Raw genomic sequence first — 72,089 nt, 5'->3', positions numbered from 1 at the left:
GGCCCCGTTATCTCGAGCTATGCAACATCTTAGACATGCCAAAGGTGGATGACCCAGGGAAATACTTAGGAATTCCAACAATCTGGGGGAGATCAAAACGTGATACTCTTGCGTATATGAAGGATCGGGTGATGGCAAAGGTTACAGGGTGGAAAAGGCGATTCCTATCTCAGGCAGGGAAGGAAGTTTTCATCAAAGCAGTGGCCCAGGCAATTCTTATGTATCCCATGTGTGTCTTTCGTTTGCCGGATAAATTATGTAACGAAATTAATGCAATGGTGGCTCAATTCTGGTGGGTTAGGGCGGACAAAGACAGAGGGATTAATTGGATTAGTTGGGTGGATATGGGTAGGCCCAAGCGAGATTGTGGAATAGGGTTTCGTAATCCAAAGGATTTTAACGTAGCTCTACTTGCAAAGCAACGTTGGCGACTGATTCACAATCCAGACTCCTTGTGGGCTCGAGTTCTTAAAGAGAGGTATTTCCCTAATGTCTCTTTCCTGGATGCTAGGAAAAGAGGGATAGCTTCTTGGGCGTGGAATAGTCTTCTTGAGGGTAGGGACCTCATTCTTAAGGGGGTAAGATGGCAAATTTTGGGTGGACACGTGTCAGATTTTGAGTTGATAAGTGGATCCTGGATATCCCTGCGGGGCACCCCACCCTTCCCCTTAATTCGGATGTTAACACGGAGATGAGGGCTGCTGAGCTCATTAACCTAGTTTCACAAGGCTGAAATCTTACCCCAATTTCAGAGGTTGGTCTGGTGGATGAGTGCAATGCCCTTTATAACATTCATGATGGGCCACTTCTGTGTCCAGACAAGCTTATTTGGCCCTTCGAGAAGAATGGTAGATATATGGTTAAGTTTGGTTACCGCTAGCATCATAACATCTACCCCCATGTTAGACACGACCGGCCATCCTCGTCTCGCAATACTGATCCTCGGGTGTGGGGGTGGGTTTGGAGGTGCAGCCCTCCTCCCTCGAAGATGAGATGTTTTTTATGGCGGAGTATTGGCGATGCTTGCGCAACCGCTTCATCCCCTTATGCCGCATATACGCTGATAAAGATGAAACCATTAAGCATATCCTCCTTCTTTGCCCATGGGCTTCCAAGTGTGGCATGGGGGTCCGATGCATCTCCAAATTAATCGAGACACCATTACTACTCTATCTAAGTCGATTTGCTCGGTCTTAAGCTTAACTCAGGGGAACAAGGAGGAATTGGACCGTATTTTGGTGCAGCTGGCTTTTTCATGTTGGTTTATTTGGAGGGCTAGGTGCGATGTACTCTTTAATTCAGTTTACCCTTCTCCTTTCCAGACTTTGAGGGCCATTGTTATTGCTATGGGCGCATTTGAGTCAGCCTCTACCCCAATCAGGCTACCTAGGCTTGGCAGGTCCTGTCCCATTGCAGGTTTGTCTCGGTCTACTCCGTGGTCACCTCCCCCCTGTCAATTGGGTGAAGATTAGTGTTAACGGCTGCTGGAAGGGGGACACCCAGTATTGCTCCGTCGGGGTTGTTATCCGAGACAGTACCTCAGGTTATTTGGCGGTTCAGAGTGTGATAGTGCCAACTTCCAATGCGGCTATGGTGAAGGCTTTGGCCATTTTGGAGGGCTACTTGCTTGCAAAAAAAAAAATCATTTTCATGAGGTGGTGATTAAGTCGGATGCACAAGATATCATTCATTCCCTCAATTCACCATCTCTGGACTGTGCTTGGGACCTTCTCCCAATTCTTAGCCGTGTGTGGGAGATTAGGAAGATGTTCTAATCATGTTCCTGGTCTTGGGTCCCAAGATCAACAAATATGGCGACATATTTTGTTGCGAGGAACATATCATCGGAGATGTGCGGCTTCGGCTGGGTTGTGAGACCTCTATCTTTTCTTGTGGGTATCTTGAATAAGGATGGTCTCCCGTGTCATTCGATGTAATAGGATGGGTGGGGTTTTTGTTGGTAGTTGGGCAACGCTAGTCCTTGGTGAAGGCATCTCTTTGTGCCCTGTTTATCTCTGTTTTCCTGTTTCAGTGTTAGCCGTTTAGCTTTCTGTTCTTGTTTGGCCTTCTGCCCTGGATTTCTATGATTCCCAATTTGAACCAAAAAACAAAAAAAAAGAACTATCCACCCATAATTATTTTCAACAATTCATACTATGCTCCTTCAAAAACACCTTTGGTTTGTTACATCTTGTTTAGGATCTACAACTTGTTCTCTTTTTTGGTATAAGCAATAATGTGAAAATTGAACACAGAACATTAGAAATGATAGATACTCGTAATCATATGACCAAATCAACCTCACAATCAAAATTATAGCAATTCCATTTATTGTTCTAAAAATCCCCGCCTAGGCGCTAAGCGACTGGTCACCACCCCGATTAGTCCCTAGACATTTCAAAATTAAGAAAGTGCGCCTAGACTCACTAGCCTGCCAAAACCCACCTACATCGCGACTCTTACTTAAACAAAAAATCGATAATTTTCATTTTGTATTTTATTTTTCAAATAAAATGTAAGAGACTTGTTGAATACTTGGATGAGCACTAATTATATGCTTGTTGTCCATGTCTTCATTTATTTTTAATATTTTATAATATGTCATTTTATTTTGAAGTTTATGCATGCAATTATGTATTTTTTAAGTATAATTAGCCACTTATTTATACAATATGTAATAAATTTACTTAAATCCGCTTAGTTCGCCTAGACTCCCGCCTAGGCGCTAGGCTTTATCACGCCACTTGACTAGCGCCTAATGTCTTTTAGTAATTCCAATATGTAGCATACATAAGCTATTTTCATAAGCTAAAGAATCAGAAATGTTAGGAGCCTATAAAAACTACTACATGGAAGTTTGTTTTGGGCTTTTTTTATTAGCACCCCACAATGTGTTGAATACACCCCTCATTAAAATTTAATATTAAATGACTTACATACGTAATTTGTAATGACAATTTCAACCTTATAAGGTTAAAAAAAATCCAAATTACTTTTCACATCCCAAGTTTATTTATCTTCTTCAACTCTCGAAATCACTCTCATCCTCCATTGTAGAATTAATGAAACTACAAACACGTTAATTGAAAAAATTATTCTTGACGAATGAAACATGAAATCAACGTTCGGAAACTTTACATGAGGTAAGACTTTGTATTTTCATTGTTTTAGTGATTTCAATTTCAACGACATCGACATGCATATAGCTGTGTTATGAATGATATCCATTAAAAATAAATATGATTGATGATGAGAATCACACACCTAATAAACCGTAGCCACATTAGATCACAAAGATCCCTTAATTTTAAAAGCAGCGTAACAATCTAATATGTTCCTCTAATTCAATGATTTAGTAACTAAATTCATTCCCATGATTCGATGAAAGGAAAAGAAGAGGAATCATCATCATCAACCCTAATATTTATTTAACCCCCATTACCCAGTGCCACTGCTCGTACTCTGTATAAAGCTTTACACTTCTATAGCTGCCATATTTTTTTTGGAATTTTTTCTTCCTCATCCACTATTGCAAAAATCATCTTCCTCATCTACTAGTACAGAATACCCATAGCCTTCCACCTCTTGCTATGGAAGGGATAGAGAAAGATGAAGGGATAAACATATGCAAATAATCAAACAATTGTTGGCACCACTCCAATAGAAAAATTAAAAAAAATTCAAAATCACACCAGCTTCAGCTTTACATCGAAGGTACTTTTGGATGACCTTATGTATTTGCACCTAAGATTTGAAGAGTGTGGGGTATACGTAGAAAAATATAAGGTATATGGTGAGAGTGTGGGGTGTGAATATTATAGGAAAGTAAATGGGGCGTATTAAGATAAGTTTTAATTAAAAAAACAAATGTAGGGTGTATTAAGTATGTGTGGTGTATTCAACAATATGTGGGGTTTCAATATAAAAAGCCTTATGTCAGATAAGACAAATTGATATTTTTTCAACCGAATTGTCAAATGTTAATTTATTATTTAAATAAAGTTTTAAATGGATGTAATTATTAAAAAAATGTTGAAACAAAATTTTTATTAGTTGAAATGTCAGTGGAATAAGGGACCCACTAGTAAAATGAATTAAAAATAAATTTGACATTGATGTCAAATTTGACTCCAAATCACAAAGCTTTCAAATCTAGTCAGCAAATAATACTTCGGTTGGAAAGAGTTTTTATGTCAAATATGCACAATGGCATTCTACCTAAGATTTTGACATCTTCTTTGAAGATGCTCTAAGATAGTAAAAAAAAATCATATCTTACATGAACTTATAAAAAAAATTTACCTTATGCTGCCAATTAGTTTTAAAGTGAAACCTTAATTACCGAATGATGTTAATGGGTGAAGGAGAACTCACCAAATTTCATAAATGTATCAAACAAAAAGATTTGGCGTAAAGAAAATGATGGGAAAGAAATATAGCAACCAAAAGCTAGAGGCCCGGCATTATGAGCCTCATAAAGAAATTTGGACCCATCTGGCCCCATGGTTGAACAATGCCAAACTGCAAAATGGCCATTAGCTATCAGATCACAAGCAGAGTTGGTTCAACTGCAGAAAAATGGTACAAATAATACTGCAGAGTGCAGAAATTAGGGTTTATATCATTCATGTGGTCCTCCACTCCCTCATTGACCAGAGTTTAATGACCTCTCTTCATCTTCAGCCCTGCAAGATGCAGAAAGTGAAAATTCTAGAATGCATAAATAATTTGAGAGAATTTAGTAAGTGGATGTGATCTACTTAAAACATAATGTATAAGCCATTGGCCTATTAGTACTGTAGTTTAATATTTTTCTTCTTTACTTGTAAGTGGAAGATTTCACATTTGACTAAATAAGTTGATGTTCTACCATAAAATCAATTGACAATATGTGATATATCCCATCAATTTATAAGCACATGCAAAATCACTTTTTTCTTACATGTGGGATTCATACTAACGTGGGGACAACACAAAATTGGGTGACTCGAACAACTTGCTCTAATTTCATAAAGAAGTTGAGGTTTCATCATAAAATCAGTTATTAATATGAAGAGTAGCCCAACAACATATAAGCACATGCAAAGGCTACTTTTTCCCTATTATGGAATTTATACTCTCAAAATCATCTCCTATAAATAGGGAGTTTGATAATATATATTTTTTATTTAAAAAATGACCAATTGGTAGTCAACCCACGACATTCTACTTTTTTAAGGGCCGGGAAGACTTACAGAGGCATTTTAATCTCCTCCTAACTACTATTGTGTGATTCACTAGTGCCAGAAATTTAACCCAGAACAAACCGTATAGGGGAACCTGAAATTCATCTCAATCATTCAGTCATTCCGTAGTGATTGTGAGTTCGATATTAATTTATTATGTTGATGATAGTCCCCTATCTTCCTTGACCATATGAGGTATTTGTACAGCTCCCTTGCAGTTGACCTCTCGATGTTGATTTGGTTTGGCCAACCATTTTAAGGTAAAACGAATTATTTTTGAGGTCGCAGCTGCTTGTTACGAGGACCCAGCCATACCACCTTCATATATTGACGTGAAGAGTCAAAGGAATTGTATTTGTTTCCAATTAAGCCCCTATAATTGTATATAAAACAATAACCGATACATCATGCGAAGTGCAGCTTGTGGTTACCAGGACACAGCCATACCACCTTCCTTGACGTGAAAAGTCAAAGGAATGATACGACCCAGTTGTTTCTTATTTTGAATAAATAATATTATTTACATTAAAAGAGATGAAGTGTACTTAGTCTCACAATGGGCTAACAATAATTTGATTCAAATTCGTCTTTGGTAAGAATTGAACCTAAAACCTCTCATTTACTAGTGAAGATAAATATCATTAAACCGTAATATTAAGTGGCACGAGCTAGTTGTTTAATACCCAAATTTCTGCGACTTGTATAATTTAATTTTCTCCCCATCGGCAGTGCTAAAATACCAATAGATTCTTTTTCTTCGGTTTTCTTTATACATTTGGTCAACACAATGGGTTCAATAAAAGTTCAAATACCTCGCTCCTCCTCAAAATTACTGCAAAAAAAATCAGTAATTCTCTTGCCAAATAAGATCAAAATACAAAGAGTCTTATATTTTCCGACAAAGGTATTTTATGGACGAGATGGTCGGACGCCTCTATCCCAATTTTTCTTCACTTCCAAAACCCATCTAGGGCGTTTGTAATCCTATCAAATTCCTCTTTACGATCCATGTTCTCAAAAGGAAATTTATTCTAATTCTTAGTTTTTAAATTTACATTTTATTCTCTATACTTTATTTTGTAAAGCATAATAACAAACTAAGAGTGAATAATAGTTGCCGATATGGCATGCTTATTTGCATGGTAGGATTAGTGAGACGGTTCATGTTCAATTCAATCGCATTATATGCGTCATTTAGGGTTAAGCATTTTCATTTTTACGATCAAACTAGTCTATCAAATCCCGATATCCAAAGACGATTACATTCTGATTCCCTAGTTATCATTGTACCATAGTGACAAACCGAGAGTGAGAGCCATGCCAAGTTTGAACAGAGGATTAGCTATAAGGTTTAGGTAGAATCCAACCAATAAGAGCATCACAAATGTCAATTGCACATAAAAAGTTGGAGAGTAGGTTTTATCAAACAAAAACAAAAGTGAAAGGTTAAAAGTCGAAAACGCACAAAAATGATGTTAAAAAGAAAAAGAAAAGCAAGGAGTGTGTGTGTGTGTACGGGAGGTGGGTGGGTCATGAGTCATAAACCAATTGGTGCCAAATTCATCTGGAAGTGGTGGTGGTGGATCCTCAAATCATACAGAAAGGAACCTCTGCATTCCATTCCAATTGACAGCTGTTTTCCACCAGCCAAACGAAGACAATGTTGCTCTTTATCTCACTACAATATTAGTTGTGTGTCTGGACTTTTTTAACCCACCTCAAAGCAAGCATTCATGTTTGATAACTATGATTAATTAATTTAATGTATGTGATGGTAACAAAGTTTTTACGGAATGATCAAAACGGTTTATGATGGACAAACATAGGCATCACTTTTAATGATTATTATTGTCAGAGACCAAAATGATGAGTTATACTAATCTAAGAGGCCATATTGGCTAAAAGGAACAAAAAAATGGTTACGTGGTTGCTCATGTGACAATTTAATAATGATGCTAATAGATATTTTACGGAATGACCAAAATGATTTATGGTGAACAAACCTATGGACCGCTTCTATTGGTTTTCAATCTCAATAACCAAAGTGAGTTATGCCAATTTCAGGAACCATTCTGACTAAAAAGGCATATTTTATAAGAGTGGGAATTTGGATTGAACGCCGCAATGAACATGTCAATTGAGTCGAACTTACCAAATAAGTTGAACCTGCAACTTTCTACATACAAGTTGAGAAGAATACCACTAAAATTACGTAATGTTACTGGCATGAATTGCCAATTTAACAGCAAAGAACAGTTACTTGTTTTAAAGTAAGTTAAGAGGTTACACCATAAAACTAAATATCGGCAATATGAGAAATAAATCAACTACTTATAAACACATACAAAATTCATTCATTTGCCAATGTCGATATGAAATTCAATCTCATGGTTTTATAACGTTCTTGTTTATATCCTAATATGCACTTGAAATACTAGAAAAATTATGTGATGAGAAAGATACAATGGACGATGAAAAAGATAGAGAAATGAACTAACCTGTTTCATGTATGTTTTTTTTTTTCTTTTTTCCCACTTAACCAAGAGCTTGGATTACTTGTATTTGGATTTAGGACGTGTAAGTTGGAGTAATCCGTTGTCACGGAGAATAAACATAGTAGTCCAAACTATCATAGGTGGTCGTTTTCAGTTAATTCACGTTGCTTTCTTTGACATGTGGAAGCTCCTTTGGACTACTGTCTATCGTATGTGTCGCAGGTCTTTGGTTATCCACGAATTAATCACGTATAGCTCTCATCATTATATTGTTCCAATCTCCCTTCAATCTGGACCTGTCTTTTGTCGGTTTTTTTTTTTTTTAACAAACGATACTATCTATACTAAAGAGGAGATAAGCATAGCCTCACAATGGATTAACAATAATGTTGTTCAAATTCTCTTTTAACGAGAATCAAACATGAGACCTTTCACTTACAAGTGAAGAGAAATACAACTAGACCGTAATACTAAGTGGCATGACCCTGTCTTTTGTCTTAGATTAGCCAAACCATCATCCGAATTATTAAGTCCAACTATGTCCAAATTTGGATCCACATTAAACATGGTTGAAAATAACATGATAAAGCATACATATCAAAATTGTAATGAAGCTAAGTAGGAGTAGACACGATTCAGTTTGAAGGACCGGTTTCACTCAGGCAAGCACAATTATGTATGCGTATTTTGTGCTTTGTTCATAAGTGGAATTCAATATCATTATTTCATCTATATACATACGAGTACTACTTCGCTCCTTAAAAGCCAATCAAATTCAGACATACATGCAAAGCTAACCCATCATAATAACAAATGTAAAAGCTTACGCACACCCGTCAAACTATGATTTGTCTGTAAAAATATACCGCACAAGCCTAAAATAGGTTTTGCATCGTATACATAAATGGTTATCAAATCGAATTAATTAAATTTGGTTCTCAAGAAAAACGTAAGAGATTCTAATATTACAAAACACAAAAAGATCACAAATTTTATGTATATCCGAGCATTCAAAATCCAACCCCCTACCCCCCAACAAATGACTGATCTCTTCGTTTTCGTCCCCCTCTTCCCCCACCATCTTAATGCACAACAGGCTTAGTACATTCAAGCAATATATAAAATAAAGAACTAGAAAAATAGCATACAAAATTAACAAAGAGGAATCATTTTATAGGCAGCCAAATGAGGATCACAAAAATCAGTAAGGAGCGTAGTACCCAGCCGGTGGTGGCATCCCCATTCCGTTCACCGGAGGCATTCCATAGGGTTGCATTGCCATAGGAGCTGCTCCATAGTACCCGGCACTGCTCATTTTCTGCAAGCTACCTTGGCCTTGCATTCCTTCCTTGGCATACTGGTTCCACAGCTGCTGCTCCTGCGTAAGCAAGTGCTGCTTCTTCTCCAGATCCGCCATTTGCACATAGGAAGGTGGTGGAACGGTTAATGATGCGGCAAAGGGATCCTGATTCACTGCCTGGACTGTCCCGTCTGGAGCGGGAAGAGCTAACACCTGCGTTGAGCTCTTGCCCGGCCCGGGCAATGCTACACTACTTGCACTACCACCAGTCAATTGGGCAGTACTCACATGCTGCCTCACAATGCCCTGATCATACATGCCGTCCAACAACAATGGATCCATCCCACCACCAAGATTTTGCTTCTGCCTAGATAAATTACTCGCTGTCTCCACCAATGCCAGTTCCCAATCGGCCTTTCCCGGCTCTGCAGCTGGAGTCTGCCAAGCCGAGGTGACTTGGGGCTGCCCGTCTGATGGGAAAGCTTCCCATGATCCATTAGCACTTCCACCACCACCAGGACCGGCAAACAAAGCCAAAGCCAACTGATTCCCCTGTGCATCAGCTGAAACTCCATTATCCCTCAAATCCACCAAATCCCCTACCACTTCCTGCTTCACCTCAGCCTTCGCCACAACCTCAGGAGGCGGCGGGGGAGTGAAACTCTCCGGCGCAGGCAGCGCTTTAATCTCATTCATATCGGGTTGGGGCTCCTCCACTGGAGCCACAGGAGCAGCCTCCACCTTCCTCTCGGGACTCTTGGTTGCCTTGGACCTGTCCCTCACAAACTCCTCCAATGTTTCCAGCAACTTGCTCCCAATCCTCTGCACCTCCGGATACTCCGAGGACCGCGCCAAACCGGAATCCTTACACCACCCATAAAATCCAACCAGCTCATCAATCTGCTTCGCCGCACTCACATAAGCATCGAAAGCCTTAACGCAATCCGGATACTCCATATCGAAAAACTTATCAAGTAAAACCGCCAATACCTCACAAATATCAGCATACAGCTTAAAGCTCTCCCTCACCAGCGGGTACACAGCCACCAGAACCAACCGACTGTTCTTAGCCAATCCGGTGGGTCGGCTCGCCAAGAACCGATCCAACAGCCTCTGCAGATGACCCATTTTCGCGAAAATCCGCTCCGGCTTCATATCCCTCAATGGGGTCACACTCACAATTCTCTTCTCATCTTGCCCGTTTCGACTCACCGAGTCATTCATATCGCCGTACGACCTCGACCTCCTCATCCCTCCTCCATATTCATAATCTCGATCTCGCTCTCCTCCGTACTCATACTCGTAATTCCTCGGCGGCGGAGACCTGAAATTCGAAGACCCGCCGTTGAAGCCGCCAGAGCCCTGCCGATCTCCAGCACCAAGACCAGTTCCGCTGCTTCCTCCGCTGCTCTTTCTCTCAAACAGCATCAGCTCAAGCCTCTGATCCAAGTACAGAGCATAAGTCCTCACAAAGGCAGAGTGGTCCCATGAGCTCGCGTGCGCCTCGTCCCTGAAATCCGATAGATTCAGGAGGCGGGTACCCCTGCGGGTCGCGTACACGATCTCGTCCCCAAACACCGGGTCGCCGTCGTTCAGAAGACGGTGGACTAGCATCAACGCCTTGAGCGCCACGATCCAGTCGCGCGTCTTTCCCAGACGCTTCGACACCGCCGACACGCACGCGCTGACGTAGCCCCGGGACGATGACGTCAGCGTCAGAATCTCACGGACGTGCTTCTCGCTCGCCGGCTCATCCTCGTGCGACGTCGCTTTGACGATAGCGACCTCGAGGTCCGGGGCCAGATTGCTGGCGACCTTGGCGATGCCGATGCTTGTCTGGTCCTTGACCGCTCCGATTGCTTTCCGGATCGTGGTCGGCGCCATCCCGGCCGTCGATCTGCGTTGCTTCCGATTTAATATACCGCGCGAGCTGAGATACAAGGGAAATGACGAAACGGTTCACTTCGTTTAATTAATTTGGAGAAAGATTGAGTTTCTAAAGATAGAAAGGGGCGTACATTTTGGTAATTTACCGTCGATGTCGGAGTCTCTAGATCTGCGGCGTGGGCAGTCCGGCGGGTCGGATCTCGGAGCAACCGACGACCAATCGAATTTCTTGGGTTTTTTTCGCTCTCTCTGTGCGTGAAACTAGAGAGAGGAGGGGAAGAGGTTGAATTAAATAGTGGGTTGGAGTCCGGGATGACGTGGAGGGATGGGAACCGTGGATTAGATCTGAGATCTGGGATCTAGCTGGGTAGCTGGGAGAGACTGGCGGTAGTGTCGGGCGGCGTGTCGGAAAGAATTACGAAACGAGTGAGCGTGTTGGTGCGAAGGGGTTCGGATTGGGTGCAGCAGGGTGTATTTCAGTTAAAGGAGGCGCGAAACTGAGCGTACGCCGTACCGGTTACGGTGATCCTTACCCGATAGAGACATCCTAAAGTAAGACTAGTTTACCTAAAAAATTGTAGGATTTGGATCCTCTCCTGAGCTAATGGAGAGGATCCCTCCTCATCAATCATCTTGTATCGTTGGATTTTTATCCAAAAGTTACAATCATTACAATTTTAAAGAGATTTTACTGTTTGTAGCCGTTGGATAAAAATCCAACAGCACATGATGATTGATGAGGAAGATCCTCTCTATTAGCTTAGGAGAGGATCCAAGTCCAAAATTGTAAACGTGTGAAATTTACTCAAATAGATTTCTTTGTTTACCTCATAGCAAAACTTCTCTAAAATTATACAGTTGTTTCTAAACTAATTTTATAACTTTAGAAAGGCCAATATTATGGGTGGAGAAGTGAGTTAAGCGTCACAATGAGTTAGCAATAATTTAGTTCAAATTTATTTTGGGCGAGAATCAAATCTAAGACCTCTCAATTACAAGTGAATAAAAATATCACTAGACCGTAGTACTAAGTGATTGACAGAGCTATAGGTAAAAAAAATAGAAAGCTACTAGACCCACCCATTTGTTTTATTTTCCCACCCACTTTATATAACCACCTACCATAAAAAGTGCAAAAAAAATCTTATCCTCTCTTCCCACCTACTTGTGTTCCTAAACTATCCCTATTTTTTAAACATAGTAGCCTCTCCATCTCGGAAGAAGATTTTCTTCCCTTCTAATCTCTCCCCACTTCCCTCTCCTCATATTTGGACGATTACGATTAAGTCACGTCAACATCTTATATTAATTTTTTTATAGAAACAATAAGACAAAAGCAAAGTGAGAGGAGGGGAAGGGATGGGAACATGAGGGAAGAAAATCCTACTCCCTCCACCTCTCTACCCCTCCACCTCTGCGGCTCCACCCAGCAACCACAACCACTCAATCTTCTTCCCGATCCTCCCATTTCCCTTACAGAGACTTTGTAATCTTTATGAAGAAAAGTGAGTTAGCTTTTTTTTTTTTTTTGGTCAATAGAACTTTCATTACATGGAAAACTAGTACAAGGTCCAAAAGGAACCCCATAGCCAACGACAAATAAAATAAAAGACCCAAGCAAAATGAGAGCTACAACCTAAGATATACCGGAAGACTTTCACAAACTTAGGTCGGAAGGCTGCAACAACAAACAACAAAAAAACCCTAATCTCAAGCAACATAAAGACTGCTGCCACATCCTCAGAGGAAACCAAACTCTGAATCGAGAGAATAGACACTAGATCCAAGTCTCCTTCACGAACCCCTACAAATTTATACAAAGAAAGTATCGTATGGGTAGAGAGTGAGGCTAAGGGGATATGTAAAATACCCAACACTTAACCTTGATGTAGATCCGGCATGCCAGTGGGGGAGGGGAATTGAGGGAGGGTGGTGGATTTATCCAATTTCTCATTGGAGTGCGCCGATCCGAGTACATGATAGGATGGGGATGAAGTATCATAGTTGAGGAGGAGGGAGGAAGGAAAATTAAAAGACAGAGAGCAGTAAAAGTAGGTGAAAAGCGCCATATAAGGGTATAAAGCCCAAATTTGAGATAAGCTCAGGGAATAGTTGAGACTTGCCTCAGGAAAAACTGAGAAAAACTTAGGAGAGAACCGAGAATAAAAACATAGGAAGGAATCTGGAAAAAGGGAGGAAGAGGAGGTGGATGCAGGAGGGGGATGGGGCAGAAGATAAGAGAAGGGAGGAAAAAGATGGAAAAGGCAAAGGAGAAAGGAGGGAAGGAAGGAAGGAGGAGGGAAGAAGGAGTAGCAGGTTGCCGCCTACCCCAAGCAAGAGTAAGGGGCAGTAGCTAAACGCTCGAAATTGGGGATGGAGCGTCTAGACCTAGACTTCTAAAGAGAGAAACAAAAAGAGAGACAAAATGCGTTTTTAAGTTAGATAGCCATCTATCTCTATTTGTAATTTTGTCTTAAATCTAAATACACTTATTTAGTGCTCAATCACAATGATGCGGAAACACAATTTTTTATTTTTTATTTTTGGTCAATAGAACTTTTAATATATTAAATAACTAGTACAAGGTCAAAAAAGAACCCAATAAACAACAACAGATAAAGTAAATGGGTTTTCTAACTTTAATCCTTGAAGAAGATTGAAATTTAAAATAAACCTGATGTTAGATTACATATTGATTCTAGTACCTTGATGTGTCCTTAATTCAAAATAATTAATGTGTATTTTATTCACTGTCTCCCATTAAATATTTAAATTTATTAATATACACATTTTAATATATTTTTTAACCAAACAAAAGTTTTTTTTAATTTATTAATTTTATTTAACATTCTTCAAACTTAAAAAACTCAATTAATGTACCTAAATGTTAGTATCAAAATGTATGTACCGAAATGTTAGTACCGAAATGTATTATATTGAATTAATGTATTTAAATGTTAGTACCGAAATGTATGTGCTCAAATGTATGCATCAAAATGTATTATACTAAACTAATGTACCTAAATGTGTGTACTGAAATGTATGTACTGAAATGTATATACTGAAATGTATTATATTAAACTAATGTACCAAAATGTATGTACCGAAATATATTATATTGAATTAATGTACCTAAATGTTTGTATCGAAATATATGTACTGAAATGTGTGTACCTAAATGTATGCACCAAAATGTATTATAATGAATTTAATGTACCTAAATGAAGAAGACATAGTATATTGAAATATATTGTAAAATAAAAATTAATTCATCTAAATGTTTACAACAAAATATATTACGATGAATGAAATGAAAATTATAATTATAATGAAATAAAATTAATACATTAAAATTAGGAAGAAAAAGAGATATAATTAAAACATAAAAAATATAATTAATAAATGAGGTGATTAATGTATTAAGGGACTAAAATTAGATTTTGATCTTACTCATGGTTTTAGTCTAAAAGTCATCTTTGCCAATGATTAAAATCTTGAAGTTTCCTATAAAGTAAAAGGCCAAAGCAAAGTGAGAGCTGTAACCCAAGATACAACGGGAAGCCCTTACAAACTGAGGTCCATAGGCTGCAATAATAAACAAAAAAAAAAACCAAGCCACATACACCAGACATCTGCCACTGTCACATCCTCGGAGGAAGCCAAACTGCGAACCGAGAGAAAAGACATTAGATCCAAGTCCCCTTCACGAACCCCTGCAAATATATACAAACAAGGTATCATATGGATAGAGAGTGAGGCTAAGGGGGTATGTAAAATACCCAACACCTAGTTTCGATGGGGATCCGCATGCTAGTTGGGGGAGGGGAAGTGAGGGAGGGTAGTGAATGTAGTATCCAATTTCTCATCGGAGCCCTTTGATCGGAGTACATGGGGGATGGAGATGGAGTATCACAGCTAAGGAGAATGGATGAATGAAAATTAAAAGACACAAAACAGTAAAAGTAAGCGAAAAACACCAGATAAGAGGCATGAAGCTCAAATTCGAGACAAGCTCAGGGATAGTTGAGACCTGGCTCAAGGGAAACTAAGATAAACTCAGGGGAGAATCGGGAATAAGAACGTAAGAAGGAGACTGAGAAAGGTAGAGGAAAAGGAGATGGATGCAAAGAGGGGGATGAGGCAAATGAGATGAGAGGAGGAAAAATATGGAAAAGGCAAAGGAGAGAGGAAGGTAGGATGAGGGAAGAAAGAGTATCGGGCTGCCGCCTACCCTGAGCAAGAGCAAAGGGCAGCGGTTGAAGCTTGAAATTGGAGGTGGAGCTTGTGGATCTGGGTTTCTAGAGAGAGAAACAAAGGGAGAGAAAAAACAAAAAAAAACGGAAACACAATTCAAAAAGTACTTTTGGGCGACTTCAAAAGGAAGAATCAAGTCAAAAACCTTACATCATATGCTTTTTCAATTTTTTCCAAATTCAATTTTTTTAGGACAAAAAATCTCCAACCCCTATGATCATTTCTCCCTCTATGTTCTTTTATTTTATATTCCGTATGGTTTCCTCTTTTTTCTCCTCTCGAAGAGACAAAGTATTCGCCAGATACTGTTTGAGGTGTGCTACTTCTCCTCTTGGTGGGTGTTGCCTTCAACATTTGGGGATTCTTAATAAAAAAAAAATTTTATTCTTCTGTTCTTTATTGTGTAGGTCTTTACGTCATTTTACCAAGGATTAAACTTGCTATTCAAAATTTTGCTATTCAGTACTACGGTTTAATGTTATTTTTCTTTATTTGTAAGTAAGAGATCTTATGTTCAATTCTCGCCAAAGATAAATTTGAACTACATTATTGCTAGTCCATTGTGAGTCTTAACCACCCCTTCCTTTAATATAAATAATATCGTTTGTTAAAAAAATAAAAAAACTTGTTATTCAAAATTTTATTAAAAGGTGTCTGGAAAATATTAGCGGCCAAAATATATTATTGACTTATTGATTCTTTATAAATGTTGTATTTCCTAAATATTAGCTGCCAACTATTTTATTTTTGCATACTTTTGTATCCATTGACAATTATAATTATGTTAAGGATCTTTCCTTAGGATGGGACAAATAAAAGTAAAACTTATTATAATATTGAGCTTATTCCAATACATAACTAATTTTTCTTTTTAAACAAACGATATTATCCACACTAAGGGGAAGGGGGTGCGCTTAGCCTCACTGATAGGAGCATATTTATGTGACTTTGTTATCTTATTTTTTTGCATTTACTTAGTTAATTTCCATTTATTATAGTAATTTAAGCTATTTTCGTATTATTATAGATCCAGTTGGTAAAGATGACAATAAATGGTCAAATGGAGCATTTTGGAGCAGTTTTGGACTTGGATTGGATAGCATGCGTGGATAGTATGCGTGGATAGCATATGGGCTTGACGTTTTTGGTGTTTAAAAGGTGTTAAACATGTGTTAAAATCTGGAGAAATTAAGGTTGAGGCTTGGAAGGCAAGGAATTACACAAGAAAGAGGAATCCTAGTTGAAGAGAAACATTATCTTATCCTATCTTATCTTATCTTATCTCCAGCTGCAAGGAAGAATCCTAATCGCATTCTAACACTCTCCACCTGTTTCTTAGAGTCCTAAAATAATTCAAAACGCCTAATCCCTTTCCTCCTTGGATTCAGTCGTGCCCTATCTTCGTTTTAAGTTTCAATGTTTATTTTAGATTTCTTTTCAGTTATGATGAACATGTGTAAATAAGTTTCATTTTTTCTAGAGGTGAATTCGAAGCCATGATCATATGTTTTATATAAATTGATTACATCCAATTATTGTTTGATAAAACTTGAATGCGATTTTCTTATTTGGTTTATAGATAACTTATTCTTGTATGTTTATTAAGGGTGCACACCTAGTTTGCATGTAGGAATTTGATGCTACAATATAAGGGAATTTCACCTAATCGTTATGAACTTATATTTGCAAGTAGTAAAAGTCAGTAGTCATGATTGAGTTAATTAAATCCTTGGCAAGAGTATCATGCTTTCCATAGTTACGAATGCTTTGTCAATACTTATGATTTTCACAAAATTTAATGATCTTCGAGAAGTATCTTTATCATGCTTTCCATAATTAGGGAACTTGAGAGGAATAATTTGGTTGCGTTGTTGAGTCAAATTCAATGAACTTATGAAAATATGAGACTTAATTAGTGTTGTTCATAATTAATTTGGAGCATTGCCATTCATGGTTTATAGGAAGAATAACTTGAAATCAATTTGTATGCATATGATTCATGTGTGGAGAAGAATCCTTTACCTATTCTTTCACCCATATTTCATTCACAACTTGATTTACTTGTTGCCATTTACTTTTGTTTTAATTAAATTCGTCCAAAATCCCCCAAGCCATTGTTTTGTTGTTAGTTTAACTTAGTTTTCAGTTTTATATGTTTAATTTGTATTGATTAGGATTCCTTCTAATCGCTAGAATAGAACGATCCCTACTTACTTGTACTACGATTGCATAATTTATGGGTTTAATTTGTGTGTTAGTTTCTACCACATCAAATTTTGGCGCCGTTGCCAAGGATTAGTAAAATTGCTAATCACTCTGTTTTTTGTTTATTTTTCTTTTGATATTTAATTTAGTTTTATTTCTTTGATTTTAGGTACCAGAGAAGTAAGACATAGCAATTGCTAATCTTCAAGCTCAAATGGCGAATCTTACTTTTCTTACGTCGCAATATATCAAAAGGTCCACAATACAAAGTGTGGCTAAATTGGGGGGGCGTTTGTTGCACCGGGCTGTCTCAGACTAGATTAGCTTCAGGGACTAAGCTAGACTGGCTTAGACTAGACTAAGTTGGACTAACTTAGTGAAGCGTTTGGTGCAGTGTCGGATTAACAAGTAGGATAATGAAAATAATACTGTAGTTTATTGTCGAAATTAATTTATTATTAATTTCTTCACATAATCTCTCTCTCAGCTTCCCTTCTCGATCTCGAGTCCACCAACAAGCTGCTCCATTTCCCTCATTAACTTCATAATTTCACCATCTCTCTACTCATCGCCCTCTCAATCTCAAACTTTATCTCACATCATTTGCTCCATCTGGGTCAGAACAAAAACACCACAAACACTCTTCTCCAACTTTAACTCAACATTTTCCTTACTCTACTCACTCAACTCGCTCACAAGTGGCTTAATCTCCACGACGGAACTGACTCAGCTCGGACTCCAAATCTGCCTTGCCTTACACCAGCGACTCCACCTGCTGCTAGCGGTCCTTGGTTTCCTTGAGTAGCAAAGAATTCAGAAACTTGAGGTTCTTGAGCTTCTCGGATGGCTCGTTCATGGCGGTGGTGGCGGCAGGAAATATGAGATTGGGGATTTTTTGCGGGTGATGGTTGGTGGTGGGAAATATGAGATGGTGGATTTTTTGTTGTTGATGTTGGTGGTGGGAAATATGAGATTCGAGATTTTAGAGGATGATGACCATGGCGAAGCGAAGCAAGTTGTTAGGGATAATTTGCAGATCTTAATTAAATCCCATCGAAATCCAAAATTAAGAAGCCCGGAACTCATAGAGGGCCTCGCAGGGAGGAGGAAGAAGCTGGTCTTAGCAAGTACCATGGTTTGCGGAGAGCCTTGCTAAGAACCTTTAAGGAGGCCTCTAGGCCACACGAGTCTCCTTTAGTCTCACTTAACTTAGTCCCAGCACCTATCAAACATGGAACTGTAGTCCAGTTCAGTCCAGTCCCATTTAATGAGGCCAAACAAATGCACCCTTGGTGTATGCTATAGGCAAGGATATCATACTGATCAATGTCCTCAATTAATAGAGAATGAGGGATGGGAAAAAGCCAATGTTGGTTACCAAAGCCAAAATCAACCAAAGAGTGACCTGTTTTCCAACACCTATAATCCGGGATGGGGAGATCATCCAAATATGAAGTGAAGGGAACCTCAACAAACTCAATAATAAGGCGGATATAGACAGCCACCTCTAGGGCTCTATCAAAGATCATTTGCACCACGACAATCTCCCCCACAATAATTCCAACCCAATTCAAGTATGTCCATAGATCATGTTAAAATTCTACAAATACTAAATACTTCTTGTGCTTCGTTGACTCAGGATCTAGAAAACCAAGCTACAGAGATGGTCGAATTGAAACATAAATTTGGACAGATTGCAGAATTCATGGGACAAATTCGAGAACAAAATGAACTCTCTAGCCCAACTATTGTCAATTCGATGAAAGATTTTGAAATCACTAAAGCTATCACTTTGGAAAGTGGTATGGAGGTTGGAGTTGAACCAAAGATGTCCAAACATAGCCTAGAAGTGGACAAAGAGTTGATGTCCGAAGAGGAGGAAGAAGACTCAGCCACGACAAGCTTAGAAGAAGCCTTGCCATAGCACCCAATCATATCTAATCCTTTTGTTGCAACAACCCTAGCTCCACCGCCATCCAATTCTAGTAACGTTGTTCCGAATTCAATTATTTCTAACCTTATTCCACCAAATGTACCTTGTCCTTGCAAGTCTATGCAATCCAAGAAAGAAGAGAGTGAAAAAGACATCTTGGAAGCCTTCCGAAAGTTGCAAGTTAATATCCCGATTCTTGGTACAATAAAGCAAGTTCCAGAATGTGTTGAATTTTTTTAAAGAGCTTTGAACAACAAGAAGAATGATTCAAAAGAAAGAAGTGGCTAGGGAATATCTAGAATTCATCAAAGATGATGTACTTGAGACAACCATCCCCAAAGAAGTTGGATTTTATAACACAGGACAAGTCACTGCCCTTACACCAAATCTGGCCGAGAGTAACATTTATGAAACTTTCGAAGTAGTGTTTGTCCTTGAGTTCTTGTTGCAGCACACAAGTAAGCCATCTCCTCAAATTTCAATTTCGCTTTCTTCTAACATGTTGTTGATTCCAATGATTCAGGCACCCACTCTAGAATTTAAACCATTACCAAATCATTTCAAGTATCACCTTTCATTCAAAGATCAACTCCATGTCGTTGGTCATAGTGAGGATTAAATGGAGGTGTTGTCCAGCTGGAAGACGTTAAAGCAAGTGCTTCTAGAGGCAACCCATGTGTTTAAATAAAGAGACAATGGAATTTTCGACTCCTACAACCAAATTTGCTCTCTTTTACCTTTCCTTTTATTGTTTTTACTTTGCCATAATAGTCTTGTTTGCTAGTCATCTTTCATTGCTTTCTTGTTTAAGTTTATTTTTGAAACATTGAGGACAATGTTTGGTTTAAGTGTAAGGGGAAAACAGATTGTTTTTCATAATTTCTCTTCGAATTTCACCACCTATGACTACTAATGTTGTTATTAACTGTTTTAAAGTGATTTATTGTGTGTCACAAAAACAAAATTTGAAAAAAAAAATCGAAAAAGTTCGAGAAAAAGCCAAAAAGATTCATTTTTGTTGCTTTTTTGTGTCTTAGGATACCTTCCAACACAATGATGAGAATATTATTTTTAATTGCATAACTGTTAAAGAAAGTTACAAACATAGGTGGAAGTTTGATATGCTCTTTGGTTAATACTTAGTTGTAGTTGTCATTTATGAATCACATGTAATCACAGAGGAAAAAAAATCATTTTTTGTAACATGCTTGAAGGAAGACACTCAAACTAATGCTACAACCCTGTGAGACTTGAGCCTATACTTTGTTTGGAGAGTTATTAATCTGTGTTATTCTTGTTTTCTACAGTTGTTGCATGATCTCATTATTTCTTTGCTTGGTTGCTACTTAGAAAGCTTTTTCATCAATTTAGTTCCAAATACTAGAACTCATGCCCGTTTCGTTCAAAGCATAAAATTGATTGCATAACAAATAACAAGATGGAGGTGTTTAGTTACCACCAGAGCCAAAAAGCGTTATCCCTTGCTTATGTATTGTAGGTTTAACCCCTTTGACCCTTATTTAACCTATTTTCTTTGTTAGCCTGCATTATCCCTACCTAGCCTAGTATAGGAATATTCATACCCTTGTTCTTAAAGAATAGTGAAGCATGACTTATTAGGAATTCCTTTTGATCTACAATGTGCAGAAAAAACAAGTGTGGGGGGAGGATTTATTCTTTTGAATCTAGTGAAGTAGTGTTTATGTTTTATGTTTCAAGAAAGAAGAAGAAAAATGTTGAAAAAAAAAGGTTGAAAAGAAGTGAAAATGAGTTCAAAAGTGTTGGCTGTTGAAAAAGGGTAAAAAAATATGAATATGACCCTAAAGTTTGTACGAATCTCCCCTTTGTGTTTATAGTTGGGTGCTGCAATCAAAAGTTGAATTCTAAGTGTTGATTTCATTACTTTGCTTACTATAACTTTAAGAACCTTTGTTTATTCTTAACCTTTCTTTGTTAGCCAATACCATAGCATCGTTACAGCCCTTAGACTTTTATCTTGATTGTTATGTGTTTCAATGTGTGGAGTCTGAAATTGGTATGAGCATATGGAATCTCTGGTTTTTGCTTCTAAGTAGTGGCATTCCGTTCATGAGATCATATACATGTTTGTATTAATGATTCTAGAAAGTGCCTTCTCTGTTATAACATATGTGAGTGCCAGTCTACATGTTTACATCAATCATCTCATATATACTTAGTAGAGGGAGTGTAGTCAGAAAATCTGTGTGAAAATAAAAAGTATATCCAGTGAGGAATTGAGTGAAATCTCTAAGGCATGTTACTACTTTCAAATCTGTTTTAATTGATTAAATGCGAGCTATTGAGTGGTTATTGCGGTTAAGTATAAGTTCAAAAGTAAGGATGGCTAAAATTTATGCAAGTAGTGATTTTTAAGATGTCATGTTTCACTAGAGATCCTTGAGGCAATTAGGCTTATGTTTTGTTTTGTTTTCTTTGTTTTGCTCGGGGACTAGCAAAAGCTAAGTCTGTGGTAATTTGATAAGAGCATATTTATGCGACTTTTTTTTATCTTATTTCTTTGCATTTACTTAGTTAATTTCCATTTGTTATAGTAATTGAAGTTATTTTCTTATTATTGTAGGTCCAGTTGGTAAAGATGACCATAAATGGTCAAATGGAGCAATTTGGAGCAGTTTTGGATGTGAATTGGATAGCACGCGTGGATAGCATATGGGCTTGACGTTTTTGGTGTTTAAAAGGTGTTAAACATGTGCTAAAATCTGGAGAAATGAATGTTAAGGCTTGGAAGGCAAGGAATTACACAAGAAAGTGGAATCCTAGTTGGAGAGAAACATTATCTTATCCTATTGTCACGCCCCGGACCCGAGATCGGCAATAAAAACTCAAACCCGAATCCGAAACATGAGTTAAGTATAAAATTAAATAAAAGGAAAGTGAAACTGGGTGAGAAAATATGAAATTCCTCTTATATAAATAATTCATGATTCCTTACAAGACTAAAATAAATAAATACAAATTCTATCCTCACACTTAATCCGATCTCATCCTGTCTACCTTTTTTGACTGTTTAGTTCATAAACTTGCATAACAATAGAAGGGTGAGCTTCAACAGCTCAGTAGGGACATAACCTTATCATTGTAATTGACAATATTAAATTAAGTGTCATGAAATCATATAGCCAAATATCAAATCATTATTGCTAATAATGCATGAATGCAATACAACCTTTTCAATTGCCCCCATTAATTTATCTAATAAAACATGCGGACCTACACGTCCCATACCGTGCATTTTACCTCTGCAATGATGGTTCGAATGTTCTAATATACAAATTAACCCCCTGTAACTCCATCATTCCAATTTCTCCTTTTGTCAGTCATCTTGCCAAAACCCTTCGTCGCCATTCCCGAATTACCCTTAAAGAATATGTGCAATGTGGGCTCACCTGAGACCTGGTACCTACTAAGAGTTTGGCTCAACTACACAAAAGATCCTTTCCAAGTACCCTCATTTCCAATTTTTTCTCAACACTGAAACTTCAACCACATAACACATCATGAATGATGCACAATTAATCTCATTTCATATTCCACATATATCACCAATGAAACACCATTCCAACAACAATTCGCAATTACAACTCTATGAACATTCGAATCAAGCAATGATACACATATAACCAATTATCATCTAATCCCAATCGGTCAATCAATATTAACAATAATATAACACTTCTCGAAATTTAATAAAATCAATCTATGTAAAGGTCTGCTGTATTTGCCCTACCTGGACTCCAAAGCATTGCTCCGAGATAATAACACAAGAAACCACAACTGTGATAAGCTCCTATTCATAGGTATAAGAAAATTACCAAATGCCTTATATGAACTTTAATACTAATTAACACACTTAAAACTCATCAGTTCCATGCTACTCGATTCAAAAGTCATTTGGTTGACTATAATGCTGTAGAAAATAGTTTCGTATATAGCAAACATGTATAGTGCTTATTCAAAAGTCTTTTGCCTTCAAAACCATTCAAATAATATATAAAAATTAAATTGTACATAAAACCATGTACCAACATGCTTATTCATTTAACAATAGACATACATCCATACATATACATATATATGTAGTACATGCTTCGACTCTTCTCTTTGCAATAGAGCAGCATCCAAGTCTCCTAAAGTTCAGTGCCTTTCAAAGAATAGGAATCAACATGGTATTGTTATGTAACATGCGAAATACAGAACATAAGAGGCTATCACTAAAGAACAACATGAATAGAAAGACTTTTCTATAAAACTAAATCAGCAGTATGAACGAATTCAAATACATATGCATAACGATGCCCAACAGCCCCTTTTTAGTTTAGATAGAAACATATATAATTTATTGATAACATACAGAGATATGAGACAAATAACTAAGACGAAAGCCTAGAAAGGAAAACTCTTTAAACCTGAGAGAAAGTAGACCCCGATAAAAAACCTTTCATCTAGCCAGCGAAGAAAACCGAAGCAATAACATTCTATTTGTAGGAGAGGGAAGTCGGCACAGAGGAAGGTAACACCAGACCAAGCAAACTTACACCGCCTAAAAGCTATCGATAGGGATGATGTAAAAGCCCTTTAATTGGCTATGGTTTTGGTCCAATTAGAATAGAACAAATAGCTTAATAAAATAATGTAAAAGGAAAGAAAATGAATAATATGAATATATAGTTCAAATACTACCGTAATGGTGTATTTATTTGGTTCAAAATAATAGTAAATTAGAGTATAGAAAAATGAAATAAAGGAATTAAAGATTAAATAAGAAGTAATACAAAACTTTCTGAAATTAATAAGTATATACAACACATAATTATATATAATTATTTTTGAAAATACAAGTCCTCACACCTATCTTATCTTATCTTATCTCCAGCTGCAAGGAAGAATCCTAATCACATTCCAACACTCTCCACCTGTTTCTTAGAGTCCTAAAACAATTCAAAACGCCTAATCCTTTTCCTCCTTGGTTTTAGCCGTGCCTTATATATATGAAATGTCCTGCAACATTTTAGAAGTGTGTCGCGCCTACCATTCATCCATTAAAGTTGCTGGAATTTTTCAGAATTGTTTCTATCTTTGTTTTAAGTTTCAATGTTTATTTTAGATTGCTTTTCAGTTATGATGAACATGTGTAACTAAGTTTCTTTTTAGCTAAAGGCGAAGCCATGATCATATGTTTTATATAAATTGATTACATCCAGTTATTATTTCATAAAACTTGAATGCGATTTTCTTATCCAGTTTATAGAGAACTTATTCTTGTATGTTTATTAAGGGTGCACACTTAGTTTACATGCAGGGATTTGATGCTAGAATATAAGGGAATTTCACCTAATCGTTATGAACTTATATTTGCAAATAGTAAAAGTCACTAGTCATGATTGAATTAATTAAATCCTTAGCAGGAGTATCATGCTTTTCATAGCTACGAATGTTTTGTCAATGCTTATGATTTTTATAGAATTTAATGTTCTTCGACATGTATCTCTATCATGCTTTTCATAGTTAGGGAACTTGAGAAGAATAATTTGGTTATGTCGTTGAGTCTAATTCAATGAACTTAGGAAAATCTGAGAGTTAATTAATGTTGTTCACAATTAATTTGGGGCATTGTCATTCATGGTTTATGGGAAAAATTATTAGGACTCTATTGAATTGTCACTGAGCATAATAAGGACTATCATGCGTGGAATTTATTAATTAAAGTCAAAACCATTTAAAGGATAAAATCCCTTGTTTATAGGACACTAAATGCGTGCTTCAGTTGTGGTTTAACAACTGACAAACGTGGAGGTTTTTTTAGGCTTTGATGATCCAACGATAGTTGGGATGCAATTAGGGTTATAAGTCTATATAAGAGGTGTCCCCTCTCACGGGAAGATTACGTCAAAACAAAATCTAGAACTATCGCTAGGGTTTTGATATCCAGTTCCTCAGTGAGTAGAAGAATCTTGTGTTGCTGTTTTGCTGCTTGTATCAGGCATCCTCAGGTATGATCATACTCTGACTCCTCAAATATATATATATATATATATATATATATGTGTGTGTGTGTGTGTGTGTGTGTGTGTGTGTGTGTGTGTGTGTGTATGTTATTTGTGATCCTTGGTGAAGACTAATCAGTTATAGGTCTAGCATTTGGTATTAGAGTAAGGATAGTTGATGTGATATAAAATAACACACAAATTAAACTCTATAATTGTAGTATATGTAAGTAGGGATCGTTCTAGGTGGAGGATTAAAAGGGATGCTAATCTACATAATTTAAACTCTAAAACACTAAACTAGACTCAAAAATAGAAAACTAGACTCTAATAACTCAAAACAAGCTAAACAGACTCAAAACACACAAACTAGGTTCAATTGACTCAAAATAGGTACTAGAAAGTGATTTGGACGAAAATTAAACTAAAAAGACTCAAAATACTAAATTGGACAGATTTGAACACGTTTCTAACTAATCTAACACACTTAATTAAGGGGGGGGGGGATTGATTTGGACGAAATTAAAGTAGAAACAAACAGATTTAAAGACTCTAAACAATTTGGACGAAATTGAGTGTTTTAATGGGTGAATGGCTAGTTAGAGGTCCTTCTCCACACATGACACATATGCATATAAATCGATTTCCAGTTATTATTCCTATAAACTATGAATGACAATGCCTCAAATTAACTGTGAATTACACAAATTAACTCTCAGATTTTCCTAATTTCATTGAATTGGATGGACAACGCATCGGCAACCAAATTATTCTTCAATAGTTCCCTACATGAACAGCATAATAGAGATACAATCAAAGATCATTAAGCTTTGTGAAAATCATAAGCATTGACAAGGCATTCGTAACTATGAACTGCATGATACTCCTGCCATGGATTTACTTAATACAATCATGACTAGTGACTTCCACTACTTATAAATATAAGTTCATAACTATTAGGTGAAATTTCCTTATATTTTAGCATCAAATTCATGCGTGCAAACTAAGTGTACACCCTTAATCAACATACAAGAATAAGTTATCAATCAAACAGATAAGTAAATCGCATTCATGTTTTATGAAACAATAACTGGAGGAAATCAATTCATATCACATATATGTTCATGGCTTTGAATTCACCTCTAACTAAAAAGAAATTAATTCCTCATGTTTGCAATTAAACAAAGCCAATTAAATTTAAACATTGAAAACTAAGAAAGAATACACCTAGGACGTTCTAGCAATCCAAGCTTGAATGTGATGGCACGGCTAAGGCTCTCATCTCCTTTCTCCTTGCTAAGCTGCGGCACAAAAGGGATTTGTGTGTATGATGGATGTGTGTTGTGAAATTGTGATGAAAGATATGGTTTGGAATGAAGGTTGCGACACACTCTATTTATAGGGTGAAGGGAAGGCACGGAAAAGCTCAGAAAGAGGAGAATTAGGGACTCCAAATCACCAAAGAACAAGGACACTTTCAATTAGATTCCAAGGAGGACAATGAATGGTCCTTGTGGCAGGAAACATAGCTTCTAGAAGGGATAGGTGTGGCACCTATGTATGAGAAGGATAAGGCTTCTAGAAACCTGATATTTAGGTGTTCTAATGTCATTTAGATGTCCCCTTTGCAGCAGGAATTAAGGTAGCAAAAGATTAGGATAGGATAAGATAATATAAGAATGGATAAGGTTTGGATAAGATAAGGTTGTTTGGATAATGTTCCTTCTTTGTAGCTGATTCCTTGTCTTCAATGCTTCCAAATTTGTTTCTCCAGATATTAAGCACATTCCTAGCCTCTCTTGATCTTCAAATTCGTCCATCCACCTTGCTCCATGCATGTGCGATCCATTCCAAGCCCAAAACTGCTCTAAAATGCTCTAAATTGCACTTTCTTGCGTACTTTGTCAATTGAACCTGAAAACACACGAAAATAGCTTAAAACACTCTAACAAGTAGAAATTAGCTATGTAAATGCAAGAAAACAAGCTAACTAAGTCGCATAAATATGCTTCTATCATTAGTCTACTTGGATTCAAAACTATTTTAGTTTAAACATATCATATATAACCCTTAGTACTTGCAGAACAAAGTTGAAGAATTTTAAGGGAACGAGACTTTGCACCGATGCACAATTGCTTAGAAAATCACATCAAAATGGGATTTTGTCAAGCATTGTTGCATGAATTAGGTCGTAGGATATTGTAATTCATTTATTGTAACATACATACTGCTTTCTTAAAAAATGGAATATATGAGTGGTTAGATTAGTGAATTAGGGCATAGTGGTTATTTTGATATTAAATTGATCTAATTCTTGTCCAAAGACCTGAATTATGAAGGTGTTTAATATTCAATTAAGTAGCTATGTTATTGAAATTTGTAGTAAAGTGTTTCTTGCCCAAAAGTGTTACCTTGTACTACATGTTGTTTTCATTATTTGTTTCACTAACAAATTGTAGTGGCATCCTCAGTGAATCCCATGTCCCTGAATTTTTCCTCTATCGAGCCGTTCAATGGAGGAAATTACAAAAAATGGAGACAAGATATTGAGATTATTTTGGGACTGATGGACTACGATTTGGCACTTAGACAAGATGAGCCAGCACCGGTGGATGCAACTAGCACAACTGCTTAAACGTTGAAATTTGAAAAATGGGAAAAAGCTAATCGCATGGCATTACTTGTGATAAAAAGATCAATTGGGGAAGTTGTGAGATGGGGACTGCCTGCGAGTGACAAAGAAAAGAATTTCCTTAAAGGCATTGAGGCAAAGTTCAAGGTCTCTGAGAAAGAAGAGATAAGAAACCTCATGACAACCCTGACTACTCTGAAATTTGATGAAAGTCACACAGTTAGGGAGCACATACTGAAAATCGTGGAGGCAGCGACAAAGCTCAGTGATCTTGAAGTGCCTATTAATGACTCTTTTGTGGTTCATATGGCTCTTAACTCTCTTCCTGAGAGTTATGAGCAGTTGAAGACATCCTACAATGCTCAGAAAGAAAATTGGAGTTTTAATGATTTGATTTCAATTTGTGTCCAAGAGGAGGCAATGATGAAACGAGGAAAACAAGAGGCTGATAATGTGGTGAGCACAGATAAAGGAAAGAAGCATGATGTGTTTTCTGGTAAGCCAAGCAAACCCTTTAACTTTTCTCACTCTGCTGGAAATGATACTCTCTCCTCCAAGGAACCTCAAGGTTTATGGTGGAAAAGGTTAAGTGTTATTTTTGCAAGGAATATGGTCATTTCAAAAGGGATTGTCCAAAACATAAGAAGTGGGGAAATAAAACAGGTAATAAAACTGAAAATGTTTTTGTATGTGCTTATATCAATCTTGTTGAAGTCCCTCCAAATTCTTGGTGGTTTGACACTGGTTGTTCGGTGCATATTATCAATTCATTGTAGGGATTCACAAGAAGGGAATTTGCAAGAAATGAAGTCTATGAAGTTCACGTAGGAAATGGAAATAAGGTAGTTGCGGACTCAAGTTGTCAACTAATTTCGAATTAGAATTGTTAGATGTTCTTTATGTTCCTAGTTTAACTAGAAGTTTAATTTCAACTTCCAAGAAATGTAATCTCAATCTTTTACTTGGTATTTGTTTATTGGAAAATGATTTATGGAGATCACATTGTGATGTTGTTACAATTCCAAATTGCATGCAAGTGTCATCAGTTCTTAAAAGTAAAAGATCATTGGTTAATGAAAAGTCCTCTATGCTTTGGCATAGGAGGCTCGGACATATAAGTCAAAAGAGCTTGGAACTTCTAGTTAAAGAGAACATACTGCCAAGGTTAAACTTTGCTGACCTGCAAAACTGTGTTGAATGTTGGAAGGGTAAATTAACAAACACAAAGAAATTTGGATCAACAAGGATTTGCCAAAAAGTCTATTTTGTGACTTTTATTGATGATTTTTCTCGATTTGCTTATGTTTACTTAATATCCAAGAAAAATGAAGTGGCTAGTTGTTTTAAAACTGATCAAAATGAGGTAGAAAGGCAACTAGAAACATCAATTAAAATTTTCAGGTCAGACCGTGGTGGAGAGTATTATGGCAGGTACACTGAGGAAGGCAACAAAAGGGTTTAATGGCAAGATACTTGGAGGAAAATGACATTCAAGCTCAGTACACTACTCCCAGCACAACACAACAAAACGGTGTGACCGAGAGAAGGAATAGAACTTTGAAAGAAATGGTAAGATGCATGATGAGTAGGACCAATCTTCCAATGTTCTTGTGGGGATAAGCACTTAAGATGGTAAATTATATTTCAAACCATGTACCGTGCAAATCAGTGAATAAAACTCCCTTTGAGTTGTGGAAATTAAGGAAGCCAAGCCTCAACCATCTTAACGTGTGGGGTTGTTTGGCAGAGGCAAAGACGTACAATCCAACAGAAAGGAAGCTTGATGCAAGAACAGTGACTTGCCATTTCATTGGTTTTCCAGAAAAATCAAAGGGGTACATATTCTTCTCACCAAGTTTATCCACAAGGATTTTTTGTAACTAATAATGTTGGGTTCATTGAAGATCAACAATCTAGCAATGAAGGTTTGAAGGAAGTGGTTTTTGAAGAAGAAGATTTGATTGGTTCGTCATCTTTCAAAGAAATTCTAATGCATGCTGACATAATTGATTTTGAGGATGTGGGAATTCTAAGTCATATTGATTGCATGGATCAGCATGAATTGGAAGACGTGCAGCCACAAATATTAAAAATGCAAGATAATACTCAACAAACCACCATGCAACAAGTTCTAGTGCAAAGGAGGCAGTCATAAAGAAATAGGAAGTCTCCATTCTCGAATGACTACTTAGTATATACGGGAGAGGTTGAGCATGAGTAAGGAATTGACAATGATCCAATCACGTACAATCAAGCAATTAATTGTGATAAAGCTAATGATTGGAAGGCTGTAATGAAGGACGAAATGGATTCGATGTACTTCAATGAAGTTTGGGAATTGGTGGAAAGGGATAAATCTATAAAACCCATATGATGCAAATGGGTTTTTAAGACAAAAAGGGACTCTAGTGGGGCAGTTGAAAGGTATAAAGTGAGACTCGTTGCAAAGGGTTATGCACAAAAGGAGGGTTTGGATTACTCGGACACATTCTCCCCAATTTCATCAAAATACTCACTCCGAGTCATTCTTGCCCTAGTTGCACATTTTGATCTTGAGCTTCACTAAATGGACGTTAAAACGGTGTTCCTTAATGGAGTTCTCAATGAAAATATTCACATGGTATAGCCACCTGGTTACGTTGAAAAGGGCAAGGAGCACATGGTATGCAAACTAAGGAAATCGATCTACGAGTTGAAACAAGCATCGAGGCAATGTTTTATGAAGTTTGATGAAAAAGTCACTGGTTTTGGTTTTGTTGAGAACAAAATTGATGACTGTTTGTATCTCAAGGTGTGTGGTTCCAAGTTTATTTTCCATGTCTTGTAAATCGATGATATTTTGTTAGCAAGTAATGATCTAAACTGGCTGATAGAAACCAAAAGGCTGCTGTCAAAGACTTTTGAAATGAAGGACATGGGTGATGCTACTTTTGTGCTTGGAATAGAAATAATTAGGGATAGGAAAATGTGCTTACTAGGGCTTTCGTAGAAATCTTATATAGAAAAGGTCCTGAAAAGATTTAATATGGAGAGTTGTGCAAAAGATGAAGCCCCAATGACCAAGGGAGACAAATTTAACAAGTCTTCATGTCCTCAGAATGATATTGAAAAGCAAAGCATGTCCAACAGACCTTATGCTTCACCTGTTGGAAGTTTAATGTATGCCCAAGTTTGTATGAGGCCAGATTTAGTTTTTGCGGTTAGTGTGCTTGGGAGATTCCAAGCAAACCCAAGGGAATATCATTGGATTACTGCCAAGAAGGTTGTTCAATACCTGCAAAGGACCAAATCCTACATGTTAGTCTATGGTAAAACTGAAAGGTTGGAGGTGATTGGTCATTGTGACTCAGATTTTGCGGGATGTGAGGATGTTGAAGATCAACGAGTGTGTATGTTTTTCTAATGTCTGTAGGTGCTATTTCTTGGAGAAGTGCAAAGTAGAAGACTTTGGCTACTTCAACAATGCAGGCATAATATATTTCATGTTTTGAAGCAACCCAACAATCCATGATGTTGAAGAATCTTATTTCAAAAATGAGGATAGTTGATACAATTGTGAAGCCACTTGTAATATACTGCGACAACAAAGCTGCTATGTTCTTCTCTAAAAACAATAATAAATCTTATGCAGCTTATTTAATGGATGTCAAGTATCAATCAGTCAAGGAGAAGGTGAAGGCAGGAATGGTGTTTATAGAACACATTGACACCACTCTAATGTTGGCTAATCCTCTTACAAAGCCTTTAGCAATGGGACTTTTCAAGAATCATGTGGCAAACATGGGCGTGGTTGAATCCTTTGATTCAACTACTATATGGAAGTAAGAGTTATCTTTCATTTGATTTCATTTTTTGTTAAAAAATAAAGCTTGAACTCATGTACTCTTGAATTTTACCATGTTAATAGTTGAGGTTTTATTTCAGCTATTGTGTATATGTACAAATATATGTATGCAATATATTGAAATGATGTGGACTAATGAAAGATTCATATTAAATGTGCTTGGTATCATAAGCATTCCATTGGAGCTAAACAAAAGCTTCACAATGGTGGACTGCTCTGATTAGTGGGAGGTTGGAAACAAAGCTTTGAATTTGTTTTGGTACTTATATCATGCATAAGTTATTTTGGGTGATGTGATCTTAGGGTGCTTGTACGAATTGATGTATAAGATTTTCTAAGGTTCATTTCTTTGAAATAATTTATGGTAGATATGCAAGGGGATTAATGGCTATGTTGACAAAAGTGATCACTAAGTGATTAATTCGATTGAATACATTGATAAAGGATATGATGATAATTCAAGTGGGAGAATGTTAGGACTTTATTGAATTGTCACTGAGCATAATAAGGACTATCATACGTGGAATTAATTAATTAAAGTCAAAACCATTTAAAGGATAAAATCCCTTGTTTGTAGGACACTAAATGCATGCTTCAGTTGTGGCTTAACAACTAACAAACGTGGAGGTTTCTTTTAGGCTTTGACGATCCCAAGATAGTTGGGATGCAGTTGGGGTTATAAGTCTATATAGGAGGTGTCCCTGCTCATGGGAAGATTACGTCAATCGCTAAGGTTTTGATATCCGGTTCCTCAATGAGTAGAAGACTCTCTGTGTTGCTGTTTTGCTGCTTTTATCATGGCATCTTCATGTATGATCATACTCAGACTCCTTAAATATATATATATATATATATATGTGTGTGTGTGTGTGTATGTTATTTGTGATCCTTGGTCAAGACTACTAAGTTGTAGGTCTAACAAGAATAACTTGAAATCGATTTGTATGCATATGATTCATGTATGGAGAATAATACTTTAGCTATCATTTCATCCATATTTCATTCATAACTTAACTTACTTATGGCCATTTACTTTTATTTTAATTAAATTCGTCCAAAATCTCCCCAGTCATTGTTTTGTTGTTAGTTTAACTTAGTTTTTCAGTTTTCTAAGTTTAATTTGTGTTGATTAGCATCCCTTCTAATCCTCGGAATAGAACGATCCCTACTTACTCGTAATATGATTGCATAATTTATAGGGTTTAATTTGTGCATTAGTTTCTACCACATCACTCACGATGAACTAGCAATAATATGGTTTAAATTTGCCTTTGGTGAGAATTAAACATAAGACCTCTCACTTACTAGTAAAGATGAATACCACGAGACTATAGTAATAAGTGGCAACTGAAATATTATTTATTGACTTATTTATTATTAATGCATGTTGTATTTCCTAAATAGGATTTTTTGGGGGCCAAGTTATTTATTTCTTGCATATTTTTGTACTCCTTGACAATTATAACTATATGGAGGCGTGTTTCCTAAGAATGGACCGAAGAAAATTATATTGTATTATAACATAAAGTTTCTTCCAACACATAAAGGTTACTCTATTATAGAGTATTATTTTAGATAGGTTTTACTATATATATATATATATATATATATTTTTTTTTTTTTATATAATCGTTTACCTTTATATCTTTCCTTTTTCCTCACTAATTCTAATCAATATTTTGATTATATGAACAAAGTAAGTTTTTTTTTATTTCCCATTAGGAGCTACGTCATTGGAGAAAACAATCAATGGAAGAAAATTCGCAATTTTTTTTGTCTGAAAATGAAGATGTGTATTCTGCTGAGTGCGTAACTCTATGTTTTATTTTTTATTTTCTTAAGTTGCTATTATTACAGATGCAAATTTTGTACCCAACTGATTTGATGAAATTTTACTTGCAAGAGAACAAACAACGTTAGCCAAATGGACGAACACCCTAAAAAAGGAGATGTTGTATGCCAAATAGCCTCCGATGCTAAAGATGAGTAGTATAGAGAAAAGAGAACTTGAGATAGTTCAGAGTAGAAATGATGATTAACATTTTCTTTGTTTGACCTGCTAGTTATAAAGACTAAACCCTAATAGGCAGCTGGGAGGGGAGGCTGCAGGCTATACTAGGAAGTTCTTAATGGTGCATGCTAGTCTCCATAGTATTGCCAACTAGTAGTCTTGAAGGTTCATGCTAGTCTCCACAATACCGTCATAGTGAGCATTTAGTAGACGTGTCATTCTTATATTAGATGTGGTTTATATGTGTTTCCCGAGCTATGTTATTCCAACTATAGAGAGTTATAAATTCTGAAAGTTAATAGTGACATAACAAACACAAAAAAAAAAGGTCATTTTTGTGTTTGTTCATAAGTTTGTGTATAATAATGTCAAGGTGTAGAGGGAAGGGTCATGTACAAATTGTAGTATTATTAAAGATATTTGAGTTAATCTCCGCTACAGACTTTCTTGTTAGGTTTTCTTTTATCAAACCTTGATTAGGATTTTAGTGTTTTGTTTGGTTTTTTTTTTTTTTTTTTTTTTTAAACAAACAGTACACAAAGTGTGAGGAGGTGGGCTTAACTTCACAATGGCTAGCAATAATTTGGTTCAAATTCACCTTTGGCGAGAATCGAACTTAAAACCTCTCGCTTATAAGTAAAGAGAAATATCACTGTATCGTAATTATAATCAATAAAGAATCAAAACAAATTTAGTGGTCTTTCTTTTTCTTGAAAATTACAAGACATCTAGCAATTAGAATTTTTTTTTATATTTTATTTCTAGTAATAAAATTTCGTTTTCTATGAAAACAAACGATACCAAACCATTTATGGAAAATTTCAATGTTTATTGAGGTATAAAATGCTAGTAATGTTGTTTTATTAGTAAATCATTTTGCAATAGATGTTTGAAATTAATATTTTATTTTAGTTTTTGTACAAATATAGATTCCATTGAAAAGGAAAGGCTTTATATTAATTTACTAGCCTCTCTGCACGCACTAACGTGCGTGCGAGAGGCATTTTTGCATCACGGGCGCTACGCGCCTCAAAGATGTGTTGTTTTAAATATTCTTATATTTCTTAAGTGATTATTTTATAAATTGTGTTTGTGTCCATCACAACAATTTCTTATTATTTTCAATTTTTTATTATGTTCAATCATCTAACTTAGTCTTTTTGCACCTGCCCATTGTACCCAAAAAATAAAATTTATGAATTGCACACTAACCATTCCACCTTTTTTTTTTTTTTTGGCTGATAGAATTTGATTTCACGAAATGAGCTATGCTTGATCATTATTATGACTTTGGTAATTAAGTTACTCAGTGTAGTTAGAATTCTGTTATCTCCATCAGTACCATTTTACCCTTATATATTGTACAGAAGAAGATCAAGAGTTAGGTTCCTTAAACTCTCATATAAAAAATAAAAAAATATGCTTAATTATTTAATGTTGTATAGAAAATATGATCTGATCAATATATTTTGTAACATGTGGATTAGTGGGTGTATTAAATGACACACCCCGACCGAGATCGGAGCGTGCTGGCCGTCACACAAAGGTGACGTAGCCATGTGCACGTGCGGAAGCTAGTAAGTAGTAATATAAAAGTACGAATAATTAAAAACGAGCATACAAGTACTAGAATAAGTGCGAATTAGTGCGATACAAATTCAGAGCAGGTCTATAGCAGTCCAAATAAAACGACAACAGTAGTACGCCCGAAGGCGACCCTACAATGTGGAGTGTCTGTCAGAACGCTGAAAAGCTCTCAAGGGAAACCACCGCAACGGCTAAGCAACTAGAACCTGGAGGGGCGCAAAACAAAAGCGTGAGTGGGCAAAAACAAAGCTCTTTGAAAACCATTTAGCAAAATACAATCTAACCCCTCGCCGTAAAACCTGTATACTTCCCAGAAAATAATCATATATACGTATGTATAAATATGCCAATCATGCTCAAGAATATGCCATGCCAAAGCCATAATATGAATGTAAGTGCCCAGGTATAAATCATATCAACGTCATAACATCTGGCAGCCGGAGTCACCTAACGTGACCTGTACGGCTACATCTAGAGCTCAAATCTCAATCTTAATATCTAAACCTGCCCACGAGTCGGAACCACCCTAAGTGGTCTGTACGACAAGCCTGGGTGTAACATATATATACGCTCTAGTGCTACGATCACGTGAAGACTGTGCGAATAGTCGCGGGTCACCTACGAGTCGGAACCACCTAATGTGGTCTGTACGACAAGCCTATGCACCTAACTTGGATCCAAACTGAGCGTATGGTGCGGGAGGTGAACAACACGTGAAGGACTGTGCCCAACTCTGGGCGGGAGCACTAACACCGGGGGTGCAGGTTATGAGCTCTCTAAGCATCTCTAACCACTATTTAATGCAATCGTTAAATAACGCTTACCTGGCACTTACCTATGCCTCCACAGCACCCACATATAAATATATATGACATATGCATAATTGAATATGTAATTAATCGTATATGCCACTACTCATGCATAACCACCAATTATATATAAAAGAAATGGCATATAACGAGGCATTTATACTAATTTCTGGGAATTGATATGTATATAGGTAGATACGGAAAACAAAAGCCCACTCACTGGTATGTAGAAGGGTCGTAGCCCCCCTGCCTCGCGTGTGCACGCTCGTCCTCGGGGTACGTGTCACCTAAATGCGAAACAACTATAAAAACGTTAACTTTAAAGCACATAACTAACTTCTCGTAATAACTTCTCATACATTGCTCAAAATGGACAAATGAATATACCAACGTGCTCTACACAACCTCAGGATCACAACCATATTTTTAAAATAATTTTTGGACCCCGCACACACCCCCACGCGCCAGCACAGGCACGGACCTACGCGCCTCCCACGCGCGGCCACGTGCCAGGCACACTGACGGTGTCAACAGACGCCGTCAGGAATATTCCGTTAAACTGACGGAATATTCCGTTAAAACTAACCGGATCCGTTAACGGCGTTAGGAATATTCCGTCAGAATTGACGGAATATTCCGTCGCCTTCTTCCTTCGATCGCCGGCGACGTCGCCGGCGCCGGAAACTGGGAAAACCTGCAACTTAGGTTTTCTCGCTCATTTTTCATCCTTTTTTCGTGATTCTTGGACCAAATGAAAGCCCTAGACTAGAAGAACAAGTCCCAACAAGATTTAAGGGCTAAAACTAAGAGATTATACCTGTGCAATTTCTCCAAAACCGGCCAACTTAGAACAGGACGATCCCGACATCCAATTTTGTCCAACGAAGCACTCCGAGGCTCCTTGGGACCTCACCAACACACCTACGAGCTCAGAAATCCCAAAAACTCAATGTATAATTTTTGCATGAACAGTACTCAAAACGGACATCGCGATATCGACGTGAAAACGTCGAAGTTCTTACCTGAAAATGGTATATTCGTGCTCCCCTCGACCTCACGATCACAATTGCACCCTTGGTTTCCTCGATCCGTTAGTGTTTAGGGTGGTTGTGGGTTTGTCCGTACGTATCAAGGTAACGGGGAGGGAGAGAGAGATGAGAGACAGAGACAGAAGAAGGGCAGGGAGAGAGAGACAGTGAGTGTGCCTGTGGGTGTGTGGCCCAACATATGCCATAACACACAAAACAACCAATAACGTCAAAGAAACGAACTAGGGGTAAAAATGTCCTTCCACAAGTGCGTTTTAATAATCCCGGGACGGGATGTCACATTAAAAGGGTGCACAACAACATTTTTTTATTATGGTGGACAAAAAGGTATTATGGGCAATATTTGGCGTCATTCGAGCAGGTGGCAGATCATTTGTTCAATGGCTATGTGAATGGGATAGTTGATGCGGTTAGAGGAGTGAGTACATAATTATGGGTGAGCCATGCCATTTTGGGCTGGGACTGAGATGTTCAACATTAGAGCATGGGCCAGGCTATGTAGTTCCAATTGCTTGAGTTGAAGAAAGGTTGATGAGTTAATGGTGTTACCGTACAATCATCCCATCATTCCAAAGTGATAATGGTGTTATTGTATGCCATATTGTCATATTACCACGTTTGTTGAAGAATTTAGGAGCATATATTCCATCCAATTTGCACATATGTGAGTAATCTCTCATACATTTTTTACTATTTTTTCTTTAAAACAACAACGAAGATAAAATGGGAAAACATATACTATTTATAAATAAAAAAAATCTGAAAATATGACATGTAATTTCATTTCTAAATACATATTGACAACACTTAATGTCCTTAAATCAAAATGGTTTAGATTCTTAAGTTTTCAGTCAAAGTTATAGGCTAGCTAGGGATGAACTCCTAATATATGAAGCAAAGCAAAATATGGACAACATGTACATTTGTAAACATAGCGTCTACGTGTGAAATCAAAGCCATGCTTGCCATCCATTTGCTTGCACTTGATGCTTTAGATTTTCATGGTTAATCTGCAAGCAATGATGATAAAATAAAAAGTCTAACTATAATGCACAATCCCAACTATAAAGATTGTAAGCAACTTAACCTAAAAACCTTTAAGTTTGACAATTTTCTCATGGCAATATTTTTACTCCAGTTACTTGTAGAATACTGAAAGATAAATATATTTGTCAAGTTTGAGGTAACAAACTGTAACCATATTTACAAAATTAAATAATAAGAAATATTACCTTAATCTTGTACTTCAACCTTTGTACTTTGAGACGGGTGTGATGCTTGTAAAACTGACAAAAAATGCAATTTTATTTATATTTGAAAATTGAATGCAATTTGAATTTATAGTATACTTTCATATGAAAATAAGAGAAGACTTACCATATTTAGAAAAGTTATTTGGCCACTGTTAATCTTTTTCCTGCACCCATAAATTGTTTTATTTTATTTTATTTTTTTATAATTTGAGATAATTAATTTGTAGAATGATATAGAGAATGCCAATAAAAATAAACAGGTAAGAAATGGTGTTGTACCTAATTTGTTGGACTTTATTCCAAATACGTATGATTTGAGGAGTTGTTGAAGGTTTTAATTCTTCTACAGCCTTTTTCATGCGCCGCCTATATATTGAAGGTATATATAATGTTAGATTTCTTGTAACAAATTTAGTATATAATTTAGGATACATACTGCTCATGCTTCTTCTTTTTCCACTCTTCAAGAATCAGTTGGCTTAGATCAGTAGTTTTTACTCCGACAGATATCTCCCAACCAGGTGTAAAAATAGAGACACGTCTGTTTGGGATCTTATCAATAGGTAGTTCCTTCTTCATTTTTTTGTGGGTATTCTTGTAAATATCCTGAGAATGAAAACAAATAATTTTTAAAATTACCGTAGCACACGTATAGCACATTAAGATAATCAAAATTGAAACTCATAATCTGACCGAAATTTAAAAAAACGCACAATGAAGATTTAAGTTAAAAGAACCCATATGAAGCTAAACTTGGGAATTCATACAATTACATATTATGCTTACATGAAAATGTGTAAAATGAGTACAACCATGCAGGAAAAAGAAGTGAAAAAAAGAAGCTTACACCTAGATTAATTTTCTTTTTACGCCTGGGGAGAGGGAGTGGGAGAAGAATGGCAAAGCAAAAAAGCGAAAAAATTGAAATAAAGAAGAATGATGACTCGGGCGTTGCTTAATACCCGTTTTATCCCATGTTGGAGTGTGAGAGTCTGTAAAACCAAGCAACAACTGTTGATAGCAGTTGTATAGCTGAGGGGAAAATTAACATTTGAATTTGGATATGGGAAAATGAGTAGAAACGGAAAAAATGGGATTATACGAACTGGGAAGTTAGTGCTTCTAGTGGGCGAGCTTCATGGTTTTTTGAAAACCCACGGCAACCTCTACCCTTTTCTTTCTCCCACGTTGGTTTCGTTTTTTTATTTATTTATTTTTTTAATCTATATATCATTTTATAAGATATTAGTATCTCCTCCTAAAATGGATAGAAATTTGTTGGAGACATCCTAATCCGTCTAAATTAGTTGGACCATATGCATATGTTAGTATAATGTATTAGATACTTTTTTAATATAGATATTAATATTTTCTCCTAAAATGGAGGAGAAGTTATTCCGTTCTTGTTGTTTTATTTGTTTTTTCCCCCAATATAACAAATTTGAATTTTTCTATTTAATATCACTCTCCTAAAATAGAAAGCAGTTATTCACCATGTGACCTTTTTTTAACTTTATTTTTAAATATTTATCTCCTAAACTGATGTTCTCGACTTTATTTTTTAATTTGTTTTTGTTGCCTTTATCATTTATCTCTCTCTCCTCTCCATAACTGCTATCTTTTAGAGGATAATTATCATGATTTTTTATCTCCTCCTAAAATGGATAGAAATTAGTTGAAACATCCTAATCCGTCTAAATTAGTCGGACCATATGCAGATATTAGTATAATTTATTAGATTTTTTTAATATAGATATTAATATTTTCTCTTAAAATGGAGGAGAAGTTATTCCGTTCTTGTTTTGTTTTGTTTTTTTTTCCAATATAACAAATTTTAATTTTTCTGTTTAATATCTCTCTCCTAAAATGGAGAGCAGTTATTCACCATGTGGCCTTTTTTTCACTTTATTTTTTAATATTTCTCTCCTAAAATGGTGTTCTCCACTTTATTTTTTAATTGATTTGTTTTTATTAAAGTGTTGATTTTTGTTTTTAATTAAAATGTTGTATTTTAGGGTCTTAAAAGAAAATGAGGAACTGGACGCACTTTTTTCTTTGTTTTACTGTCTAAACCGCAAACTGCTAAATTTTAGAGGATAATTATAATGCTTTTTTTTATTTTTTTATTTTCTGAAATTTATTCTTTTCCAATACAATTTTTTTTGTTCGGTTATGGTTTTTTTTACCAATTTGTCCTAGCTTTTTGAACTTTTAAAGGTTTGATTGTGAAGAAAACAAAGGGGCTTTCTTGGCATTTCTGAATGCTTCACCAAACTGATCTTCTACCTTTATATATATAGATAAATTAATGGACCTAAGGGAAAATATAACAGCCAAAGGTGAAAGAAAAGGGATATAACAAACGTAAGGAATACAGACTTTTTTTTAGTTTTTAATTTCTTAAACTCCAAAACCAAAACTAGTTTTTAGTTCAGCATTTTAGTTTCAGGTTTGCAGTCATATAAATAACAGCGGAGCAGCTGACAAAAAGATCGCGTGGCCTAATGGATAAGGCGCTCGCCTCCGGAGCGGGAGATTGTGGGTTCGAGTCCCACCGTGATCGCCTTGCTTTTTTTATGCCTTGCAATTTTTTTTTTTATTTCTTCCAACTTTTTTGGGCTTTTTCGGACATTTAATTGGTCAAGCAACTAATTTCATTAAAAATAAAACATACTAATACAAAGTGGAGGCAAGTCCGAAGATAGTCGACAACACTAAAGTAAAAGTACAACCTATTACAAACGTAACTTAAAAATAAAATATACTAATACAAAGTGGAGGCAAGTCCGAAGACAGTCTACAACACTAAAGTAAAAGTGCAACCTGTTACAAAAATAAAATAAAGAAACAAGCCCTAAAAGTGAGCCCATAACAATGCCAAAGTCGAAAACCCTAGATTTGAAAAGGGTTTAGGGTTTAGGAAATTGAGACAAAGAATTGCCAACAATTGAGAGAAAGCTTAAGGAAATTGAAACCATAAGAAAAATGAGACAAACTTAGAGCCAATTGCTAGAAATCAAGGGCCAAAGAAAAAAAAAGGAAGAAGATGGGGGTTAGGGTAGAAAGAGATGGAATTGCCACCGATCCCACCCAAGAGGAAGGGTCGTGGGTGCTGATGGTAAGGTTGTGTTTGGGGTTCTTGACTTTGGGAGAGAGAGGGATAATTGAGAATTTGCTAATTGCTCAAAGAGTTTTAAAAATGCAAAAACATAATAAAAATAGACAAGGGACATAAGATTTGACATTCGGAAATAGGAATCGGAAAGTGGAGAAATATGGCGATTTGGATGCTACTTTTCCTACAACAAAAAAAATAAGATTAATATTAGTACATGATAACTTTCATTGCCACAATTAAATAAATAAATAAACAAAATAACATAAAATACTTTACTTTTAGAGTGTAGAAATTGCTCTTCGTTGTTACTTCACAAGAATAACATGGTAGATTGAGGTGTGTAAGTTCATTGTCCTTAAAAGTAGATTATTGTCCTTAAAAGTAGATTTCATCCCTCAGAGACAATGTCTCCAAGAAATCACAACCTTTGATCCTTGTAACCGTACACTCGCAATACATGTATGTTTTATCTTCCATGTAATACCTAGATCTATGAGCAGCTCAACTATTTTCTTTGATAAAGAGGAAGTGAAGAATATAATAGTAATCGGAAGAAAGACGAATCAAGGGAGGGGGATAAGAGATCAATAATGATCTAGACATAAGAGATTGACAAATATATAAAATAAATTGGGTTGGATATAGCCGTTGGAGAATAAATGAAATTTACAACAATTAAATTTGAACATTATGACCTCAAATGAATATTGTGTTAACACTCTCATAATAGTTGCTTGTAAACAAAGGAAACGACTAAAACTGTATTCTAAGGACTCGTTTGTAAGTGCTTTTAAAATGATTGAAAACGTTTCTAGTGAAATTAATTTTGGGTTCGAAAAGAACTTTAAGTGCTTTTCGAAAGAAGCACTTTAAGTGTTTTTTTCGTATCCACTTGAATTTTATTAAGGATTGGCTTCAAAAACATTTCCATAAAAAGTTGTTTCAGCCATTTTAAACTCCAAACAAGCCTAATTCCTTATGGAATAAAGAATTAGTTATTGATTTCCAATTCCATGTTAACCGAAAAAACTAAATGGCAAAACTAAAATTAGTCGTATTTTGAAATACCTAACAAATTGCCAACAATCTCCCATTGAAATTGATACTAGGAAGAATCTTAGCAAAATATATAATCTTGTACACTAACCATTTATATATCTACCCCATAACACTCAAGATAAACTCTAAGTCGTACTAACACTAGTAGAAAAGACAGCTTGCGCGATGAAACAAATTTCGTCGCCTAAGTGGCACTTGCACGACGAAAAAATATATTTGTTGCACAAAAATGGCTAGATAGGAAAAAATAAATAAAATTTATGTGATGAAAATATTCATCACGTAAGAATACTTCGCACAACGAACACTTGTGGTCTTCAAGCAAGAAAAAGAAGGAAAAAAAATTTTGCCGCCAAGTGTTTGCGTGACGAAAATTTCCACATATTCGTCGCATAAAGTGTTACGGGTTCTATAAAAACAGAACTTCAGAACCCTAGTTTTCAAAGGTTTTGTTTCAAAGGCAATATGGCCAATTCAGGAGAAAGCTCTCGCGAAAGGAAATGTGTATTGCGAATAGAGAGGTATCGTCGTAAGCAAGTGCCTTACTTTGAAGACAAAAGTAGGCTGATGCATACGCCGAACTTAGGTTTGATATTGGGGGTTTGGTGCAGAGCCAATGTTCTGCCGAGCTTAAGTCTTAGAAAAAGGTGCCTGAGGAGTTGAAGAAGTCCATGGTGGGGGAGTTATTGGGAATTTATATTAAATAATGTATAATTATTTTTGTTAAAAAGCAGTATTTTTTAAATTACTAATTTATTGTTATTGGCATTAATATAGGTTCATTGGGATGTTGATGAAACCGATGAAAAGCAGCGGAAGTATCTAGATGAGCTTTTCAAGTTGAATTTCTGACAGTGGAAGTTCGATGCGCTGTGAGATGCGGAGTGAGGTGTTGATGCCCTTGAGGAGGAGGATTGAACTTTATTTGTTTTTTGTTTTTGTTTTTTTATGAAATAAGATTTTTAGGACATTATACTTGACTTTAATTAATAAATTTATGTTATATGGATGACTATTAATATTAATTTACATTTGTTATAATATGTATTTGGGATAATAAATTAATTTTATTAATTATTTTGGTAATGTTTGATTAGGTTTGAGTTTTTTTATTTAGATTAAAATAAAAATTTACATTAGTTAAAAAGAAAACGGAATTTTTTTTTTTTTAGATATGCATGTTGTGCGACCAAAATAGTATTCGTTGCGCAACTTGTTTACATTAATAAATTATAAAGCAAACGAAAAAAAAAAATGTAGACTTGCATGATGAATACATGCCTTAGTCGCACAAATATACTTTGAGCGACGAACATCATATTCGTCGCGCATTCTTCGCGCAAAATCAGTCATCCAAAGGTAATATTTATAATGGTTTCAGCTGCAGAGGCAAAAAACTGCAGTAAAACGATAGATTCAGCCTCTGCACCTCCTCCCTTCGTTTTTCTTCAATCCGGCATCCGTCACTTCCATTTTCTCTCAATTTTATCATATAATATTCCCTCCATCTTCTTGTCTAGGTTGATCGAGCTATCTCGGTGTGTTTGGCAAGCTTTTTTTTATGTTACGGTAAAAGTATTAATGTAAATTCATACTAACGCCATGAAATTCCTTGTCTATAGGGATATTGTGTGAGATTAGTGATTGGTGGAGAACAATCTAGAAGGTATTTTCTTCGTTTTATTTTTAAATAATATAAAATTACTTAAATTATGTTGTTATGTTTATATTATGTTGTGAAATTATTTTTATATTATGTTGTTAAATTTGTACGTGACGTACAAATATGTGTTGTGATGTACGGAGTTAATTGTAATTAACTTCGTACTTGTTTTTTTTTTTTTTTTTTAATTTTATAGTAAAACTTAGTTTCCCATTCAAGGATTAGTTGGATTTCGCGCATGGGTGCAAAAGTATGACCGTGGTCCAATTGATTCTTGAATGTCCCATTATTTGGAGAGTTTGGGAATGCATAGTTATGGCGTGTAGTTTATGGTTGAAGGATTAGGTTTCGGTTGTGGAGATTTTGGTGTCATCTTTGTACATTCTTCGGGTGGCACATAGGTATTTCATATCTACGTTGTCCGTTTGAAGAACTATACCGAGATGCTGCCAAAATTCCTCCACATCGAAATCTAATCTGATGTAGCAATAAATTACATGACATAACTTTGCACTCCCAAATGGGATAGAGCATTTAACGGATGCATAAGGTGGCAATATCATTTGTATGAAGTTGTTGTGATTGTTGTACTGTTATTGTGGTTGCAGGAATTATGGACAGAACGTGGATACAGAACTCGAATAGATGAGCAGACGAATACTTGTACGTACACACAACCCGGGTACAACTAGAATCCGGTGTCTTTGTAAGAGGTGTAATAACACGTTAAGGGACACAATTGAAAATGTTCGATTTCATTTAGTAAGGATGTAATGGTTGAGACCTATAATACTTGGAACCATTATGGGGAACAATTAGACAATACTTCGTCTTCAAATGCCACAAGAGTGGGCAATGTTGAACCTAATGTGGATCCTAATGAACAAGTCATGGATATTATAAATGATGTTTTTCCATTTGCATCGACAAACACCAACTAGGAAGGGAAAGATGACGTGCCTACACTAATGGATAGTGCAGAGTTCGAACAATATGAAAAACCAGTAAAAAATGCCAACCAAAATTTATACCCAGGGTGTGAGACATTTTCTGTTCTTATGGCCATTGTGGAACTAATGCATGGAAAAATAAAGTATTGTATGTCGAACTAGTGTTTCGATTACTTTTTGGGGGTTTTTAAGAGAATGTTTCCAAAGGAAAATTGTTTGCCGAAAGACCATTGACATGCACAAAAGGTGTTGAATGGTTTGGGATTGGGTTATGAAAAAATTCACGCTTGCAAAAACAATTGTATTTTATTCTAGAAAGAGAATAAAGCATTTGATAAATGCCCTGTATGTAATGAGTTAAGGTTCAAAATGACATCTCAGAATAGAACGACTTAGATCGCACAAAAAGTCATGCATTATCTGCCTTTGAAACTTAGGTTGCAGTGATTGTATATGTCAACACATATTGTCATCGACATGAGATGGCATGAGGAAAAATGGGTAGACGACAATGTGATGAGGCATCTTGTAGATGGGGAGGCATAGAAAGAGTTCAATTGAAAGTTCCCCGAGATTGATGCTGATCCCCGAAATGTTAGATTGGGACTTGTCACTAATAGATTCAATTCGTTTGGGGTTCTAAACCAACACGACAACTCTTGGCCAATTTTTGTATTTCCATATAATTTGCCACCTTGGAAATGCATGAAAAAAGAATACATGATGATGAGTCTTTTGATAACTGAGGATCCTGGTAGGTCAATTGATGTTTACTTAAGGCCGTTGGTTGATGAGCTGAAGATTTATGGGCAAACAGTGTGCGCATGTATGATAAGTGTACTGGGAAGATGTTCACTTTGCAGGTAGCAGTTATGTGGACTGTGAACGATTTTCCTGCATATGCAATGGTTTCTGGGTAGAGCACTAGCAGTTATATGGCATGCCCTATATGTAAGGATGATGTAACATCTGGTTGGCACATTGGAAAAGTTTGTTACCTTGGTCATCGGAGATGGTTGCCATGGGACCATGAGTGGCGGGAAAAGGATAAAGAGTTCGACGGGAAAACAGAGCATCGCCTCAGACCTAGAGAATGGTCCGGTGGTCAAATTTTGGAACAACTTAGCCGTTTGGATTTTGCTCTGTTTGGGAAAACAGTGAATAGGACCAGATCTTCTACACATATGAACTGCACACACAAGTCTATGTTTTTTGAGCTCCCATATTGTTCGAAACTAAAATTGAGACACAACCTCGACGTTATGCATGTTTAGAAAAATGTATTCGACACATTGGTGGGCACCATTCTAGATATTGAGGGTAAGACAAAGGACATGATCAAAACTTGTCTTGATTTGGAACGAATGGAAATACAGAGGGATTTATGGATGAATAGGGACAGTGATAAAGCCAAAAGGGATATTGCGTTTTTTTTCCATGAAACTGAATGACAAAAAAGAGTTTTTAAAGTTTTTATCGTTTGTAAAGTTTCCTAACGGGTATGCTTCTAATATAGCACATTGCGTGAATGTTGATAGAGGTAAATTTGCTGGACTAAAGAGCCATGATTGCCATGTGGTTATGCAACGCCTACTTCTTGTGGGTATTCGACACCTATTGCCGGAAGATGTAGTAAAGCCAATCATATTGTTGTCCAAATTTTTTTCCCAGCTAACGGCAAGAACGTTGCAAAAGATGAACGTTAATCAGTTGTGCCATGACATTGTCCAGGTCTTATGCAAGTTTGAGATGACATTTCCTCCAGCTTTCTTCACAAGTATAATCCACGTGATGGTTCACTTGCCGAAAGAGGTATTGTTTGCTGGTCCTGTCAAATATCGCTAGATGTATCCAATAGAAAGGTATATAATCCTTATCATTTGTTTATTCATCATTAACCGACGCTTACTAATTTGACTCACCTCATTTTATTTTGGTAGGCCTCTCAGGGAGTTGAAAAGAAATGTACGAAACAAGGCGAAGCCCAAATGATCAATTATAGAGGCTTGGGTTCAATATGAGTCACTTACATTTTGTGGAATGTATTTAAAAGATATGGAGATGACTTTCAATTATCCTCAGCACAATAATGACAGGGGTGTGAGAAAGGAGAAGCCTTCTATTTTTGCCCAATGTGCACGACCCTTTGGAGATCCTGCACGAGGCAAGTCGTTTTCAAAAAATGACATGGAGGTAGTGCATTGGTTCGTACTGAACAATTGTGACGAGACAATGGCATACCTAAATGAGCATGAAGAGATGACAAAGCGAGAACATCCATCACATTTGTATGCCAAGAAACACAATGAATTGTTTCCACAACGGTTTCTCGAATATGTAAGATATAAGTGTTTTGTATTTGACATATATATTGTAGTATTTAATTCAAACTAACATGTGTATGTTTTTGTATAATGTTAGGTGAATAAATTGAAAGCATCGAATTCCCCCATTTACAGTGAAGAGTTATATAACTTGGCGTTTGGACCGATTCACGCTGAATTGTTCTCGGGTTGCCATGTTAAAGGCATCAAGTTTTTGGGGGCTGCATGAGATGACAAGTTGTGTATGCAAAATAGCGGTGTCCATGTCCCAGGTGGAGGCGAAAGTACGGACATTGATTTCTATGGCAAACTAACAAGTGTTGTGCAATTGCTTTACAAAGACCAATACCAAGTGATCATGTTTAAGTGTCGATGGTTTGATACAAGCCCAAATAGGCAGAGAAGTGTTAAAATCGACCATGCCTTACTATCTATGAACACTTACAGAACTTGGTACGATGATGACCTTTACATTTTGGCAAACATGGCAAAATAGTTTGTGTATCTAGATGATCCTAAAGTTGGAAGAGGTTGGAAAGTTGTTCAAAAGATGGATAAGAAGATTGTGTATGCTATACCAGAACAAGACCCTACTAACGACGATGTTGACAAAGTTGCTGACCAACGTTTAGAATCTTCAATAGAAAATGATGTGGAAACATTTCGAGATACAAATCTTATCAAGAACCGTTTCAGATACAAGGAGTGGCTTCAATTGAAATACCGATTTAGTCAATTACAATTGACCTCGATAATCTTCCACGATACGATGTTGCAATGGGCCCGAACAACAACGGTGATGTACCTATCGAGGAGGAGGAATGGGAGACTGAAAATGATGATAACGATGATAATGAAAGTTATTATAGTTCGAATGATGAATAATGCAACTTATTTGTGACTTGCTTTGTAAAACATATTAAATGATATTTTTTGTAGTTTATTTATCTTATGTTATAAATAAATTGTTTTTATTTGAATAAATTTAAAATCAATAAAAATTTGACACAGGAAGATTAAATTTTCAGCACATTGCGCGACGAACGTGAATTTATTCGTCACACAAATGTTCTTTGTGCGACAAATACATTCATGTTCGTCACACAATGAGTTGAAAATTTAACTTTCTGGGCCGGCATGAAAATAATTTCATGAAAATTTGAATGTTTTGCGCGATGAATATATTCTATTCGTCGCGCAAGATCCTCGGGATTTAACTGAAATCGTGAACACTTTCCCCTCAACTCTTCCTCTTTGTAAACTCTCTCCCTTCGGCAGCCCTCTCTCTCACTAAATCTCTGTCAACCTCCCTCTCGGCCTCTCACCCTCTCGCCCACTCACACTCTCTCTTCCTCCTCCAACAACCCTCTCTCTCTGAGGTAATTTTAGGATTATTTCATGCTTTGATAATTGCTTTATAATTAGGGTTCTAATATGCTTTGATTTTTATAATTAATTGCTTTCTGGTTGCTCGAAATCGAATGCTCTGAATTAGGGTTCGAATCTGCTTTGATTTTTATAATTGATTTTTATACACATAATATGTCGAGTGCAAATTAGGGTAGTAATACAAATTCATTGCTTGTTAGTTGTTTGCAAATTATTGGATACCTTCTGCAAGTCCCGTAGAATTTACATTTTATTCATTTAAAAACTTGTAATTCTTTGTTTGTTTTTCATTTTGTAATACTTGATCATATATGGATGAAAGAGGAAACGCTGGAGGATGTTGAATTCGAGAATGCGTGTGAAAAAAGTCGATTGCTTTTACTTGTCTAGTTATTTGTTTGTTTGGAATTAAGGCACCTTCGTATGCATGGAGTCAAATAAATATTGGAAGAAATATGTCCACTGGTCCGTTACTTTGATAGCAAAGTGAATTAGACTGTATAATGTGTATTTGCTTGGTAGTACTCTGTGGTGCAATGACTATTGAAATGAATAGTTAAAACAAAGAGTAGACATGTAAAAATGATAGAGTCCATTGCACTCCATAATTGTATCCATTCCCAATTAAAGAACATAGCTGTATCCATTCCCAATTTTTTCCTCATCCAAGTCAACTCAAAAAGTCACATTGATAGGTGCAAACATGTAAAAATGATAGAGTCCATTGCACTCCATAATTGATATATGCAATTAAAGAGCTTAACGATGGTAGATGAAATAGAGAAGCTAAATTCTCAGACTTTCGGTGATTAATCCTCTGTTAGCTGGAGGGATCCTGAATTCAAGTTGTTGTGGGCTATAGGCGGGTTAAGCTGGTGCATATACTCGAGGCAGTAGGCCATGCCCATTGTGATTCTCAGTCGCACTCTCCAGTCCAAGTGCTCAGCTTCTTTTACTGCAGTTTTCACTAGCATTAGATATCTCATGCATAATTAGCACAAACACATACATTTGAGAGAATGTAGCTATATACTCACTGTGCAAATGCTCGAAAAGTGTACCATTCGGAGTGTATTCAAAAACCATTATTCTGGTGAAAGGTTCCTCTTCCTCACACTACCCGATAAGGCTGACAAAGTTCTTGTGGCTCAGTTTCGATAATTTTTTGATCTGAAACCATAACCATTGGAACATTAGGCCCTGCCAAAACAGATTAAGCAAGCATAAATCAATGTTCAACTTTAATTGCAAATGGTAGATGAAATAGTTATGTATTTTCAATGATAAAGAGCTTAACAGACGTTGAGTATATATGTGATTTCAATCATGTGTTTTTTCCTCTTTGGGTATTTATGTGATTTCAATTATGTGCATGCTTCTGCTATTTTATTTCAATTGGAATTGCAAATTGAGAGGTATGTTGTGTTTTGATTGAATCGTAATAATTTGTCAAGATTGAGTTTATCTTAGAACATATATTTGTCTAGAAACCAGTAACCATATGTGTTTTATGAATGAGGAAAGCACATAGAATATAGGTCTATTTTGTTTGTTCAGTATGAATGAAAGAATGATATCTCGTTTTGTATATATTGTGACAAATATGAAATAAAATAAATTTGGTAAGCTTTTCTGGTGAGGTTTGAGAAAGCCATCATGTTGCTTTTAGTTAATTTCTTTTGTTTACTGCTTCACACTTGTTGGGGTATGCATTTAGTTTCCACCAAGCTGCTACCAGTGTTTCCCCTTCATCAAATCCACCAAGCTGATGAGTATGCTAGCTAACCAATTTGTGGCTTAATCGACACATAAATGATTGTTAATCTAGACACACATTCTTTTGTACTTATAAACTGCTATTCGCATGCATATTACCGCATAAGTCTTATTAATTGTTATTGTGGTGTATTTGATCAAATTTCAATTACTGCTAAACATTTTCTGACAGTACTTGTCCGCACACCATTGTATTCACTTGAACGCACTGCACAATTTAGTTCCTCCTATTTTTTTGTCCATACAGTTTCATTGAATGTTTCCATTTTGTTCTAACAATTTCCATTGTTTCTCTTGAATTCTTACTGGTTGTGATTATTTATAGTATCTTCAGCAATTGCAGCCTTCAACATAGTTTGATTATTACTTTGGTGACATGAAAAGTATGCCTTTATATGCTATGCGCTATTGGTAGTTTTGGTAGAGCTAATGGCAGGAAAGAACTTTAACTGTCTTGTTCCAAGGGGTGTCTGTTTAAATTTATTCATCAACGGAATTTCTCTTTTCCCCTTGGGTTTCTTTTGGTTGCATTTTCAGATAGATGATTGGGAATTATGCGTCTATACGTGGGAAGAAGGGAAAATATTAACTAGGGGAACTATAAAGAGACCAACCAACTAGGAAAGAATCTAAGCTTCATAGTGAGTGGCACCAGTTGGCAAGACAAACCAAAAGTGGGAGACACAGATTGAATTGACTAGGAATAGAATAGTTATGCAGCAATATCACTTTTCCTCAATACCCTATGTCTGCACTTCTATATGCATTGAATTTTTTTTTCTTCTAATTGTGCAGATGTTTTAGAAGTCGTAAGGCCGTGACGACTGCACCTCGTTTGATTCCCCTGCCTCCTACTTCAGCCTCCACTGCTCCAGCAGAAATGGACCCCAGGCCAGTTAATCCGGATGATCTAGTTGGTCCTCGGGTCTCCCAGGTGCCGGCGTCATCAACCTCTTTAGTGGCACTACCTGTTAGAGCTAGGTGTGATCACCACCGCCCCCGCACGCCTGACGCGACATCGGCATCCACTACTGATGCCTTAGGGTCACAACAAGGTAAAGTTAAATAACTCCTTTTATTTTCTTATGAAATTAGTTACTCATGTATTAAGTTCAATCAAAATCGTTACATACTGCGATTGTGCGTTTGGTCCAAATTTGGCTTATTCAACTATTGTGATTGTTGTTGGATATCAAGTATTATTCATTACAATGCTCAAGGTTTAAGAAATGTTATAACTTTAGGGGAGGTTCTGCCGAAATTTTGGTATAATTTGTAGTGTTTGTTTGACTTTTTTTTTTTTTTTAATTTTTTTCAGCAAAGAAAAATACCCGAGGACCTTGTCGTCAATTGAAGACAGCAAAGGTCACCCAGGTGACCAATGAACGTATCACTATCGGATACGATGACCAACATTGGGCTGCACCAACGGCGGAGCAACATAGCGCATTGACCGACAACATTGGTCACGTCACCTATTACCCTATGTGATGGAAATCTTGGAAGGCGATGCCAAACGAGGTAAGGACAAAGGTGCGCGATTGTTTGTCAGTATGTATCCTGACTTTTTATTGCTTTTCCTTTAAAGTTTATATATTTATATTAAATAATGTATGTAATTAATTTGTTACATTGCAGATGAACTAAAAATTCAATGACATCAACAACGATATGTTGGCGTACGTCAACAGGCTCTTCGCTAAACGGTACAAGCAGTGGAAGAGCGATCCGCACCAATATTTTTGATGATCGGCATGTTGCTCATGAGGAGGGTTGCCCGAAGGAGTTCGAGGACCAAGAAGAAAATTGGGTGTGGTTGTGCAGTCATTTTCAGGAACCCGGCTATGTGGTACCTTTTTTTTATTAAGTCTAAAAGTATTATACGTTTCTTACTAATATTTATTGATTTTTTTATATTTCATTTAAATTACAACGAATACATTCATTTTGTGTATAACAGAAAAAGGCGAAAGCCAACAAGATCAACAGGGAGAAGAAGACTCTTCTCCACCATTCAGGTTCGATGCCCTTCTCATATAGGATGAAGGCGCAGGGATAGGTAATAATAAAGCTTTTCATATTCCATTTTTAATATGTCAGTAATATTAATATTTTTTTTTTTGTACTAACATTTTTCTTATCTTGTTCTATTCAGGGGGTTCAAAATTCCCGGAGATTGATGTCTTTGCAGATGTTTATGTTTGATCCGGGGATTAGTTGGCCGAGTCCCTTCATGTAATTAAGTATTCTTTAGTTGTGATTACTATCTTACGCATTCAAGTATCATGGTTATTATTTCAATGTTATTATTAATATTTCATGTTATATGATGCGAAAATTAACTTAACACACAAATTAACCCTCTTTTGACAATTGTAGCATATAAATAAGTAGGGATCGTTCTTACACCGGGGATTAGGAGGGCTTGCTAAACACTCTAAACTGACTCAAATAAATAAAACTAACCTTTAAAACACTTAAACTCACTTAAAAAGACTCAAACACGTTCACAAAACTCAAAATAGGCTAAAAACACTCAAAACAGCCTTAAAAACACAATCTGGGCAGTTTTGAGCCTAAACACAAATTTGGACGAAAATTGATTCTAACTTGACTCAAAACTCTTAAAAACACAATCTAAAACATATTTGGACCAATTAGACACTCTAAGACAATTGGGGATTTGGTTTTTGACGAAAATCAAACAAACAAAACGAATATGTAAAATAGGTAGATTTAGGCGAATTTGATAAAATTAAGTGGATGGTGAGATGGCTCGGAGGTTTTTCTCCACACATGGCATACTTGCATACAAAATAATCTCCAGTTGCTTATTCGATGAATTTATGAACCTCAACACCCCAAGTTAATTAGGTACGCTTAAATTGACTCTCAGATTTCCCTTAGGTCATTGAATTGAATGGAATTAGCGCATTGCAATCAAATTATTCCTTAAAAGTTTTCTATATGAAAGCGCATAATAGAAAGACAATCAAAGATCATTAGGTTCTATGGAAATCATAGGTGTTGATGAGGCATTCGTAACTATGAAAGCGCATGATACTTATGCCAAGAATTTACTTAACATAATTGCGACCAACAATCTTAACTACTCATGGATATGAGTTCCCAACGATTAGGTGAAGTTCCCTCATATCCTAGCATCATGTTTATGCATGCAAATCAAGCGTGCACTCTCAATTCATATACATAAACTAGTTTTAATTAAAATAGATAAGTAAATTGAATTCATCATTCATGAAATCACAACTGAAAGTAATCAAATCATCATGCAAATATAACCATGGTTTCGAATTTCCCCCCTAGCCAAAGGGGGGATTAGTTCCTCATGCTTGCACAACAAAAAGTATTGAATTTAAACATTGAAATCATAAGAAAGAATACACCTATACGTTCAGCAATCCAAGATGAATTCGATGCACAGATTGGCTCCTCTTCCTCCTCCTTGCTGCGGCACAAAGTTTGGGTGATGGAATTGGTGGTTTTGGGTGGTGTTTTCTTGTTTGGAGGGATGGAGGATGGTTGATTATGGTGGGGAAGGGTGCGGCAGAGATGTATGGATGTGTAGGGAGGTCTAAGGAGGCTTAGAATGGAGAATGGAGGTGCGGCACAAGGGTTTCTGAATAGCATAAGGGGGTGGTACGAATTTGTGGCTGAAAATATGTTTATATAGTCCTAGGGTTTATTAGATTAGGGTTTACTTAGCAGATTTGGTGGATTAGGGCCCTAGAATTCAGCCATGGGTTGTCAAATCCACCTAGGAAGAGGTTTTTGGCCCACATAGTTTTATAAAAGGATTTGTATACCCAAATCCACAAGGATTAGGCCTAGGAAATCAGAATCCCAAAGGCATTGGGCCTAGGAAGGTGTGGCTGATTTAGGGGAGAGGTTTGCTTGGCTTGCAAGGCAAGGCAAAGCCTTCTAGAAAGGTTTGGGGCGCCACTTTTCTAGGGCTTCTAGAGAAAATAGGTTTTGTGGCAGATTTTGGGCCTTCTAGAATAGGATTCTTCTAGAAATAGGTTCTAGAATTATCCATTTAGGTCCCCATGCAATTAGGATTAAGACATGATAAGGTTTGGATAAGATAAGATGAGATAAGGTTTGGATAATGTTTTGGATAATTGGATAATGTTGGATAAGGTTGGATAATGTTTTGGATAAGGTTTCCGCTTTTGAGCTCCTTCCTTATCCACTTTGTCCTTAGCTTAGTTCCTTCCTCTTCTTATCACATATCTAGCCTCTTGAAGTTCAAATTCGTCCATCCATGTTAGCCCATATGCAAGCTATCCCCATAATGTCCAAAATAGCTCCAAAATGCACCAAAATGCACTTTCTTGATACTTTGACCCATAGGACCTACAAACACACGAAATTGAGTTGTAATACGACATTAACTAAGAAATAATAGCACAAATGCACAAGAATAAGCTAGTTAAGTCGCCTAAAAATGCTCCTATCATTATATTACATAGGTGACAATGATGGAGAAGAGGCAGTCGGTTCTTCAGGAGTTTGCCTCCCAACTTCCTCCAAAGTCCGTGGATCCCCCTAAGGATGCGGCGTTTCGGATCTTTACAGACACCTTGACAGACTCTCGAGAGGAGGATGGGGACGTATTGTAGGGGGACGGGGAATGCCTAACGGCGGGAACCTAGAGCCTCTTCATCCTCGTAATCGAAAGGGGATGTCATAGCTTTAATAGTGAAGGTGGCCGGCCTTAGGATGGAGCTCGCCTCGTATAAGAGCCAGATGTCACTAATCGTACATGCCCTCAGTCAGTCCGGCATTAGTCTCCCCCGTCAACGTCCGAGCCCCTCCAACTTGAGCATGCTCCAAACTCCGCCCCTTCGACCTCTGAGCCAGTCCTCAACCCCAAGACCTTCTTACCCCAAGCTTTCCAGCTGCTTGCAAATGACAACCCCATAGATTATTCCACCTTCTTTTCTTAGTTTTTTTACTCCCGTACTTTTTTAACTTTTTCCTTGCACATACATTTTATTTTTATTTTAAATAAATTATTCTTCTCTTCATTACATTTTTTAATTGCAATTTTATTTTATTATTTTATTACAAAAATAAAACCAAAACAAAACAAAAAAAATTTTAAAAAAATTGCAATTTAATATTATTATTTTATTGCAAAATTAAAACTAGAACAAAAAAATAAATGAATTTTTTTTTTCTTTTTGCGCTACGAATACCTTCGTCTCGCATAACTTTTTACGACTAATCCGTTTTCGTCGCACAAGAATAACATGTCGTTGCACAAAGTTTTTAGAGACGAAGATTAGCCGTCCCATGTATGTATCCTGGCATTTTTTGTGATGAATACATTCGTTCCTAAAAATTTTATGCGATGAAGGCGAAACCGTCACGCCTTCTTCTCTGTGACCAATGTCTTTATTCGTCGCGCAAAGTCTTTCTTCATGATCTTTGCGCGACAGATTATGTGTGACGAAGTTTTCGTCGCGCATACGTTTGGGCGACGAAAATACGCTTGGCACGACCAATTTGTGTTCATTGAGCTAAATGTTAAACGTAGTAGTGTAACCATCAAGCAACATATAATATGGATATACTCATACTAAGTGACATATTAAATTAGTACTACCAAGTAACACTTAGTTAACAGTCTATTAAAAGATATACTCATACTGAGTGACATATTAAAATAGCAATATAAACATGAACCATCAAACATAACACCACGAGATTTGTGTCACATGAGTGCACGTATAAGAACAACACAATTTTATATATAAGACAAAGCACCAAATTAAGCAAAATAACAATGAATTAATCAAGGCATCTACGTTAAGAAAACATAATGCATTTCTAGTGGCTGAAATAATAATTCATTATTATCGGCTCTTATACTACCAATATTGTTTTCAAGCAAAGCCAAATAAATGGTTAAGTCATAAGCTTGCAAACAACCGATAAAAAATATGCCTTGCTCTTGGGCTTTAAAGATACAGATTCATATAGTGACTTCTCTCTTAGGAACACAAGCACAAGTTCAACAACAAAATATTAGAGATGTTTAAGTTATAAATGTAAAACTTACTTTGGATGGCAATGAAATGACAACTGGATTACTTGGGTTATGTACAACTTGTTATGCGAGTTATATGGAACACAAGGAATCTGAGAGCCTTAATAAAATATAAGTCGTGGAGTTTTATTATGTACAGCTAACTTATTGAAATCCTTATCAAGTATATACTGAGAGGAAGAGTCATGATGGGACTAATATACTAAAGAGATAGGACTTATCACTCTTATTGATAATAGGCTGGTATGAGTGAAATCGTAGTGTGATATACATATGTGTATATATAGAAGCCCCTTCTTCCACACTAATCTGATACTCGAGAGCTAAAACCCTATTCATTTGGAAGAGAACGCTGTTGTGTGCTGGAAGTAGAAGACTACTTCTGTTGGCTTCTCAATAGCAACGCCTTCTGGTCAGAGGTTCTTACAGCATGTGTGATTTATATATTGGTTGTTACTGATCTGTTTGTTGATGTTGGTAATCCTAGTGCCACGATGGTTTTATCGTTGGCTAGTTATTTGTAGATTAGCCTTACATGTGGTATCTGAGCCAACCCATGTGGCTGTTGGAAATTCAAATCAAAACAGGTTGCTGCTAGCTGTTGTTGAAAATCAATGTCAAAGTTAGGCATGGAAAGTTAGGCAATGTTAGGTATGGTTGAATAAAAATTATTAGGTGCAATTAATGTGTTTTGTGTGGTAATAAATAATCTTAGTTTAATCATTTGGTTTGCTATAAATACCCAAGTTCTCAAGCATTGTAAATCATCCCATCCGAATCCCACTTCCAATTGTGAAGAAGCTTGTAAGCTTTCTTATTCCAACAGTTTGTAAACCTTTTTCATATATCAAAGTCCAAGTGTTTTGCCAAAGCTTGTTGCTTCCCTCCTTTCTCTATTTCTTTCTTTGTCCAATTTTATTTGAGAGTGCAAAGCGAAAGAGGTGTGATAGAGTTTGTAAACTTATCACCCACATATTTTGGTATTGAGTTAGTAAACTGTCAAATACCAACAATTGGTATCAGAGCCAGAATACCATTCTGGCAGGTGCAGCAGTTATGGCGTCCAACTTAGTGCAACTCCAAGTTCCCACATTGAAGAAAGAAAATTATGAAAGATGGTGCATCCAATTCAAAGCATTGTTTGGATCACAGGAGTTATGGGAAGTTGTCAGTAGTGGGTATGTTGTACCCACTGCCGAGCAAGAAGCCGTATATACTGCGGATCAAAGGAACACTCTCAAGGACTTACGAAAGAAGGACCAAAAGGCGCTGTATCTTCTATACCAGGGTTTGGAAGATTCAACGTTCGAGAAGGTTGCAGAAGCAACAACGAGCAAGCAAGTATGGGATACACTCAGTACAATCTACAAAGGAGTAGATCGAGTCAAGAAAGTGAGGTTACAATCACTTCGAGCAGATTTTGAAACTGCTCATATGAATGAAGGGGAGAGCATCTCCGACTATCACTCAAGGCTCATTGTGATAGTAAATCAGATGAGGAGAAATGGCGAGAGACTCGATGAAGTACGAGTTGTGGAGAAGATACTCCGGTCACTCACATCTAAGTTTGAGCATGTGGTGACTGCCATTGAGGAATCCAAGGATTTGGAGGTGATGAGCGCAGAAGAGCTACTAGGATCCCTCCTAGTTCACGAGCAACGCATTCAGAAGAATGCAAGCCCCACAACGCTAGAGCAAGCTTTGGAGTCAAAGTTGAATATTGACAAACCAAATAAAGGTCGTGGGCAGTGGAACTCACGTCGTGGGAGCTCATCCAACCGTAGCCGAGGACGAGCCCGAGGAAGAGGTCGAGGCTATGCACAAAATCAAGGTCAGTCTCAGGAGTGGAGATCTACTCGAGGAAAGGCGCATATCCAGTGTCACAACTGTAAGCAATATGGACATTATGCCAATGAATGTTCACATAAAAATGGTGAGCATGTCAACATGGCAGAATCAAGTGGAAATACTGATGAAGAACTTACAGTCTTACTAGCACACCATGATTCCAGTAGCCAACAAGATGTTTGGTATTTGGACTCTGGTGCAAGCAATCACATGTGTGGAAAGAAGGAGTTTTTTGCCGAACTCAAAGAAGGGGCCTATGGATCTGTAAGTCTTGGTGACTCCTCAAAGTTGCCAGTTGAAGGCAAAGGGAAGATCAAGATCATCCAGAAGGATGGAAGAGAAGAATACATCTCCGATACCTACTACATACCAGGTATGAAGAGCAACATTCTGAGCATTGGTCAACTGCTCCAGAAAGGGTACATTATACATATGGAGAACATGCTTCTCACTCTCAGGAATACAAGGAGAAAGCTTATTGCACGTGTTCGAATGTCAAAGAACCGGATGTTTCCGTTGAATTTGAACACAAAGATTGTAAGCTGCAACATCGGTGTAATGGAAGATGAGTCATGGAAATGGCATCTTCGATTTGGCCATCTTAATTTCAATGGCCTAAAGTTGCTGTCAAGTGGAGGAATGGTTCGTGGTCTACCCCAGATTGAAGCCACACGCCAAGTATGTGAAGGTTGTGTGCTTGGCAAGCAAGCACGACTATCGTTCCCTGTTGGTGATACATGGAGAGCAAAGGCACCACTGCAGTTGGTGCACACAGATATATGTGGTCCATTGGATCCCATGTCTTATGGAGGTAATAGGTATTTTATTACCTTCATTGATGATTTCAGTAGAAAGACTTGGGTCTATTTTCTCAAGGAGAAGTCAGCTGCCCTAAAAATTTTCAAGGAGTTCAAGGCACTCACAGAGGCAGAAAGTAACCACAAGCTTGTGGCTGTGAGATCAGATAGAGGTGGAGAGTACACCTCCAATGCTTTCCAAGCATACTGCAAGGAGCAAGGAATTAGGCATCAACTTACTGCTGCCTATACCCCACAGCAAAATGGGATAGCCGAAAGAAAGAATCGAACCATCCTTGACATGACAAGGTCCATGCTTAAGGAGAAGAATTTGCCAAAAGAGTTATGGGCAGAAGCTGTAGCTTGTTCGATTTATTTGTTGAATCGATGTCCGACAAAGAGTGTCAAGAGGATGACACCACAAGAGGCTTGGAGTGGATACAAGCCGAATGTTACACACCTAAGAATTTTTGGGTGTGTTGCATATGCTCAAGTTCCAGAAGCCAAGAGGAGGAAACTTGATGATAGAGGTGAGAAGTGTGTGTTTGTGGGCTATAGTGAAGAGTCCAAGGCATACAAGCTCTACAACCCACTAACTGGCAAACTAGTGGTTAGTAGAGATGTCATCTTCAGTGAGGAAGAGACATGGACGTGGAACAACAAAGAAGTCAGTAAAGAGAAGATCGTCTCCACTGATTTTGAAGAACCAGAAGTTGTACCACCGATTGAGCAACAGCCTGCTCAAATAATCACAACAACTCCAGTGCACAGAATTGCAAGGAGTGGTCCTACATCTAGTAAGGAAAGCAGCTCCTCAACTCCAGTGAGGTTAAGGAGTCTCACAGAGATTTATGGACAAGAAGAAGAAGAAGAAACCAACATTTTCTGCTTGTATGCAGACCACGAGCCTTTCTCATTCAATGAAGCTGTGGAAGAAGATTGTTGGAAGAAAGCCATGGAAGAAGAGATCCATGCCATCGAGAAGAATGACACTTGGGAGCTGACAAAGCTCCCACCAAATCAGAAGGCTATTGGTGTCAAGTGGGTTTACAAGATCAAACGCACTGCAGATGGGAGTGTGGATCGATACAAATCAAGGCTTGTAGCAAAGGGCTACAAACAGAAGTATGGAGTGGACTATGATGAAGTCTATGCTCCAGTTGCGAGACTTGACACGGTAAGATTGCTAATCTCTCTTGCCGCACATCATAAATGGAAAATTTATCAACTAGATGTCAAGTCAGCCTTCCTTAATGGAGTACTTGAGGAAGAAGTGTACGTGGAACAACCGGAAGGCTTCCAAGTACAAGGAGAAGAAGATAAGGTGTATCGTTTGAAGAAGGCTTTGTACGGCCTCAAGCAAGCACCACGAGCTTGGAACTCAAGGATCGACAACTACCTTCACCAAAATGGATTTCAGAAATGTCCATACGAGCATTCAGTTTACATGAAGAATGGTGAAAAATGGGAGTTCTTAATTATTTGTCTCTATGTAGATGATTTATTGTTTACAGGAAACAATGAGGCAATGTTCCATGAGTTCAAGCAATCCATGTTCAGTGAATTCGAGATGGCTGACAATGGATTAATGTCATACTTTCTTGGCATAGAAGTGAAGCAAGAAAGTGATGGTATCTACATCTCTCAACAAAGGTACATGAGAGACATATTGAAGAAGTTCAATATGGACAAGTGCAACACTGTCAATACCCCAGTCGCAACTGGATTGAAGCTGTCCAAAGGAGGAGAGGGTGAGTTTGTAAACTCAACAGTATACAAAAGCCTCGTTGGAAGCCTAAAGTACCTTACAATCACAAGACCTGATATAGTTTATGGTGTTGGACTCGTGAGTCGATACATGGAAACACCAAGGGAGTCTCATTGGCTGGCCGCCAAGAGAATTTTGAGGTACATAAGAGGTACTCTAAACTATGGTCTATTTTATAATTTTGGTGAAGATGCAAAATTATTTGGTTATTCAGATAGTGATTGGGGAGGTGACCAAGATGAAAGGAAAAGCACAACTGGCTATGTGTTTTTTCTAGGATCAACAGCTTTCTCATGGACTTCAAAGAAGCAATCAATTGTTGCTTTGTCATCATGTGAAGCCGAGTATGTTGCTGTAGCCTCAACCGTGTGTGAGGCAATTTGGTTAAGAAATCTGTTGAAGTCAGTGTGTCATCCACAAGTGGAATCGACTGTGATTCACGTAGATAACGTGTCTGCAATCAAACTTGCAAAGAATCCTGTTCAACATGGAAGGAGCAAGCACATTGATACCAGGTTCCATTTTCTAAGAGACCATGTGAAGCAAAAGACAATTGAACTTGTCTACTGTCACACCAAGGAACAAGTGGCAGACATCTTCACAAAGCCATTGCCAATTGAAACATTCCGGCTACTGCGTGAAATGCTAGGAATGAAGGCGTTTTGATTTGAGGAGGTGTGTTGGAAATTCAAATCAAAACAGGTTGCTGCTAGCTGTTGTTGAAAATCAATGTCAAAGTTAGGCATGGAAAGTTAGGCAATGTTAGGTATGGTTGAATAAAAATTATTAGGTGCAATTAATGTGTTTTGTGTGGTAATAAATAATCTTAGTTTAATCATTTGGTTTGCTATAAATACCCAAGTTCTCAAGCATTGTAAATCATCCCATCCGAATCCCACTTCCAATTGTGAAGAAGCTTGTAAGCTTTCTTATTCCAACAGTTTGTAAACCTTTTTCATATATCAAAGTCCAAGTGTTTTGCCAAAGCTTGTTGCTTCCCTCCTTTCTCTATTTCTTTCTTTGTCCAATTTTATTTGAGAGTGCAAAGCGAAAGAGGTGTGATAGAGTTTGTAAACTTATCACCCACATATTTTGGTATTGAGTTAGTAAACTGTCAAATACCAACAGTGGCTAGGGTTCCTTATCTGCACAGAAGGATACTGTGGTTATATGATTATGTTCTGGGAAAAATATTGAGATGATTTTTCCTTTGTTTGTTGAGGTTTAATGGCTGACTGTTATAAATCTTTATGTTTTGTTTTTTCAGCACCTCACATGACCTCTCTCAATTTTACAAACATTGAGACCTTGACTGGTTCTAACTTCAAGAAATGGAAGGAAGACGTTGAGATTGTACTTGGCCTTATGGATCTCGACTTGGCATTGAGGGAAGAAAAGCGTGCAGCCATCACTGGCGAGAGAACGGTGGACCATAAGGTGAAGTTTGTAAAAATGGGAGAGAGCAAATCGAATGTCATTGATGAATATGAGGAAGGCACTGCCTTAATCAACTAAAGGGGGCATTCCAAAACAAGACAATGCAAAAGAATTCTAGGCTGCAGTTGGGGAGAAGTTTACAGAGTTAGAAAAAGTAGAAACTGGGACTTTTCTCACACAAATCACTACAATGAAGTATGATGGTGTGGGAAGTGTCAGGGAGCATATCTTGAAACTGCAGGATCTTGAGGTACCTATGACTGACCAATTTTTCTTTCATTTGGCATTGAACTCTTTACCTACAAAATATGGGCAGCTCAAGGTCTCGTATAATACTCAAAATGAGAAATGGGGCATCGATGAGCTAATTTCAATGTGTGCTCAAGAAGAGGGTCGGCTCAAGATGATAAGATTGTGGATGTGAAATTTGTGCAAGCGAAAAACGCAAAAAGGATCCTGCTTTTGGTTCAACAATGGCTGCTGGTAAGAAGAAGAAGAAAGAAATTTCTTCTTCGTTTAAAAATGCTAACACCTCTAAGGGACCTCACAAACCCAAACTTGTTAATGCTGAGATTGAAAAAGAAAAAGAATGTTACTTTTGCAAAGAAATGGGTCACTTAAGAAAGAATTGCACTGGCTTCAAAAATTGGCTTGTTAAGAAAGGTAATGAAATAAATGTTTTTGTATGTGTTGAGTCAAATTTAGTTTATATTCCTCCTCAAATTTGGTGGTTTGATATTGGCTCTTCTTTTCACATAACCAATTTTTTGCCGGGCTTCTCAAAAACAAGGAAGATAAATAATGAAGTTTACAATGTTTACGTGGGAAATGGAAGCAAGGTTGCCATTGAATCCATAGGGAGTGTTAAGCTAGTCTTGTCATCTAGTTTTGTTTTAGAATTAAGTCCAGTTCTTTATGTATCTTCCATAAGAAGGAATTTAATTTATGCATCTAAGCTAGTTAAGTCAAGCTTTACATTTGTTGGTGACAATCAAACTGTAAAGGTTATCCATTAAAATGATATGAATAAATTACTTGGCAATGCCTACCTTAAAGTTGATATGTGGCAAATGGATTGTACTTATGAAATTGAAAGTTTTAACGTTCAAAGTGTTGTTCAAAACGAGTGCTCACTAATGCAAAATCTTCAATGCCGCACAAGAGGTTGGGGCACATCACTAAAGAAATGATCATCATCCTTACGAAACAAAACTTATTGCCACAACTTGATTTTAGTGATTTTAAAGAGTGCATTGATCGTTTTAAAGGAAGGCTCACCAACACTAGGAAGATATAGGATCAAACCATAGCCAATCTCTATTAGAAATTGTTCACACTAACATGTGTGGATCTTTTCCAAATAAAACTACATGTGGAAAATCATATTTTAGAACAGTTATTGATGATTTCTCACAGTTTACATGTGGTTTTTTTTTTTTTTTTTTTTTTTTTCCTGAAAAGTCTGAAGCCTTGGATTGTTTTAAATTATTTCATTTGGAAGTCGAAAAACAACTTGAAATACAAATAAAAATTGTGAGATCCGATAGAGGTGGTAAGTATTTTGGCAGGTACACTGAAGTTAGACAACACAAAGGACCCTTCGCAACTTATCTTGAACAAAATGGCATCATCACACATACTCTACTCCGGGGACTCCTCATCAAAATGGAGTTGCTGAGCGAAGAAATCGAACTCTAAAGGACATGATTAGGTCCATGTTTGCACACTCAAAGATTCCAATTTTTCTTGAATCGAGTACGAAGTAAGTCAGTCAATGTGTTACCATTTAAATCTTGGACTAGGAGAAAACAAAGTTTTAATCATTGCCATGTATGGGGTTGTAAAGTCGAAGCCACATTTTATAATACAAGTGAAAAGAAGCTTGATTCGAGAACCACAAGTTGTAGGTTTATTGGATATTCTGAAAAGACTAAAGGGTTTAAGTTCTATTGCCATAGCTGCCATTCTCATATTATGGAAACACATAATGCCAAGTTCCTTGAAGATTTCAAAGAAACGGACTTATGTTCAATTGCAACTGTCTCTCCAGAATTCGAAGAAACACATCTTGATGATGAGTTACTTGGCCATCAAGAAACTCCCATGTTCACAACTGTTGAGATTTTGCCACTATTTACTCGTGACAATTCACCCATATTGCCTAGAGATCTCAAATGGTGCACATGATCCCCACGACACTGCACAAGAAACTGAAATGGGCGTTCTAGCATAACCAATTGTGGGAGAATCCTTGAATCCTACAGTTGAAGTGCCAGTTAATATGAATATAAGAAAGTTGCAGAGACTTTGAAAGACAGCTATATTGCCAGATTTTGTGTACTTTAATGAGGCAGAACAAAATGTAGGTGATGATAATGACCTCATATCATACAACCAGGCCATTACTAGTTCACGATCAAAGTTGTGGAGCCAAGCTATGCATGAAGACTTGGAGTCTATGGAGAAAAATAAGGTCTAGAACCTAGTTCCAAAACTGACAGGGATCTCTAAAACTATTGGTTGTAAATGGGTTTTCAAGACAAAGAGAGATTCACATGGCAACATAGACAAACATAAGGAAAGTTTAGCGGCGAAAGGTTTTACACAAAGGGAAAGAATTGAATACAATGAGACATTCTCCCTAGTCTCAACTAAAGATTCCATGAGAATAATTCTAGCCCTCATGACTCATTTTGATTTTGAACTACACTAAATGGACATCAAAACATCATTTCTTAATGGAGAATTTGAGGAAGATATTTATATGCATCAGCCACTAGGATTTGTTGAAAGGAGGAAAGAATCAATGGTTTGTACATGGAATAAGTCAATTTATGGCTTGAAAAGGTTTCGAAGCTGTGGAACAAGAAATTCGATCAAGTGATGACGGCTTCTGGCTTCCAAGAAAACAAAATGGATGAATGTGTTTATCTCAAAGTTAGTGGCACCAAAATTATATTCTTAATATTGTATGTGGATGATATTTTATTGGCTAGCTCCGACATGTCTCTACTACAATCAACCAAGAGTATGTTGACTCAAAGCTTTCATATGAAAGATTTGGGGTTGGGGGGGGGGGGGGGGGGGGCTCAATTTGTTTTGGAGATAGAGATTATCAGAGATCATGCCAAGAAATCACTTGGCCTTTCATAAAGAAAATACATCGATAGGGTCACCAAAAGGTTCAATATGGAAAAATGTTTAAGTCGGGAATTGCCCATTGGAAAGGGAGATAAAATGAGCAGCGAGCAATGTCCTAAAAAAGAATCAAAGAAAGAAGGCATGAAAGACAAACCCAAGTATGCATGAGATCGGACTTAGCTTTTGTAGTAAGTGTATTGGGAAGGTTTCAATCAAATCTTGGAACATCTCACTGGGTTGCGGCTAAAAAGGTGTTGAGGTATCTCATGAGAACTAGGGATTTCATGTTAACTTATAGTCACGTTGACAAGCTTGAACTAGTGGCATTCTCATATTCTGATTTGACAGGGTGCGTGGATGGCAGGAAATCAACCAATGGGTACATCTTTCTTTTGGAAAATGGTGCAATATCATGAAAAATTCGAAGTAAAAGTGTATAGCATCCTTGACTATGGAGGCTGAGTTTTTAGGGTGCTATGCAGCGATTTTGCAAGCCATTTGGCTTAGAAACATGATGAAGGGGTTGATAATCATTGATGACATTGAAAGGCCTCTTAAGTTGTGTTATGACAACAAAGCTATAGTTTTCTTTTCGAAGAATAATAAGAGGTCTTATGCAAGTAGATTAATGGACATAAAGTATTTGAAGGTGAGGGATGAAGTAAAGATGCGAACTATTGATATAGAGTACGTAAACACAGGTTTTATGGTTGCTAATCCAACGACAAAGGCCTTACAAGGGGAGTTTTCAAGAAGCATGTGTTTAACATAGGTGTAAGAGAAACTTTTGATTCAGTTAATGAGTGGGAGTAGGCACTCGATTAACTATGTTGAACTCTAGTTATTTCCTTTCTTTATTACTATTAGTTGGATTACAATTCATTGTTGATTGGTCATGGTAATTTAATCGAATGATTATTTATGTTTCTTTAAACAAATTTTGGTATTCAGAATAATTTCAGTTTGATTTGAGGAACTGACATTACGTTTGTTGGTTCCTAATATCGTGACTTTCATAATAACATAGTATTTTGAGTTAAGTGTGTAAGCAAAACTTGCATGCCTTATTTTCTATGGTTCTGCATTTTGCTCGAGATGACAGGTTACTAAGAAGGGTAGTTGCAAACTTTTGTAGACTCAATGATCATCATGAGTTTTGTTTCATTAAGGTATATCATTGACATTCAAGTGGGTTTTTATTTTTTCCAGCTAACTTATTGAAATCCTTATCAAGTAAATACTAAGAGGAAGAGTCATGATAGGACTAATATACTAAAGAGATAGAACTTATCACTCTTACTAATAATAGACTGGTATAAGTGAAATCCTAGCGTGATATAAATATGTGTATATATAAAAGAAGTCCATGCTTCCACACTAATCTAATTCTTGAGAGCTAAAACCCTATTCATTTGGAAGAGAACGATGTTGTGTGCTGGAAGTAGAAGACTACTTCAATGTGCTGGAAGTACTTCAGTGTGTTTCTCAATGGCGGCGCCTTCAGGTAAGAGGTTCTTACAACATGTGTGATCTATATATTGGTTAGCATAGAATGAAATAATGATTTTGATGTATCATTCATCAACTAGGTTTACATGTTTATACAATGATTTTGTCAATAGGATCCTTAACTATTGCCTACAAACAAGGCTAATCAAAAACTAAATAAGAAAGTAAATATCTACACTATTAATTTACAATATTGACTAATTAATGGAGATATCTTCCTTAACACTCCCCCTTAAGTTGGAGTGTATGTTAATGACACCCAACTTGCTAAGTAAAACTTCGAACTGTGTTGAACTCAATGGCTCGGTGAATATATTAGCTAGTTGATCACTTGTCCTTATGTAAGCCGTGCGTATCAGTCCTCCTTGAATCTTCTCTCGTACTAGATGACAATCGATCTTTATGTGCTTCGTTCGTTCATGAAAAATAGGATTTAAAGCGATGTGTAATGCTGCTTGATTGTCAAGAAACAACTTGACTGGTTGTGGATGACTCACTTTCAGATCTTTCAAAATATTCTTTAACCATATGATTTCACAGCATATGGTGGCCATAAAACGATATTCAACCTCTGCACTAGAATGAGATATAGTTGTTTGTTTCTTAGTTTTCCAGGAAATAAGTGCTTGACCAAGCAAAACACAGTACCCCGTTATTGACCTTCCAGTATCTCTACATCTAGCCCAATCGGCATCACAAAATTCTAATAATTGCAATGAACCTGTGGAAGGAAGAAAATTTCCTTGTCCAGGTGCTTGTTTAATGTACTTAAGGACCTTGTGTGTAGCCTCAAGATGTGGTTGCCGTGGTTTCTCCATGAACTGACTTAGCACGTGAATGACATAAGCTAAGTCAGGACTTGTTATGGTCAAGTATATTAACCTGCCCACAAGCCGTCTATATGACAAGTGATCATTCAACACCTTTCCTTCCATTTGTGTGAGAGACAAATTTTGATCCATAGGAAATAGTGAAGGCTTAACTCTTAGAAACCCAGCATCATCCAATATTTCTAGTGCATATTTTCATTGACATAAAGTGTTTCCATGCTTTAATCATGAAACTTCTGTTCCCAAGAAATATTTGACCTGCCCCAAGTCTTTCAATTTGAAATGTTGAGAAAGAAACTGCTTGGTGTCTTTAATTTCATGCAGATTATTCCCTACTAGTATCACATCATCAACATAAACTAGTAAAGCAATGAAATTACCGTGATGGCTTTGGATGAATACTGAATAGTCGGACATGATTGATGAAACCCAGTAGCCTTGAGAGCATTGGATAACTTAATGAACCATTGCCTCGAAGCTTGCTTTAAACTATAGAGAGATTTGTTTAACTTGCATACTCAAGTCTCCCCCTTTCGTCTGAAACCAGAAGGCAAGGTCATGTAAACATCCTCTCCTAGATCACCATGTAAAAAACCATTGTTCATATCCAGTTGATAGAGGTGCTAGCCTTGCATAGCTGCAACACTAAGAAGCACGCGAACAGTGGTTAACTTAGACACCCGAGCAAAATTTTCTTAGTAATCAACGCCTTCAATTTGACTGTAACCTTTATGGTAAGGTGAGAAACGATTATATGATAAATAAGTGGAAAGAGGATGAGAAGTACCTAACGAGAATTGAACCACGTTCGAAAAAGATGTAGGAGTAAGTCGGGACGAGAGAGAGACCTCGACATGAAAGTCCTGCAAAAAACTGGAAGGTTTGGTAGGTCGTGTTCCACGTCAGGGTAGAGTTGGAGGGGTTGTTTGTATAGGGGAAGATGGTTGGAGTATGGATGGGGAAGGTATGGTCATGGAAGTTTTTTCCGGAGATGAGGAAGACATATGTATGGGTGTAATTTTTGAAAGTGTGGAAGATCCACGACCACTTGGGGTCGCTTTGGCTGATCGTTTTGATCACCAAAAAGACATCTTCTTACCTGAAGCAAGACATGACTGGCAGCATTTACGCTTCCAAGACTTTAAGTATGTGAATCAATATAATTCTAAAGTTTGTCGAATCCGATCACTTCTCAAGTTCTGTAATGAAAACTTGACCGAAGAGGATCTCCTGGAGAATACCTATTTGACCTTTTCTGCTACCAATATTGTCCTGTAGCAACAATATAGAGCTCAGAAGTTCACTTAAGTGTTTGAATTTGATCTCTGTTTTACTTCTCCCTGAAAAACAGAATCAGTTGTTGATGAAAAAGCATCAAGCTCAACCTATTAGGATGATTGCAGTGCTTGAAGCACATTATAGCACAAACCAATGCCCAAAATGCCAACATAGGCGTGGTAGGGGCGGCTAGAATCCACCCTGTCATGGTCAACAGAGCCAAGGCCCATGTAAGGGAGGAAATCGAGCCCAGGAACACCCTAACCTCACTCCCAATGCCCCAAACTTCAAGAATAAAGGCAAAGCACCTAAAACCATGGATGCGAACATGTGCTACCATAGTGGTTCAAATGACCATTGGTCCCGTGTCTGCCGTGCTCTCCAGAAAGTTGTAGCTAAATATCATTTTCGTTGTAAGCAGTTTGAATTAAACTTTATGCAAGTGGATGAACCAGAGAGTACCAAGATGGAGGTTTCTGACTTTCAAGAGGTTATTACCCCTATGGAAGATTATAATCTTAGACATGAACTATTTTTAATTAAATTTTAGAATAATGGGGCCGAATTCCACATAATGGTCGAACCCCCCCCCCCCCTTTGTTTTTGGTTTAAGTTTGCACAATTTTCCTTTATGTGTGGATTATTTGTTGGTGATTTGTTCTTTGATATTAAGTTTTTTTTTAATTACCATCCTTGAATACTTAAATTATTTTGAATGGATATTTGTTTTTAGAACTTTTATGCACGTGAACGATTCAAATTAATTTTTATTTTTAGGTATATGACTAGTGGGAAAGTTAGTCATCTTGCAGATAGTGCAACCACACACATGTTTTGCATGAACGCATCTATTTCATTAACTTCATAACTAAGAATGCACCTCTAACAACATTCTCAGGCCTATCCAACCTAATTGAAGGATATAGTAAGGCACGTATAATGTTGTCCAATGGTACAATCCTGACCATTAACGAGGCATTTTATTCTCCACGTTCTAGAAGAATGTTATTGAGTTTGAAGGACATTAGAGATAATAATTATCACGCTGAAACCTATGCTAAAAATGAAATTAAATTTTTGTGCATAACTTCCTACAAATATGGTCAGAAGCGTATTCTAGAAAAGATAAAGCGTATCCCAAGTGGTTTGTATACTACAACCATACACCCTATAGAAAGCCACTATGTGATCGGCCCTACCTCTAGGACCATGCACAAAATTACACTTTGGCATGATCGTTTGGGACACACTGGGTGAACAGTGATGCGCTGTATCCTCAAATCATCACACAAGCATCCACTAACCCGAAGTTTAGGTTCGATTCAATAAATTGCATGTCAAACCTGCTCCATGGGAGAGCTTATTATTAAGCCTTCTTATGACAAGATTCATTCGAATCCTCTTATTTTTCCACAAAGGATTCAAGGGGACATTTGTGGACCAATTCACCTTTCCTGCGGACCATTTAGATATTTTATGGTTTTGGTTGACGCTTCCACACGTTGGTCACACGTGTGCTCGTTGTCCACAAGAAATGCTGCATTCTCCAAATTGTTGGCTTAGGTTATCAAGCTCAAGGCTCACTACCCTAATTATCCAATCAAATCTATTCGATTGGATAATGTTGGAGAATTCACATCTAAAACTTTTGATGACTATTGCATATTGGTTGGGGTTGAAGTTGAACATCCAGTACCCTATGTTCACACCCAGAATGGCCTGGAAGAGGCCTTCATTAAGCTCTTACAAATGATTGCTCGATCGGTGGTCATACTTACCAAGCTCCTGATCGTTGCTTAAGGCCATACAATATTGCACGCAGCCATGTTAGTCTGTGTGAAGCCTGTTATGACCCAACCATATGGCATCCTTGAGTTGGTTACTGGATTCGAACCCAACATATCGCATCTACACATTTTTGGTTGTGCGATCTAGGTGCCGATTTCGCCGCCTTTATGTACAAAAATGGGGCCTTATCGAAAGACGGGAAACTATGTCAAATATGATTTTCCTTCAATCATTTGTTACTTAGAACCTTTGATAGGCGATCTGCTTACCAATTGTTTTGCGAATTGTCCCTTTTATGAGACAGTCTTCCCGTCGTTAAGGGTATATCAGAATGTTAACGTTGCTGAAGAACAACGCGGTTTATCGTGGATGACTCCCACTTTGTCTCATTTAGATCCTCGAACCGCTTAGTCTGAAACTGAAGTGCATCGCATATTAGATCTTCAGAGCATAGCTTAGAGCATGCCAAATGCTTTCACCAATCTATCGCAAGTGACAAGATCACATAATCCAGCTACGAATGTGCTTGTAAAGATAGATGCACCAAATGTATGGCAGACTTCCTTCTTGGAGGCTTGGGACTTCATTTTGGCCAATCTATGTATATTAGCAGTTAGCCAATCTTTTGCCCCTACACAGAAGCATGGCAGACTACTTGGTTCAAAGGATTCACACCTGCTAAAAAGGAAACCCACGGCACAGGCTCTTCCTAAGCCTACCATGAGTCCGACTGTCGCCTACTCATTCTATCCAATTTATAAGGAAATTCTAGATTACTAAAGCGTCATTGAAGAGACGAATCCACCTCCTGAGAACCAAGAGATTTCG

The 72,089-nt window shown here is 37.0% G+C and overlaps 2 protein-coding genes, 1 non-coding gene and 1 pseudogene across 4 annotated transcripts; 2 read left to right on the top strand and 2 right to left on the bottom strand.

The window, feature by feature from the left end:
- Positions 1–8,617: 8,617 nt before the first annotated feature.
- LOC137717307 (putative clathrin assembly protein At2g25430) lies at positions 8,618–11,513 on the bottom strand. Of its 2 annotated transcripts, none has more exons than XM_068456618.2 (2): positions 11,054–11,513; positions 8,618–10,950 (listed from the first exon to the last, which is right to left on the bottom strand). In XM_068456618.2, the coding sequence occupies exon 2, from the start codon at positions 10,902–10,904 to the stop codon at positions 8,922–8,924; it is 1,983 nt and encodes a 660-aa protein (XP_068312719.2). In that variant the 5' UTR covers positions 10,905–10,950; positions 11,054–11,513; the 3' UTR covers positions 8,618–8,921. The 2 variants fall into 2 exon arrangements, with proteins under 2 accessions (XP_068312719.2, XP_068312718.2); XM_068456617.2 differs by having other exon boundaries at positions 11,039–11,451.
- A 26,516-nt stretch (positions 11,514–38,029) lies between these two features.
- LOC148695112 (uncharacterized) lies at positions 38,030–39,089 on the bottom strand. Its single transcript, XM_088698422.1, has 6 exons — positions 38,947–39,089; positions 38,790–38,876; positions 38,635–38,674; positions 38,490–38,543; positions 38,353–38,409; positions 38,030–38,267 (listed from the first exon to the last, which is right to left on the bottom strand). Exons 1-6 carry the CDS (start codon positions 39,087–39,089, stop codon positions 38,208–38,210), a joined length of 441 nt encoding a protein of 146 aa, XP_088554548.1. The 3' UTR covers positions 38,030–38,207.
- Positions 39,090–41,000: 1,911 nt separating this feature from the next.
- Positions 41,001–41,073, top strand: TRNAR-CCG (transfer RNA arginine (anticodon CCG)). Its single transcript has one exon. It is a non-coding gene; the product is annotated as a tRNA-Arg (tRNA).
- Positions 41,074–62,553: 21,480 nt separating this feature from the next.
- Positions 62,554–64,902, top strand: LOC148695111 (uncharacterized; annotated as a pseudogene).
- The last annotated feature ends 7,187 nt before the right edge of the window (positions 64,903–72,089 follow it).

This window comes from Pyrus communis, chromosome 8 (assembly GCF_041283825.1).
Source record: "Pyrus communis isolate YQ-2024b chromosome 8, ASM4128382v1, whole genome shotgun sequence".
NCBI lineage: Eukaryota > Viridiplantae > Streptophyta > Magnoliopsida > Rosales > Rosaceae > Pyrus > Pyrus communis.
This window is presented reverse-complemented; position numbering and strand designations above follow the sequence as displayed.

Bases quoted from the DNA above. Each gene is read 5' to 3' on its own strand.
- LOC148695112 (XM_088698422.1), bottom strand. From the start codon at position 39,089: ATGAAGAAGGAACTACCTATTGATAAGATCCCAAACAGACGTGTCTCT. The intron at 38,675-38,789 runs GTACAACACCAT...TTATGGGTGCAG, and splicing joins AATAAAGTCCAACAAATTAG to GAAAAAGATTAACAGTGGCC. The intron at 38,544-38,634 runs GTAAGTCTTCTC...ATTTTTTGTCAG, and splicing joins AAATAACTTTTCTAAATATG to TTTTACAAGCATCACACCCG.
- LOC137717307 (XM_068456618.2), bottom strand. From the start codon at position 10,904: ATGGCGCCGACCACGATCCGGAAAGCAATCGGAGCGGTCAAGGACCAG.